This window comes from Mya arenaria, chromosome 5 (assembly GCF_026914265.1).
Source record: "Mya arenaria isolate MELC-2E11 chromosome 5, ASM2691426v1".
Lineage (NCBI taxonomy): Eukaryota > Metazoa > Mollusca > Bivalvia > Myida > Myidae > Mya > Mya arenaria.
Genome location: NC_069126.1, coordinates 42,765,400 through 42,833,753, shown reverse-complemented (window position 1 = coordinate 42,833,753; position 68,354 = coordinate 42,765,400). Strand labels below are relative to the sequence as shown.

The 68,354-nt window shown below is 38.3% G+C and overlaps 1 protein-coding gene across 1 annotated transcript; it reads left to right on the top strand.

The window, feature by feature from the left end:
* Positions 1-7,854: 7,854 nt before the first annotated feature.
* Positions 7,855-64,131, top strand: LOC128236010 (uncharacterized). The gene is made up of 20 exons (XM_052950794.1): positions 7,855-8,001; positions 10,483-10,552; positions 11,680-11,721; positions 13,379-13,475; positions 14,306-14,430; positions 25,668-25,791; positions 26,382-26,451; positions 28,117-28,320; positions 29,557-29,686; positions 31,298-31,405; positions 32,655-32,858; positions 34,253-34,359; positions 35,415-35,517; positions 37,585-37,685; positions 38,583-38,691; positions 56,615-56,785; positions 57,781-57,987; positions 58,506-58,685; positions 60,969-61,092; positions 63,419-64,131. The coding sequence occupies exons 1-20, from the start codon at positions 7,972-7,974 to the stop codon at positions 63,561-63,563; spliced, it is 2,451 nt and encodes an 816-aa protein (XP_052806754.1). The 5' UTR covers positions 7,855-7,971; the 3' UTR covers positions 63,564-64,131.
* The last annotated feature ends 4,223 nt before the right edge of the window (positions 64,132-68,354 follow it).

Below are 68,354 nucleotides of genomic sequence, written 5' to 3'. Positions count from 1 at the left end.
ATAACACCAACAGTCGGTGATTGTATGTAATAACTCCAACAGTCGGTGATTGTATGTGATAACTCCAACAGTCGGTGATTCAGTCCAACAGTCGGTGATTGTATGTAATAACACCAACAGTCGGTGATTGTATGTAATCAGTCCAACAGTCGGTGATTGTATGTAATAACTCCAACAGTCGGTGATTCGTATGTAATAACTCCAACAGTCGGTGATCGTATGTAATAACTCCAACAGTCGGTGATCGTATGTAATAACTCCAACAGTCTGTGATTGTATGTCATAACTCCAACAGTCGGTGATTGTATGTAATAACTCCAACAGTCGGTGATCGTATGTAATAACTCCAACAGTCGGTGATTGTATGTAATAACTCCAACAGTCGGTGATCGTATGTGATAACTCCAACAGTCGGTGATCGTATATAATAACTCCAACAGTCGGTGATCGTATGTAATAACTCCAACAGTCGGTGATTGTATGCTATAACTCCAACAGTCGGTGATTGTATGTTATAACCCCAACAGTCGGTGATTGTATGTGATAACTCCAACAGTCGGTGATTGTATGTAATAACTCCAACAGTCGTGATTGTATGTATAACTCCAACAGTCGTGATTGTATGTAATAACTCCAACAGTCGGTGATTGTATGTAATAACTCCAACAGTCGGTGATGTATGTGATAACTCCAACATTCGGTGATTGTATGTGATAACTCCAACAGTCGGTCATTGTATGTAATAACTCCAACAGTCGGTGATCGTATGTAATAACTCCAACGTTGGTGATTGTAGTCGGTGATTGTATGTGATAACTCCAACAGTCGGTGATTGTATGTGATAACTCCAACAGTCGGTGATTGTATGTAATAACTCCAACAGTCGGTGATTGTATGTGATAACTCCAACAGTCGGTGATTGTATGTGATAACTCCAACAGTCGGTGATTCAGTCCAACAGTCGGTGATTGTATGTATAACACCAACAGTCGTGATTGTATGTGATAACTCCAACAGTCGGTGATTGTATGTAATAACACCAACAGTCGGTGATTGTATGTAATAACTCCAACAGTCGGTGATTGTATGTGATAACTCCAACAGTCGGTGATTCAGTCCAACAGTCGGTGATTGTATGTAATAACACCAACAGTCGGTGATTGTATGTAATAACTCCAACAGTCGGTGATTGTATGTGATAACTCCAACAGTCGGTGATTGTATGTAATAACTCCAACAGTCGGTGAGCGTATGTAATAACTCCAACAGTCGGTGATCGTATGTAATATCTCCAACAGTCGGTGATTGTATGTGATAACTCCAACAGTCGGTGATTGTATGTATAACTCCAACAGTCGGTGATCGTATGTGATAACTCCAACAGTCGGTGATCGTATATAATAACTCCAACAGTCGGTGATCGTATGTAATAACTCCAACAGTCGGTGATTGTATGTATAACTCCAACAGTCGGTGATTGTATGTTATAACTCCAACAGTCGGTGATTGTATGTGATAACTCCAACAGTCGGTGATTGTATGTAATAACTCCAACAGTCGGTGATTGTATGTAATAACTCCAACAGTCGGTGATTGTATGTAATAACTCCAACAGTCGGTGATTGTATGTAATAACTCCAACAGTCGGTGATCGTATGTAATAACTCCAACATTCGGTGATGTATGTGATAACTCCAACAGTCGGTATTGTATGTAATAACTCAACAGTCGGTGATCGTATGTAATAACTCCAACGTTGGTGATTGTAGTCGTGATTGTATGTGATAACTCCAACAGTCGGTGATTGTATGTGATAACTCCAACAGTCGGTGATTGTATGTTATAACTCCAACAGTCGGTGATTGTATGTGATAACTCCAACAGTCGGTGATTGTATGTGTAAACTCCAACAGTCGGTGATTCAGTCCAACAGTCGGTGATTGTATGTATAACACCAACAGTCGGTGATTGTATGTGATAACTCCAACAGTCGGTGATTGTATGTAATAACTCCAACAGTCGGTGATTGTATGTAATAACTCCAACAGTCGGTGATTGTATGTGATAACTCCAACAGTCGGTGATTCAGTCCAACAGTCGGTGATTGTATGTAATAACACCAACAGTCGGTGATTGTATGTAATCATCCAACAGACGGTGATTGTATGTAATAACTCCAACAGTCGGTGATTGTATGTAATAACTCCAACAGTCGGTGAGCGTATGTAATAACTCCAACAGTCGGTGATGTATGTAATCTCCAACAGTCGGTGATTGTATGTGATAACTCCAACGGTCGGTGATTGTATGTAATAACTCCAACAGTCGGTGATCGTATGTAATAACTCCAACAGTCGGTGATTGTATGTAATAACTCCAACAGTCGGTGATCGTATGTGATAACTCCAACAGTCGGTGATCGTATGTTATAACTCCAACAGTCGGTGATTGTATGTATAACTCCAACAGTCGGTGATTGTATGTAATAACTCCAACAGTCGGTGATTGTATGTAATAACTCCAACAGTCGGTGATTGTATGTAATAACTCCAACAGTCGGTGATTGTATGTAATAACCCAAAAGTCGGTGATTGTATGTAATAACTCCAACAGTCGTGATTGTATGTGATAACTCCAACAGTGGTGATGTATGTTATAACTCCAACAGTCGGTGATGTATGTAATAACTCCAACAGTCGGTGATTGTATGTAATAACTCCAACAGTCGGTGAGTATGTAATAACTCCAACAGTCGGTGATTGTATGTAATAACTCCAACAGTCGGTGATTGTATGTAATAACTCCAACAGTCGGTGATTGAATGATAACTCCAACAGTCGGTGATTGTATGTAATAACTCCAACAGTCGGTGGTTGTATGTGATAACTCCAACAGTCGGTGATTGTATGTAATAACTCCAACAGTCGGTGATTGTATGTGATAACTCCAACAGTCGGTGATGTATGTGATAACTCCAACAGTCGGTGATGTATGTGATAACTCCAACAGTCGGTGATCGTATAAATAACTCCAACAGTCGGTGATTCAGTCCAACAGTCGGTGATGTATGTAATAACACCAACAGTCGGTGATTGTATGTAATAACTCCAACAGTCGGTGATTGTATGTAATAACACCAACAGTCGGTGATTGTATGTAATAACTCCAACAGTCGGTGATTGTATGTGATAACTCCAACAGTCGGTGATTCAGCAACAGTCGGTGATTGTATGTAATAACACCAACAGTCGGTGATTGTATGTAATCAGTCCAACAGTCGGTGATTGTATGTAATAACTCCAACAGTCGGTGATTCGTATGTGATAACTCCAACAGTCGGTGATTTATGTAATAACTCCAACAGTCGGTGATTGTATGTAATAACTCCAACAGTCGGTGATTGTATGTGATAACTCCAACAGTCGGTGATTGTATGTAATAACTCCAACAGTCGGTGATGTATGTAATAACTCCAACAGTCGGTGATTGTATGTAATAACTCCAACAGTCGGTGATCGTATGTGATAACTCCAACAGTCGGTGATCGTATATAATAACTCCAACAGTCGGTGATTGTATAAACTCCAACAGTCGGTGATTGTATGTATAACTCCAACAGTCGGTGATGATGTAATAACTCCAACAGTCGGTGATTGTATGTTATAACTCCAACAGTCGGTGATTGTATGTAATAACTCCAACAGTCGGTGATTGTATGTGATAACTCCAACAGTCGGGATGTATGTGATAACTCCAACAGTCGGTGATTGTATGTAATAACTCCAACAGTCGTGATTGTATGTGATAACTCCAACAGTCGGTGATTGTATGTATAACTCCAACAGTCGGTGATTGTATGTGATATAACTCCAACAGTCGGTGATTGTATAACTCCACAGTCGGTGATTGTATGATAACTCCAACAGTCGGTGATTTTGTATGATAACCTCCAACAGTCGGTGATTGTATGTTATAACTCCAACAGTCGGTGATTGTATTATAACTCCCAACAGTCGGTGATTGTATGTATAACTCCAACAGTCGGTGATTGTATGTTAACTAACCCCAACAGTCGGTGATTGTATGTAATAACTCCAACAGTCGTGATTGTATGTAATAACTCCAACAGTCGGTGATTGTATGTTAACTCCAACAGTCGGTGATTGTATGTTAATAACCCCAACAGTCGGTGATCGTATGTGATAACTCCAACAGTCGGTTATTGTATGTAATAACTACCAACAGTCGGTGATCGTATGTAATAACTCCAACAGTCGGTGATTGTATGTAATAACTCCAACAGTCGGTGATCGTATGTATAAACCCAACAGTCGGTGATCGTATGTATAACTCCAACAGTCGGTGATTTATGTAATAACTCCAACAGTCGGTATGTATGTATAACTCCAACAGTCGGTGATGTATATAACTCCAACAGTCGTGATCGTATGTAATAACTCCAACAGTCGGTGATTGTATTGATAACTCCAACAGTCGGTGATTGTATGTATAACCCAACAGTCGGTGATCGTATGTATAACTCCAACCAGTCGGGATGTATGTGTAACTCCAACAGTCGGTGATTGTATGTATACTCCAACAGTCGGTGATTGTATGTAATAACTCCAACAGTCGGTGATCGTATGTAATAACTCCAACAGTCGGTGATTGTATGTGATAACTCCAACAGTCGGTGATTGTATGTGATAACTCCAACAGTCGGTGATCGTATGTAATAACTCAACAGTCGGTGATTGATTGTATGGTATAACTCAACATCCGGTGATTGTATGTAATAACTCCAACAGTCTGGTGATTGTATGTAATAACCCAACAGTCGGTGATTGTATGTAATAACTCCAACAGTCGGTGATTGTATGTGATAACTCCAACAGTCGGTGATTCAGTCCCAACAGTCGGTGATTGTATTATAACTCAACAGTCGGTGATTGTATGTGATAACTCCAACAGTCGGTGATTCAGTCCACAGTCGTGATTGTATGTATAACCACCAAGTCGGTGATTGTATGTAATAACTCCAACAGTTGTGATGTATGTAATAACACCAACAGTCGGTGATTGATGTAATAAATCCAACAGTCGGTGATTGTATGTGATAACTCCAACAGTCGGTGATTCAGTCCAACAGTCGGTGATTGTATGTAATAACACCAACAGTCGGTGATTGTATGTAATCTCCAACAGTCGGTGATCGTATGTATAACTCCAACAGTCGGTGATCGTATGTAATAACTCCAACAGTCGGTGATCTATGTAATAACTCCAACAGTCGGTGATCGTATGTAATAACTCCAACAGTCGGTGATGTATGTATAACTCCAACAGTCGGTGATTGTATGTTATAACTCCAACAGTCGGTGATTGTATGTATAACTCCAACAGTCGGTGATTGTATGTAATAACTCCAACAGTCGGTGATTGTATGTATAACTCCAACAGTCGGTGATTGTATATAATAACTCCAACAGTCGGTGATTGTATGTAATAACTCCAACAGTCGGTGATTGTATGTATAACTCCAACAGTCGGTGATCGTATGTATAACTCCAACAGTCGGTGATTGTATGTAATAACTCCAACAGTCGGTGATCGTATGTAATAACTCCAACAGTCGGTGATTTATGTAATAACTCCAACAGTCGGTGATTGTATGTAATAACTCCAACAGTCGGTGATTGTATGTAATAACTCCAACAGTCGTTGATTGTATGTAATAACTCCAACAGTCGGTGATTGTATGTATAACTCCAACAGTCGGTGATTGTATGTGATAACTCCAACAGTCGGTGATTGTATGTGATAACTCCAACAGTCGGTGAATGTATGTGATAACTCCAACAGTCGGTGATTGTATGTGATAACTCCAACAGTCGATGATTGTATGTGATAACTCCAACAGTCGGTGATTGTATGTAATAACTCCAACAGTCGGTGATTGTATGTGATACTCCAACAGTCGGTGATTGTATGTAATAACTCCAACAGTCGGTGATTGTATGTGATAACTCCAACAGTCGGTGATTGTATGTGATAACTCCAACAGTCGGTGATTGTATGTAATAACTCCAACAGTCGGTGATTGTATGTTATAACTCCAACAGTCGGTGATCGTATGTGATAACTCCAACAGTCGGTGATTGTATGTGATAACTCCAACAGTCGGTGATCGTATGTAATAACTCCAACAGTCGGTGATTGTATGTTATAACTCCAACAGTCGGTGATCGTATGTAATAACTCCAACAGTCGGTGATTGTATGTGATAACTCCAACAGTCGGTGATTGTATGTAATAACTCCAACAGTCGTGATCGTATGTAATAACTCCAACAGTCGGTGATCGTATGTAATTACTCCAACAGTCGGTGATTGTATGTTATAACTCCAACAGTCTGATCGTATGTAATAACTCCAACAGTCGGTGATCGTATATAATAACTCAACAGTCGGTGATCGTATATAATAACTCCAACAGTCGGTGATCGTATGTTATAACTCCAACAGTCGGTGATTGTATGTTATAACTCCAACAGTCGGTGATTGTATGTAATAACTCCAACAGTCGGTGATTGTATGTAATAACTCCAACAGTCGTGATTGTATGTATAACTCCAACAGTCGGTGATTGTGTGTAATAACTCCAACAGTCGGTGATCGTATGTGATAATCCAACAGTCGGTGATTGTATGTAACAACTCCAACAGTCGATGATCGTATGTGATAATTCCAACAGTCGGTGATTGTATGTGATAACTCCAACAGTCGGTGATTGTATGTGATAACTCCAACAGTCGGTGATTGTATGTGATAACTCCAACAGTCGGTGATTGTATGTGATAACTCCAACAGTCGGTGATTGTATGTAACAACTCCAACAGTCGGTGATCGTATGTGATAACTCCAACAGTCGGTGATTGTATGTAACAACTCCAACAGTCGATGATCGTATGTGATAATTCCAACAGTCGGTTATCGTACATGATAAGTTCAACTGTTGGTGATCGTACGTGATATTTTGCAAAGGTTTGTGGTCGTATGTGATATTTTCAACAGACGGTGATCGTACGGGATAATTTCATAATAATTTCAACTGTCGGTGATCATACATGATAATTTCAACTGTCGGTGATCATACATGATCATCTAAATTCTGATAGTTGAAGGTGATATGTTTCAATTCAATATTTAATATTACATTGTGTATAGACCAGCGTCCCATGACAAAAATGATTATACAACACATGTGTAAATTAATAGTGGCAACGTATTTTAATTACCTGCATCGTCAACAGAACGTAAAACGATTCGAAAGCGGAATGTGTATATAAAGAAAGAGATTAGAAAATATACATAAATATGTGTTTAATGTGAATAACGGACGTTTTCCTTAATGTCGCTCATGCAGGTTACTAGCATGTAATATGAACTGAAACTTATGGAAATACCCTCAACGAGGCGCGTAGCTGCCTATACGCGAGTACGCGGCTGAATCCACATGATTCTGACCATTTTTTTTATAAAAAAAATCAGCCAAAGTTGCAGTAATCGAACTTGACAACATGATCCTAATACTGTCCATTTTCCAGTACTTAATTAAGCACCTCAAAATGAACAGATTTCACAATGTTTTTAAAATATTGCAAGGGGGCATGCCCCTGCATTTCACTTGCACAATTATGAATCCACATGAATAGAGGGCTAGCTATGCCACTGCCCTCAACGACCTGCAATTGAAAGCGATCTCCCATTGGGTTTTTTCTCAGCGAATGAAAATGGAGAATGTTGGCCAGTTCTTGGAAATGAACTGGTAAACAAACAGGATAATTGCTTATCTTAAACGAAAGCCATGTGGTGTTTATAAGATTGCATTGAGCGATTAGTGTATTTAGTTTCCCTAGCCTAGCTCGCATTTGATAGCAAGATTTGTAGCTTTTGATAAATCAACAAAATTATGGCAGTCGTGCTTGGAATTTTGATTTTGGTAAATATGTTATTTTTTATTTATATAGATTTATTAACATATACAAAAAATACTAAATAAAGTTTAAAATAAATACAGGTATTATAATCACAATGTTGGATATTGATTTCAAACTGAAATCATAAAATATGATTTAGTTTTGAACTTATAAGAATAAACAGCATTGGGCTGGTTTTTAATATTGGTATTTTTTGGAACTTAGATATATGTAGCTAATCGAACTAATTGTTATCAATAACTGACCAATATAGTGAATGGAGTCAATATGGTTCATGAACTATTCAGAATAAACAGCTTAAGACGCATTTATTTTATGGAAACTGACATCTGTATATCTGTTCAAAAAGCGTGAATTAATCACTTATATTTTTTAACGTTAATGATAAAAATGCATTAAAATAAAAAAAATTGTATCAGCTAATATTGTGTGCCTTAATTGGGCGAAGGATATGACATCAATGTGAATTGGTATGGCTAGATGATGGGTGGGTGTATCAGCCTATATTGTGTGCCTTAATTGGGCGAATGATATGACACCAATGTTAATTGGTATGGCTAGATGATGGGTGGGTGTATCAGCCTATATTGTGTGCCTTAATTGGGCGAATGATATGACATCAATGTTAATTGGTATGGCTAGATGATGGGTGGGTGTATCAGCCTATATTGTGTGCCTTAATTGGGCGAATGATATGACACCAATGTTAATTGGTATGGCTAGATGATGGGTGGGTGTATCAGCCTATATTGTGTGCCTTAATTGGGCGAATGATATGACATCAATGTTAATTGGTATGGCTAGATGATGAGTGGGTGTATCAGCCTATATTGTGTGCCTTAATTGGGCGAATGATATGACACCAATGTTAATTGGTATGCTAGATGATGGGTGGGTGTATCAGCCTATATTGTGTGCCTTAATTGGGCGAATGATATGACATCAATGTTAATTGGTATGGCTAGATGATGGGTGTATCAGCCTATATTGTGTGCCTTAATTGGGCGAATGATATGACATCAATGTTAATTGGTATGGCTAGATGATGGGTGGGTGTATCAGCCTATATTGTGTGCCTTAATTGGGCGAAGGTATGGCTAGATGATGGGTGGGTGTATCAGCCTATATTGTGTGCCTTAATTGGGCGAATGATATGACACCAATGTTAATTGGTATGGCTAGATGATGGGTGGGTGTATCAGCCTATATTGTGTGCCTTAATTGGGCGAATGATATGACACCAATGTTAATTGGTATGGCTAGATGATGGGTGGGTGTATCAGCCTATATTGTGTGCCTTAATTGGGCGAATGATATGACATCAATGTTAATTGGTATGGCTAGATGATGGGTGGGTGTATCAGCCTATATTGTGTGCCTTAATTGGGCGAATGATATGACACCAATGTTAATTGGTATGGCTAGATGATGAGTGGGTGTATCAGCCTATATTGTGTGCCTTAATTGGGCGAATGATATGACACCAATGTTAATTGGTATGGCTAGATGATGGGTAGGTGTATCAGCCTATTTTGTGTGCCTTAATTGGGCGAATGATATGACACCAATGTTAATTGGTATGGCTAGATGATGGGTGGGTGTATCAGCCTATATTGTGTGCCTTAATTGGGCGAATGATATGACACCAATGTAATTGGTATGGCTAGATGATGAGTGGGTGTATCAGCCTATATTGTGTGCCTTAATTGGGCGAATGATATGACACCAATGTTAATTGGTATGGCTAGATGATGGGTGGTGTATCAGCCCCCCCCCCCTTAGAAATCAGTGCGCCGTTAATACGCTCGGTCGATAACGGTGTCAGTCGGCTATCTGTGATGTGGTTAGTGGAATGACAAGTTATATACGCTTGCGGATTCAGACAAGGGCACACCATGCCCCCCCCCCCCCGTTTGCATTAAATCGTCTAAGTTTACCTTTTATGTCAATACCGGAGATTAAAGGTAATACAATAAGCGCGAAACGCACCATTTCGGACTAAAAAATGTTTATTTTTTGGTGGAGTACCCTCCCCCCCCCACCCATTTTAATAATAAAACAATTGCTGGAGTGTTTCAGTAATCATAATAATCATGCTTATATTAGTTTAGCTACTGGGGTTATCCCCATAAGGCCCACAATGTAGACTGATGCAAATTTTATTATCACCCCCCCCCCCAAAAAAAAGCATATGATTTGTTTAACGATAAAATATTAGCCTTTATATATGGCGCTGTTTCCCACTAGCTACGTGGGCACATATTGCACGGTTCAAAAGGCGCCAAAATAAATCTAATATTTTTTATCTGTACACAAATATTTTTTTATCATTTAAATCAAATAAGTTGTACTTCGTAAAGCATTAAAGTAAAAAAAAGAAATGTTTGCAAACTATACTCTACATATACTGTGCATTGTAGTATTTGTAAGCAGTTAGATATATGGTAATGAAAGTAAAACATTTTTTCTCTATTGTTTTGCAGGTTTTGTCACTTGATGGTGCGTTCGCCGCCTTTGATGATGTGTTTAAGAATGTCGAAATCGATTACCAAGGTAAGTAGAGATTTTACGTAATTTACGCACATTCATAAACAAAGAAGGTGCAATTATTTCAATGTTAAAAAAATGAATGAAAATATACCGTCTTAAACTAGATTGCGATTCTGAACATTTTTTTTCGCAACAATGAAATTCAACGTTGTAAAAAAACGCATTTAATATGTGTTGTTGTTTGTTGTTTTCTTTGAAGCATAGTGCGCTAACAGAATGTTACCCTGGTTATATCTACCCTGGTTCTTTAACGTGCACAAGTGTATAGCTCTGTCACACGGGACCTGCATTTAACGTCCCTCCCGGAAGTTCTAAGTGTTGAGGCAGGTAATCGAACCTTGGACCCAGGCGATTGATAGTCGAATGTATTATCACAAGACCACGGGTCACTCTTTAATAAGATTGCTCTTATACGTTTATATCACGCATCCAGTATGAAGAACGCCACGCCACTGGTCCATGACTAGTCACGCGATGACCCCATATGTTTCCATATTTGGTCACTAAGTTTTTATCGTACCAAAACGGCGACTAGTTTCCGATTCCACTAGGAAAATGAAATATTTCCCAGATAGAGTTGGCGACTTGATAAATATAACCAGGTTGTCGACGTAAATTATAGGTTACGGGGCAAGTAATTCAGGGGCGGTTCAAGGAATTGATATTAGAGGGGTCGTTACTTAGGGGCGCAACCTTTTGACATGCGCCCCTCCCTCAGAACCGAAAGTATATTGTCATAAACTGTTTGCGCTGGGATTTTGGGTAACTCCTAAAAGACAATTTTAACAATTGGTAGGTGAAAATGGTGCATTATGAGTGTATTGTATTACTTTTTTCGCCCATATTAGTATGAAAGTAAACTTGGACGATTTAAGAGGGGGGGGGGGGGGCGAGCGCCGGGTGCGTCCCCACCCTCTTTAACCGCTAGTTTAATTGACCTGACGTAATTTATCACGTCATATACACACACTGGGTACAAGGAGCGCAGGAAAGCATGTTTTGGTTTGTGCTCTTACCCGATTTGGTTTCTGTTGCTCCGTATATTACATATGGGGTCAAATACTCACTCCGTAACATTTTTATGGTGTGGATTTGAGGGACATTGTATATCCAAAATATACTTATTTCAGTGAAAGTCGAAGAGGGTTTGACAGGGCGAGTTTCACAACCGCGTAAGTGAATAAGCATGCTTTAAATTATAATAAAACATGTATGGTTAGTTTTTTTTCTTCATTTTATTTTAAACTGAAACTAAATGTTATCACTGTTTTACGTTAAAAAAATGAATGGTAAAATGAAAGATACACATCACTGAATGACGTAGTGCACAAAAAAAGCCCACACGTACACACACCTGGATCATGTACAGTACAAAAAGTAGCCAGCACGTGCTCATCACAGAATGACGCAGTGCACAAAATGTATCCCACACGTACACAAATCAGATGACTTTTTGCACAAAAATAGCCCACACGTTCACATACCTTAATGACATAGTGCACAAAGTGTATCCAACACATACACATACCTGAATGACTTAGTGCACAAAGTGTATCCAACACATACACATACCTGAATGACTTAGCACAAAGTGTATCCAACACATACACATACCTGATGACTTAGTGCACAAAGTGTATCCAACACATACACATACCTGATGACTTAGTGCACAAAGTGTATCCAACACATACACATACCTGATTGACTTAATGCACAAAGTGTATCCAACACATAAACATACCTGATTGACTTAGTGCACAAAGTGTATCCAACACATACACATACCTGAATGACTTAATGCACAAAGTGTATCCAACACATACACATACCTGATTGACTTAGTGCACAAAGTGTATCCAACACATACACATACCTGATTGACTTAGTGCACAAAGTGTATCCAACACATACACATACCTGATTGACTTAATGCACAAAGTGTATCCAACACATACACATACCTGATTGACTTAATGCACAAAGTGTATCCAACACATACACATACCTGATTGACTTAGTGCACAAAGTGTATCCAACACATACACATACCTGAATGACTTAATGCACAAAGTGTATCCAACACATACACATACCTGATTGACTTAATGCACAAAGTGTATCCAACACATACACATACCTGATTGACTTAGTGCACAAAGTGTATCCAACACATACACATACCTGATTGACTTAATGCACAAAGTGTATCCAACACATACACATACCTGAATGACTTAGTGCACAAAGTGTATCCAACACATACACATACCTGAATGACTTAGTGCACAAAGTGTATCCAACACATACACATACCTGAATGACTTAGTGCACAAAGTGTATCCAACACATACACATACCTGATTGACTTAATGCACAAAGTGTATCCAACACATACACATACCTGATTGACTTAGTGCACAAAGTGTATCCACACATACACATACCTGATTGACTTAGTGCACAAAGTGTATCCAACACATACACATACCTGATTGACTTAATGCACAAAGTGTATCCAACACATACACATACCTGATTGACTTAGTGCACAAAGTGTATCCAACACATACACATACCTGATTGACTTAATGCACAAAGTGTATCCAACACATACACATACCTGATTGACTTAGTGCACAAAGTGTATCCAACACATACACATACCTGAATGACTTAGTGCACAAAAAAGCCTGCGCAAAAGCCCATTTGAATGACGTAGTGCACATAAATCTAGCACACATATTCACACACCTGGATGACGTTACGCACAAAAAGTAGTCCACACATAGAAATATTTATAATGTTTTGCAATCTATCTATTTTCAGTTTGGTGTGACTATAGCTTTCCGGGTCGAGGGGAGAACCTCATCAAACTCCAGTATGATATGGTGTTAGACAGGCATCGATATGATTCGATCATAGAGTAAGTTTTACTGTAAAATTCTGAATTATTAGCTTTAACATATTATTAAATATGGGTCGCATGACATAATAAACATCACACTATGGCAATTAAATTTCTATTTTCAGTAACAAGAAACTATGACGTAATAGCGTTTGCTTACACCGTATTACCTATAAGACCCATTTCTGCTCGTCGCTTTTATTTGTAATAGATGAAGTAAATTCTAAATGATTAAGAATGGGTGGAGTGAGCGTAGTTAAAGAACTGTAACTGTTTTGCAAAATAACGCGTGGTTGGTAGTGTACTTAATACTTGTCTATAAATGTATAACAACACTTTAATATGTTGCAAACGAAAATAACCATGCATTGGTTGTGCGTATAAACAAATACTAGTACTATTTGTACTGTATATAACACACAGTTAAAGATTTGACATCCGTAGGGCATATGATTAAAAAGGTACATGTAGTAGTATTGATTCCGAATACGGACATATTAATGTTCTGAGCCTCTTTGGTATAGCTTTCACCAGGATGCACGAAGTATGTTTTAATTACGTCAGGCGGGTAGCTGCCTATACGCGAGTACGCGTCTGAAAAAAAATATATCAGAAAATCACCCAAAGTTGCTTGACTACAAGATCCTCAAGCACTAAATAGTACTATATAAAGAACCTTAGGACACCCAGAAGGCACCAGATTGCACCATTGTTTTCAATTCTTTTCGAGTGGGCATCATCCCCCGCCCCCTTAGTACAATTATGAATCCACTTGAAAAGAGAGCTAGCTACGCGTCTGCACGCATTTGTTTGGAATCAAAAATGAAAAAAAAAAATCTGTATTTTAGGGACCAGTTTTACTTTGTTGACCAGGAATCGTCATGCGAAACCAAACGACTTCATAAAAGGAACGCCGTTAGCGATACATCAAAACTCTGGCAAACAGCTATACCATATGAAATAATCGACTTTGGTAAGTGAAAGTGTTTTTCTTTTTCTTTTCACAGTAAAACCATTTTCTGAAAGAAAAACTTCTCAGAGTATGATAACATGTTGTCACAAATGAAGCTTATAAAGTTTAAAGGCCTCGATGAAATTAGAAGTGACGAATTAATTGGGTGTCTGATCGTTTGTGACATGCTGAAGTGTTCGGAAGTGTTTTATGAATAACTTATACAGATGAACAATGTTAGAATTCGTCACTGCTTCGGTTGGATTCGGTCAGATTACATTACTGCTTCGCTTAGATTCCGTCACTGCTTCTGTAAGATTCCGTCACTGCTTCGGTAAGATTCCGTCATAGTTTCGCCTAGATTGAATCACAGTTTCGACTAGATTATGTCACTGCTTCTGTTAGATTCGTCACTCCTTCGGTTAGACGCCGTCACTGCTTCGTCTAGATTCCATCACAGATTTGTCTAGATTCCGCCAGTGCTTCGGTCAGATTCTGTCACGGTTGGGTCAGATTCTGTCACGGTTGGGTCAGATTCTGTCACGGTTGGGTCAGATTCTGTCACGGTTGGGTTGGGTTAGATTCTGTCACGGTTACGGTTGGGTCAGATTCTGTCACAGTTGCGGTTGGGTTAGATTCTGTCACGGTTGCGGTTGGGTCAGATTCTGTCACGGTTGCGGTTGGGTTAGATTCTGTCACGGTTACGGTTGGGTCAGATTCTGTCACAGTTGCGGTTGGGTTAGATTCTGTCACGGTTGCGGTTGGGTCAGATTCTGTCACGGTTGGGTCAGATTCTGTCACGGTTGGGTTGAGTCAGATGATGTTACGGTTGCGGTTGCATCAGATTCTGTCACGGTTGCGGTTGGGTTAGATTCTGTCACGGTTACGGTTGGGTCAGATTCTGTCACAGTTGCGGTTGGGTTAGATTCTGTCACGGTTGCGGTTGGGTCAGATTCTGTCACGGTTGCGGTTGGGTCAGATTCTGTCACAGTTGCGGTTGGGTTAGATTCTGTCACGGTTGCGGTTGGGTCAGATTCTGTCACGGTTGCGGTTGCATCAGATTCTGTTACGGTTGCGGTTTGGGCAGATTCTGTCACGGTTGCGGTTTGGGCAGATTCTGTCACGGTTGCGGTTGCATCAGATTCTGTCACGGTTGCGGTTAGGTCAGATTCTGTTACGGTTGCGGTTGGGTCAATTTCTGTCACGGTTGCGGTTGGGTCAGATTCTGTCACGGTTGCGACAGATTCTGTCACGGTTGGGTCAGATTCTGTCACGGTTGCGTCAGATTCTGACACGGTTGCGGTTGGGTTGGATTCTGTCACGGTTGGGTCAGATTCTGTCACGGTTGCTTCAGATTCTGACACGGTTGCGGTTGGGTCGGATTCTGTCACGGTTGGGTCAGATTCTGTCACGGTTGCGTCAGATTCTGACACGGTTGCGGTTGGGTCGGATTCTGTCACGGTTGGGTCAGATTCTGTCACGGTTGCGTCAGATTCTGACACGGTTGCGGTTGGGTCGGATTCTGTCACGGTTGGGTCAGATTCTGTCACAGTTGCGGTTGGGTCAGATTCTGTCACGGTTGCGGTTGGGTCGGATTCTGTCACAGTTGCGGTTGGGTCAGATTCTGTCACGGTTGCGGTTGGGTCAGATTCTGTCACGGTTGCGGTTGCGTCAGATTCTGACACGGTTGCGGTTGGGTCGGATTCTGTCACGGTTGGGTCAGATTCTGTCACAGTTGCGGTTGGGTCAGATTCTGTCACAGTTGCGGTTGGGTCAGATTCTGTCACGGTTGCGGTTGGGTCAGATTCTGTCACGGTTGCGGTCAGGTCAGATTCTGTCACGGTTGCGGTTGGGTCAGATTCTGTCACAGTTGCGGTTGGGTCAGATCCTGTCACGGTTGTGGTTGGGTCAGATTCTGTCACAGTTGCGGTTGCGTCAGATTCTGTCACGGTTGCGGTTGCGTCAGATTCTGACACGGTTACGGTTGCAGTTGGGTCAGATTCTGTCACGGTTGCAGTTGGGTCAGATTCTGTCACGGTTGCGGTTGCGTCAGATTCTGTCACGGTTGCAGTTGAGTCAGATTCTGTCACGGTTGCGGTTGGGTCAGATTCTGTCACGGTTGCGGTTGGGTCAGATTCTGTCACGGTTGCGGTTGCGTCAGATTCTGACACGGTTGCGGTTGGGTCAGATTCTGTTACGGTTGCGGTTGGGTCAGATTCTGTCACGGTTGCGGTTGGGTCAGATTCTGTTACGGTTGCAGTTGGGTCAGATTCTGTTACGGTTGCAGTTGGGTCAGATTCTGTCACGGTTGCGGTTGGGTCAGATTCTGTCACGGTTGCGGTTGGGTCAGATTCTGTTACGGTTGCAGTTGGGTTAGATTCTGTTACGGTTGCAGTTGGGTCAGATTCTGTTACGGTTGCAGTTGGGTCAGATTCTGTTACGGTTGCAGTTGGGTCAGATTCTGTTACGGTTGCAGTTGGGTCAGATTCTGTTACGGTTGCAGTTGGGTCAAATTCTGTTACGGTTGCAGTTGGGTCAGATTCTGTTACGGTTGCAGTTGGGTCAGATTCTGTTACGGTTGCGGTTGGGTCAGATTCTGTTACGGTTGCAGTTGGGTCAGATTCTGTTACGGTTGCAGTTGGGTCAGATTCTGTCACGGTTGCGGTTGGGTCAGATTCTGTCACGGTTGCGGTTGGGTCAGATTCTGTTACGGTTACGGTTTGGTTAGATTCTGTCACGGTTGCAGTTGGGTTAGATTCTGTTACGGTTGCGGTTGGGTCAGATTCTGTTACGGTTGCAGTTGGGTCAGATTCTGTTACGGTTGCGGTTGGGTCAGATTCTGTTACGGTTGCGGTTGGGTTAGATTCTGTTACGGTTGCAGTTGGGTTAGATTCTGTTACGGTTGCGGTTGGGTCAGATTCTGTTACGGTTGCAGTTGGGTCAGATTCTGTCACGGTTGCGGTTGGGTTAGATTCTGTTACGGTTGCGGTTGGGTCAGATTCTGTTACGGTTGCGGTTGAGTTAGATTCTGTTACGGTTGCGGTTGGGTTAGATTCTGTTACGGTTGCGGTTGGGTCAGATTCTGTCACGGTTGTGGTTGGGTCAGATTCTGTTACGGTTGCGGTTGGGTTAGATTCTGTCACGGTTGCGGTTGGGTCAGATTCTGTTACGGTTGCAGTTGGGTTAGATTCTGTTACGGTTGCGGTTGGGTCAGATTCTGTTTCGGTTGCAGTTGGGTCAGATTCTGTTACGGTTGCGGTTGGGTCAGATTCTGTTACGGTTGCAGTTGGGTTAGATTCTGTCACGGTTGCAGTTGGGTTAGATTCTGTCACGGTTGCGGTTGGGTCAGATTATGTCACGGTTACGGTTGGGTTAGATTCTGTTACGGTTGCGATTGGGTCAGATTCTGTTACGGTTGCGGTTGGGTTAGATTATGTCACGGTTGCGGTTGAGTTAGATTCTGTTACGGTTGCGATTGGGTCAGATTCTGTCACGGTTGCGATTGGTCAGATTCTGTTACGGTTGCGGTTGGGTTAGATTATGTCACGGTTGCGGTTGAGTTAGATTCTGTTACGGTTGCGGTTGGGTCAGATTCTGTCACGGTTGCGGTTGGGTCAGATTCTGTCACGGTTGCGGTTTGGTCAGATTCTGTCACAGTTGCGATTGGGTCAGATTCTGTCACGGTTGCGGTTGGGTCAGATTCTGTCACGGTTGCAGTTTGGTCAGATTCTGTCACGGTTGCGGTTGGGTCAGATTCTGTCACAGTTGCGATTGGGTCAGATTCTGTCACGGTTGCGGTTGGGTCAGATTCTGTCACGGTTGCAGTTTGGTCAGATTCTGTCACGGTTGCGGTTTGGTCAGATTCTGTCACGGTTGCGGTTTGGTCAGATTCTGTCACGGTTACGGTTGGGTTAGATTCTGTTACGGTTGCGGTTTGGTCAGATTCTGTTACGGTTGCGGTTGGGTCAGATTCTGTTACGGTTGCGGTTGGGTCAGATTCTGTTACGGTTGCAGTTGGGTCAGATTCTGTCACGGTTGCGGTTGGGTTAGATTCTGTTACGGTTGCGGTTGGGTTAGATTCTGTTACGGTTGCAGTTGGGTTAGATTCTGTCACGGTTGCGGTTGGGTCAGATTCTGTCACGGTTGCGGTTGGGTCAGATTCTGTTACGGTTGCGGTTGGGTCAGATTCTGTTACGGTTGCGGTTGGGTCAGATTCTGTCACGGTTGCGGTTGGGTTAGATTCTGTCATGGTTGCAGTTGGGTCAGATTCTGTCACGGTTGCGGTTGGGTCAGATTCTGTTACGGTTGCGGTTGGGTCAGATTCTGTTACGGTTGCAGTTGGGTTAGATTCTGTTACGGTTGCGGTTGGGTCAGATTCTGTTACGGTTGCGGTTGGGTCAGATTCTGTCACGGTTGCGGTTGGGTTAGATTCTGTCATGGTTGCAGTTGGGTCAGATTCTGTCACGGTTGCGGTTGGGTCAGATTCTGTTACGGTTGCGGTTGGGTCAGATTCTGTTACGGTTGCAGTTGGGTTAGATTCTGTTACGGTTGCAGTTGGGTCAGATTCTGTTACGGTTGCGGTTGGGTCAGATTCTGTTACGGTTGCGGTTGGGTTAGATTCTGTTACGGTTGCGGTTGGGTTAGATTCTGTTACGGTTGCGGTTGGGTTAGATTCTGTTACGGTTGCGGTTGGGTTAGATTCTGTTACGGTTGCAGTTGGGTTAGATTCTGTCACGGTTGCGGTTGGGTCAGATTCTGTCACGGTTGCGGTTGGGTCAGATTCTGTTACGGTTGCGGTTGGGTTAGATTCTGTTACGGTTGCGGTTGGGTTAGATTCTGTTACGGTTGCAGTTGGGTTAGATTCTGTCACGTTTGCGGTTGGGTCAGATTCTGTCATGGTTGCGGTTGGGTCAGATTCTGTCACAGTTGCAGTTGGGTCAGATTCTGTTACGGTTGCGGTTGGGTTAGATTCTGTTACGGTTGCGGTTGGGTTAGATTCTGTTACGGTTGCAGTTGGGTCAGATTCTGTTACGGTTGCGGTTGGGTTAGATTCTGTCACGGTTGCGGTTGGGTTAGATTCTGTCACGGTTGCGGTTGGGTCAGATTCTGTCACGGTTGCGGTTGGGTCAGATTCTGTTACGGTTGCGGTTGGGTTAGATTCTGTCACGGTTGCGGTTGGGTTAGATTCTGTTACGGTTGCGGTTTGGGCAGATTCTGTCACGGTTGCGGTTGGGTTAGATTCTGTCACGGTTGCGGTTGGGTCAGATTCTGTCACGGTTGCGGTTGGGTCAGATTCTGTTACGGTTGCGGTTGGGTTAGATTCTGTCACGGTTGCGGTTGGGTCAGATTCTGTCACGGTTGCGGTTGGGTCAGATTCTGTTACGGTTGCGGTTGGGTCAGATTCTGTCACGGTTGCGGTTGGGTCAGATTCTGTTACGGTTGCGGTTGGGTCAGATTCTGTTACGGTTGCAGTTGGGTTAGATTCTGTTACGGTTGCGGTTGGGTTAGATTCTGTTACGGTTGCAGTTGGGTTAGATTCTGTTACGGTTGCGGTTGGGTTAGATTCTGTCACAGTTGCGGTTGGGTCAGATTCTGTCACAGTTGCGGTTGGGTCAGATTCTGTCACGGTTGCGGTTGGGTTAGATTCTGTTACGGTTGCGGTTGGGTCAGATTCTGTCACAGTTGCGGTTGGGTCAGATTCTGTCACAGTTGCGGTTGGGTCAGATTCTGTCACGGTTGCGGTTGGGTCAGATTATGTCACGGTTACGGTTGGGTTAGATTCTGTTACGGTTGCGATTGGGTCAGATTCTGTTACGGTTGCGGTTGGGTTAGATTATGTCACGGTTGCGGTTGAGTTAGATTCTGTTACGGTTGCGATTGGGTCAGATTCTGTCACGGTTGCGATTGGGTCAGATTCTGTTACGGTTGCGGTTGGGTTAGATTATGTCACGGTTGCGGTTGAGTTAGATTCTGTTACGGTTGCGATTGGGTCAGATTCTGTCACGGTTGCGGTTGGGTCAGATTATGTCACGGTTACGGTTGGGTTAGATTCTGTTACGGTTGCGATTGGGTCAGCTTCTGTTACGGTTGCGGTTGGGTTAGATTATGTCACGGTTGCGGTTGAGTTAGATTCTGTTACGGTTGCGATTGGGTCAGATTCTGTCACGGTTGCGGTTGGGTCAGATTATGTCACGGTTACGGTTGGGTTAGATTCTGTTACGGTTGCGATTGGGTCAGATTCTGTCACGGTTGCGGTTGGGTTAGATTATGTTACGGTTACGGTTGGGTTAGATTCTGTTACGGTTGCGGTTGGGTCAGATTCTGTCACGGTTGCGGTTGGGTCAGATTCTGTCACGGTTGCGGTTTGGTCAGATTCTGTCACAGTTTGCGATTGGGTCAGATTCTGTCACGGTTGCGGTTTGGTCAGATTCTGTCACGGTTGCAGTTTGGTCAGATTCTGTCACGGTTGCGGTTGGGTCAGATTCTGTCACAGTTGCGATTGGGTCAGATTCTGTCACGGTTGCGGTTGGGTCAGATTCTGTCACGGTTGCAGTTTGGTCAGATTCTGTCACGGTTGCGGTTTGGTCAGATTCTGTCACGGTTGCGGTTTGGTCAGATTCTGTCACGGTTACGGTTGGGTTAGATTCTGTTACGGTTGCGGTTTGGTCAGATTCTGTTACGGTTGCGGTTGGCTCAGATTCTGTTACGGTTGCGGTTGGGTCAGATTCTGTTACGGTTGCAGTTGGGTCAGATTCTGTCACGGTTGCGGTTGGGTTAGATTCTGTTACGGTTGCGGTTGGGTTAGATTCTGTTACGGTTGCAGTTGGGTTAGATTCTGTCACGGTTGCGGTTGGGTCAGATTCTGTCACGGTTGCGGTTGGGTCAGATTCTGTTACGGTTGCGGTTGGGTCAGATTCTGTCACGGTTGCGGTTGGGTCAGATTCTGTTACGGTTGCGGTTGGGTCAGATTCTGTTACGGTTGCGGTTGGGTCAGATTCTGACACGGTTGCGGTTGGGTCAGATTCTGTCACGGTTGCAGTTGGGTTAGATTCTGTCACGGTTGCAGTTGGGTCAGATTCTGTTACGGTTGCAGTTGGGTTAGATTCTGTTACGGTTGCAGTTGGGTTAGATTCTGTTACGGTTGCGGTTGGGTCAGATTCTGTTACGGTTGCGGTTGGGTCAGATTCTGTCACGGTTGCGGTTGGGTTAGATTCTGTCATGGTTTGCAGTTGGGTCAGATTCTGTCACGGTTGCGGTTGGGTCAGATTCTGTTACGGTTGCGGTTGGGTCAGATTCTGTTACGGTTGCAGTTGGGTTAGATTCTGTTACGGTTGCGGTTGGGTCAGATTCTGTTACGGTTGCGGTTGGGTCAGATTCTGTCACGGTTGCGGTTGGGTTAGATTCTGTCATGGTTGCAGTTGGGTCAGATTCTGTCACGGTTGCGGTTGGGTCAGATTCTGTTACGGTTGCGGTTGGGTCAGATTCTGTTACGGTTGCGGTTGGGTTAGATTCTGTTACGGTTGCAGTTGGGTCAGATTCTGTTACGGTTGCGGTTGGGTCAGATTCTGTTACGGTTGCGGTTGGGTTAGATTCTGTTACGGTTGCGGTTGGGTTAGATTCTGTTACGGTTGCGGTTGGGTTAGATTCTGTTACGGTTGCGGTTGGGTTAGATTCTGTTACGGTTGCAGTTGGGTTAGATTCTGTCACGGTTGCGGTTGGGTCAGATTCTGTCACGGTTGCGGTTGGGTCAGATTCTGTTACGGTTGCGGTTGGGTTAGATTCTGTTACGGTTGCGGTTGGGTTAGATTCTGTTACGGTTGCAGTTGGGTTAGATTCTGTCACGGTTGCGGTTGGGTCAGATTCTGTCATGGTTGCGGTTGGGTCAGATTCTGTCACAGTTGCAGTTGGGTCAGATTCTGTTACGGTTGCGGTTGGGTTAGATTCTGTTACGGTTGCGGTTGGGTTAGATTCTGTTACGGTTGCAGTTGGGTCAGATTCTGTTACGGTTGCGGTTGGGTTAGATTCTGTCACGGTTGCGGTTGGGTTAGATTCTGTCACGGTTGCGGTTGGGTCAGATTCTGTCACGGTTGCGGTTGGGTCAGATTCTGTTACGGTTGCGGTTGAGTTAGATTCTGTCACGGTTGCGGTTGGGTTAGATTCTGTTACGGTTGCGGTTGGGTCAGATTCTGTCACGGTTGCGGTTGGGTTAGATTCTGTCACGGTTGCGGTTGGGTCAGATTCTGTCACGGTTGCGGTTGGGTCAGATTCTGTTACGGTTGCGGTTGGGTTAGATTCTGTCACGGTTGCGGTTGGGTCAGATTCTGTCACGGTTGCGGTTGGGTCAGATTCTGTTACGGTTGCGGTTGGGTCAGATTCTGTCACGGTTGCGGTTGGGTCAGATTCTGTTACGGTTGCGGTTGGGTCAGATTCTGTTACGGTTGCAGTTGGGTTAGATTCTGTTACGGTTGCGGTTGGGTTAGATTCTGTTACGGTTGCAGTTGGGTTAGATTCTGTTACGGTTGCGGTTGGGTTAGATTCTGTCACAGTTGCGGTTGGGTCAGATTCTGTCACAGTTGCGGTTGGGTCAGATTCTGTCACGGTTGCGGTTGGGTTAGATTCTGTTACGGTTGCGGTTGGGTCAGATTCTGTCACAGTTGCGGTTGGGTCAGATTCTGTCACAGTTGCGGTTGGGTCAGATTCTGTCACGGTTGCGGTTGGGTCAGATTCTGTCACAGTTGCGGTTGGGTCAGATTCTGTCACGGTTGCGGTTGGGTCGGATTCTGTCACAGTTGCGGTTGGGTTAGATTCTGTCACGGTTGCGGTTGGGTTAGATTCTGTCATGGTTGCGGTTGGGTTAGATTCTGTCACGGTTGCAGTTGGGTTAGATTCTGTCACGGTTGCGGTTGGGTTAGATTCTGTCACAATTGCGGTTGGGTCAGATTCTGTCACGGTTGCGGTTGGGTTAGATTCTGTCACAGTTGCGGTTGGGTCAGATTCTGTCACAGTTGCGGTTGGGTCAGATTCTGTCACGGTTGCGGTTGGGTCAGATTCTGTCACGGTTGCGGTTGGGTTAGATTCTGTTACGGTTACGGTTGGGTCAGATTCTGTCACGGTTACGGTTGGGTCAGATTCTGTCACGGTTGCGGTTGGGTCAGATTCTGTCACGGTTGCGGTTGGGTTAGATTATGTCACGATTGCGGTTGCGTCAGATTCTGTCACGGTTGCGGTTGGGTCAGATTCTGTTACGGTTGCGGTTGGGTTAGATTATGTCACGATTGCGGTTGCGTCAGATTCTGTCACTGTTGCGGTTGGGTCAGATTCTGTTACGGTTGCAGTTTGGTTAGATTCTGTTACGGTTGCGGTTGGGTCAGATTCGGTTACGGTTGGGTTAGATTCTGTCACGGTTGCGGTTGGGTTAGATTCTGTTACAGTTGCGTTTGGGTTAGATTCTGTCACGGTTGCGGTTGGGTCAGATTCTGTCACGGTTGCGGTTGGGTCAGATTATGTCACGGTTACGGTTGGGTTAGATTCTGTCACGGTTGCGGTAGGGTCAGATTCTGTCACGGTTGGGTCAGATTCTGTCACGGTTGCGGTTTGGTCAGATTCTGTCACAGTTGCGGTTGGGTCAGATTATGTCACGGTTACGGTTGGGTCAGATTCTGTCACAGTTGCGGTTGGGTCAGATTATGTTACGGTTGCGGTTGGGTCAGATTCTGTCACGGTTGCGGTTGGGTTAGATTCTGTTACGGTTGCGGTTGGGTCAGATTCTGTCACGGTTGCGGTTGGGTTAGATTCTGTCACGGTTGCGGTTTGGTCAGATTCTGTCACAGTTGCGGTTGGGTCAGATTATGTCACGGTTACGGTTGGGTCAGATTCTGTCACAGTTGCGGTTGGGTCAGATTCTGTTACGGTTGCGGTTGGGTCAGATTCTGTCACGGTTGCGGTTGGGTCAGATTCTGTCACGGTTGCGGTTGGGTCAGATTCTGTCACGGTTGCGGTTGGGTCAGATTCTGTCACGGTTGCGGATGGGTCAGATTCTGTCACGGTTGCGGTTGCGTCAGATTCTGTCACAGTTGCGGTTGCGTCAGATTCTGTCACGGTTACAGTTGGGTCAGATTCTGTTACGGTTGCAGTTGGGTCAGATTCTGTCACGGTTGCGGTTGGGTCAGATTCTGTCACGGTTGCGGTTGGGTCAGATTCTGTCACTGTTGCAGTTGGGTCAGATTCTGTCACGGTTGTAGTTGGGTCAGATTCTGTCACGGTTGCAGTTGGGTCAGATTCTGTCACGGTTGCGGTTGGGTCAGATTCTGTCACGGTTGCGGTTGGGTCAGATTCTGTCACGGCTGCGGTTGGGTTAGATTATGTCACGATTTCGCCTGTTGCAATAAAAACGTTAAGTTTAATTAAGTTCATCGCTCGAAATGTTCAATAGTTTAGTAATCAAATTATTAAAATTCGGATTCGGACAAAAGGTTCATAGAATTATGCCCAATATTAATTTTTTTTACCAACAACAAAATCTGGTTTTCTAGACCGTAATACTTAATATGACAATGATGTCAGTCAGGATATTCGTGATATATATATTACTCAACTTTGTATCATTAGATTATAAGTATCTTCCATGGCCGAGAATGTAAGATAGGTTCATTCCGACCCGAGCGTAGGGTGTTTTGCGGAAACGTGGTTTACCGTTTTGTCCCACCTCAGTTAAACAAAATTAAGTAAAAATGTGTTTTTTTTTGCTGGAACTCTTTTGTGCTTAGTGAAAATAATTGCGTACGGATATGCGATAATTCGTGGTTGTCATGGATATTCGCGCAGTGATTCAGAGTATGTAAATGGTCTGATCGGTCTTTAAATAGTTCTAAGAAGAGTGAAGCATTATTTCTTGAAAGGTGCGTGAAAACTGTTTTCTGGTGACATTTGAAGCGAGAAATAATTAACTAGCGTTCTAAATATTGCCACAAGACAAGGTTTCCATGATGCGCTACAGACGACAGTCTTCAACAAGGGAGGTAATTACAATGTGGTGACCATTAAAAGAAGTTCCATACGGGCATTTTATCTTCGCCCGTGGGCAAGATAAGAATTTCTAGCATGGTTAAATTAATGGATTCTACTTATCTGAGGTGGGAGAAATGACTTTCTAACTCTTGATCATAGAATAGATGCTTGCTTAGTAAGTATCATGCTACCTGAACGTTTTACGTTTAAAGCTGGCTTAAAGCTTATCTTTTCTTACATTGTGTTTACAGACGCTGAAGACAAAGTAACAATTTTGAAAGCAATGCAGATATGGAGTAGCTTCACCTGTGTCAACTTTATATCGAGCAAGGAAACAGACTATGATAGGATACAGTTCATCAACACGGATTGGGGGTAACAAATGAACAATACACCGGTTTATGTATTTTCAATTTCGAATTTTATCGCAGACACTACTTAACGTATTTTTTGCTATATACATTATTTTGAATTATACAGTTTGTGTATACCACGTTACAAAATGCTTCATAAATGCTACGTCGGAAGGCAACGTTTTGCTCCAAATAAGACTTTAAACAAAGATACTTTTTCTTCACCATTTTAAATGAAACATAGCGTAGTCTACGCCGCCCCCAGAGCCCCGCCTGCTATATTTTACCATAGTTTGATTGAGGGTTTAGTTGCTTAAAACAAACCTTTTCGAAAAACCGCTGTCTCCTGATACAGGACTGTCAAAACATTATTTTAGAAACAGGTTTGTCAAAGAAACTAATTTCCTTACCAAACTCCGGTAATAAAACGAAGGCGGAGCTCTATAAGCGGCAAATACTGCCTTTTGTTTTATTTGAGATGGTGTTCAAGAAGAAAAGTTATTTTTGTTTGAATTCTTTATTTTAAGAAAAATGTTTCCTTCCGACGTAGCATATATGACGTAATGTATCACGTGGTATACACACACTGTTATACAACATGACGTCATTTAGGTGCGAATCATATGTTGGAAGAATGCAGGGACCACAGCCAGTGTATTTAGCTTCACCGGGGTGCACAACGGTAAGACCCACTGATTTCGAACAACCTAATTAATGGTCTTCCTTTTTATTCTAAATTTCAACTGAGTTGGAGGCTATAAGAATACTTTAGTGCCCCTAAACCGGGTTCAACCCACAGTGATGGGAATACTTAGACCGTGCCTTTACCATAATTCAATTTCACTGACCGTGCCTTTGCCATAATTCAATGCAAAGACATAGTTTCACTGACCGCAACATGGCCATAATGATCTGAAGACTTAGTTCTCACTGACCGCGCCATGGCCACACTGAATGGAAGATTTAGTTTTCACTGACCGCACCATGGTCACAATGATGGGAACGCTTAGTTTTCACTGACCGCACCAAGGCCACAATGATGGGATAGTTTAATTTCCACTGACCGCGCCAAGGCCACAATGATGGGAAGGCATAATTTTCACTGACCGCGTCAAGGCCATAATGATGGGAAGGTTTAGTTTTCACTGACCGCGCCAAGGCCACAATGATAGGAAGTTTTAGTTTTCACTGACCGTGCCAAGGCCACAATGATGGGAAGGTTTAGTTTTCACTGACCGCGCCAAGGCCACAATGATGGGAAGGTTTAGTTCTCATTGACCGCGCAATAGCCACAGCAATCGGAATACGTTTTCACTGACCGTGTGACGGCCACAATGATGGGAAAATTTAGTTTCAAATGACCGAACCATGGCCACCATGATGGGAAAACATTGTTTCCACTGACCCCGCCATGACCGCAATGATGGGAAAACTAAGTTTCCACTGACCGTGCCATGGCCAAAATGATGGGAAAACTTAGTTTCCACTGACCGTGCCATGGCCACAATGATGGGAATACTTTGTTTCCACTGACCGTGCCATGGCCATAATGATGGGAATACTTAGTTTCCACTGACCGCGCCATGGCCACAATGATTGAAATACTGGATTTCCACTGACCGTGCCATGGCCACAATGATGGGAATACTTAGTTCCCACTGACCGTGCCGTGGCCTAAATAATGGGAATACTTAGTTCCCACTGACCGCGCCGTGGCCTAAATGATGCGAAAACTTAGTTCTCACTGACCGCGCCGTGGTCACAATGATTGGAAGACTTAGTTTCCACTGACCGCGCTATGACCACAATGATTGGAAGACTTAGTTCTCATGGACCGTGCCATGTCCACAATGGTAAGAAGACTTAGTTCCCACTAACCGTGTAATGGCCACTGTGATGGGAAGACTAATTTCTCACTGATTGCAAGACTTAGTCCTCACTGATGGAAAGGATTAATTTCTTATGACCACCCATTGGCCACACTGATGTGAAAACTGAGTTTCGACTGATTGCGCCATGGCCACACTGTTCAGAAGACTAAGTTTTCATTGACCGGTCCATGGGCACAATGATGGAAAGACTGACCGTGCCTCGGCTGCAACGCCATCATTTCACAATAGCAATAATACGAAAGCTTTGTAATGTGTGTTGTATTGCATGGACGTGTTTCTTGTTTCTTGGTTGGCTTTAGTTCGCGTCCCTTAGATCGTAGTAAGATGTTATAAAACTGGGATGATCCCACTAGTTTCCATGATTTTGTTTAACACCTTTTTGCAACTAATACCGATGGTTCTACCTTTACCGTTCAACTGCCTTCACTTCATGCTTTATTCTATCTATTTTTCAGGTTCCTATTTTTCTTCACGAAATCGGACACGTCCTTGGCCTGTACCACGAACATATGCGGCCCGATCGGGATGATTACGTCACCGTTCATTATGAAAACATCAACATAACGAACCATGTACAGTTTGATCCGCTGAAAAATGGATCAACCAAATCCTATGGAAAAGCGTATGACTACCTTAGTGTCATGCACTACGGTAAAAATGTAAGTCATTTATTGACGTCACAGCAATGACGTCACAAATGTATATCCTCACAATCTTCTCCCTTTTGAATTTTGCCCCCCCCCCCCAGAACCAGACTTTATTTTGTTTACAATATTAGCAGAGGAGGGCGGGGGGGGGGGGTACGGTGACTCCCATGAACATCTTAAAATTTCTAGTGCAAAATGGTTCCTTTTGAGCGTATTTTATTACTTTATTTCTCCGATAGTGATAAAAAGTACACTTGGACGATTTAAGTGGGGGCCGCGCACCGGATGCACCACACTGGTTCCGCTTGCGCTTAAAGTGTATGTTCGTATAGAATAAGATATTGCTAGAGTATATATTTAATATTTGCACTACTATTGCGGATTATCGGATGAAAACAAACGATTTTTTATCATATTCATAGTCCGAAGATCGCAACAGCGTCGGACTACCTCAAAAACTACAAAGACCACGCTTTTAAATAATGCATTAAAATGTACGATGTCATTGTACCCGATGTCATGTGATATAAACTATAAATATACATTTTCTCATTAGTCCAGACAGCCATCGACGACGTAAGATTTATTTATATCAAATTCATTGGGGTTTTCTTATAATCATGATCTAAATATACAATACCATTCGATTAAAAGAGTCGATTTTTTGTCGGTTTTGTTCTTCATATTCCTATTGATTTTCGAATAAAGCGGGAACCAATCAAATTGAACTTTTTTTCAGTTTGGTACTTAGTTTTCCCTTCATATTCTTATTGCTTTGCAAATAAAGCGGGAACCAATGAATTTAACTTTTTCCGGTTTGGTTTTCAGTTTTTCTCTTCATTTTCTTATTGGATTTTCAAGTAAAGCGGGAACCAATCAAAACTTATTTCTGGTTTTGGATCAAAATATACAATGTCATTCTATTAAAAGATTAAATCTTTTTGTCGGTTTGGTTCTTAGTTTTCTTATCATAATCTTATCGATTTGCGAATAAAGCTGGAACCAATCAACTTTAACTTTTTCCGGTTTGGTACTTAGGTTTCACTTCATATTCTTATTGATTTGCAAATAAAGCGGGAACCAATCAAATTTAAATTTTCCAGTTCGGTTCCTAGTTTTTTTATCACCATCTTGTTTGCTATGCCTCGGTCAAAACGACTTCCTCCCAGTGAATATAAAATCTTGTTCAATGGCTTACCAGTCAATAGTCGTATAATCTCTTAAACCTTCATACTTTGATATTTGCAGTTTTATGCCGAACCGTCGGATAGGTTATCGTTAGAGCCAAAGGATCCAGCCTTTCTTGGAAAAATTGGAGAAGTTGAAACATTGAGTTTTCTGGACATCAAAATTGTAAATCAGATGTACAATTGTGCAGGTAAACAGAATTGAAACAAAAACCAAGTTTGCCTCATTGACTTGACGTGTAGCTTAAAGACGCACTCTTACTCCCAAATAAGATTTACCACAATTGATAATATTGTATTAATATTCCAAAAAGGATGAATAAATGTCGATAACAATGGTACTTATGAAGATTACCAAGTTAAATTTGAAAGAAAATAACATAAACCACGGTATTTCTACCTTATGGGATGATAGTAGACCACCGTAAACTTTGAAGCACTCACCAATCATTTAATGTTTTGCGCTTTTTGCTCTTAAATACACGGTTACAATCTTGTTTTCAGTAATGAATAATCTCCATAAATGCATTATTTAGCGAGAAGTTTAAAGGGACTGTACACCAGATTGGCATCAAAAAAAGTTTTTTTTCTGTAACGAATCTCAGGACAATTATTTAATAAAATGTTTTACTCTTTGATATCATAATTGTAAAAAAAAATATGTAAAAAATCGAGTCGGAGACCGGGTTCGAACCGGGCTCGCCAAAATTGCAGTCCAGTGTCGTATCCACTGTGCTTAGAAGGCCTACTGTTATAGGGTGGAATATTACAGCTATATACCTAACTTGGTAATATCACGTGATAGCATCGACTAGCCAATCACGCATAAGGAATGAATTCTACTAGGTAGACATACCTAGTAATCTTTTTTAATGGAAAAATACCAAAGAAACTGCGAAAAATAAATTATTTGTAAACTATGTGGTACTTAAGTTAGTAAGTTTCAATGCATTGTACACATCGATACCAAGTTTATGTCAGTTTTCGACAATTTTCTTTTATTTTCGCTATTTCATCATACGGAGTACAGCCCCTTTAACGTATATCACTCAAAATTGATATTTGTTAAACATGTGTATGTATTGATTTGAATAAGAGTGTTACTTTAAATGTTTATGCCCGATATAATAACGTACGATAAGATAGATCAAGGATGTCAAAACAAAAACTAGTTGTAAAACATTTACATGATAAAGAGGGATAACAGGTTGGATTTCAATAAACTTAAAGCAGTTTAATATATATATATATATATATATATATATATATATATATATATATATATATATATATATATATATATATATATATATATATATATATATATATATATAAACATTGTTTATTATGAAGGACATTTGGTATAGCTTAAATGTTGCACTTCGAACAAAATGGATGCATCTTATCAACGAAGTGTATTACGAGCGTTTTTTATAAATGTTGTATTAAGTGTTTGAGCTTATTTTAACAGAATTGTCAGTAAAAAAGTTGTCTTGCAGATTATTTTTAATTTATTTTGTGACACGCATCTACTGTTTATAGTCTATTAACTCGCTTTATCGAAGTCGTTTGGACCTAAGGAAAAACTTCGATATAATGAACATTCGATATAACCGAAATACAAAAAAGTATATGACTAAAAGCAAACACATTCGAAAAAAAGTTCGACATAACAGAATGTCGAGTTAGCAGAGTTCGACATAGCGAGTTTCGACTGTACTTCATCTTACGATATGCCTCTTACGCACCGTTATAACTAAATGGCGACATAATTACAATATACTATAAAGACTTTTTTCAAGGTGGCTGCAAAGCTAAAATATGCCCAGAAAATGCTTTTATGGGGAAAGATTGCCGGTGCTATTGCGAAGGTCCAGCAAGAGACCCTATACGGAGATGTGATGCAGTAGGTAAGTGTAAAATAATTTGTTTAATTACAATTTCTATGATATAAGTACAATGATAATACTATAGTTTAGTTTAAAGGCACTCGCTTATGTTTTATTTTACCAAACATTATATTTCCCGGTAATGCATTTGAAAACACTTATTTTATCTTATTACCTTACTCTTTGATATCGAAGTTGCATTAAAACACAATTAAAGTATAAACAAATATTTTGGCTTTAGTGAGGTGCAAACCAAAGCCGGTAATCAATAATAAATACGAAAAATACACCTTAACCACTAGGTCAGTAGGACCAACACTTAAGTGGTGGATATTTTTACCTTTAAACAATACACTGATAACATCACGTGCTATTGTCAATATACTGATAACACAGCAACGAAGCTGTTATTATTGCTTATAAAAATTGTGGTTTTCAAAGTCGATATTTGAGCAAATATCAACATTTGCTGAAGTTTTCCAGCTGTTGGTATCTTAGTTTTAACACCTATTTGTCACACTTTAATTCGTCTTACAAAAATAGTGCATTTTACAAAAACGTAACCGAGCCCCTTCAAAACACGCTAAACGAGAAACCCACAAAGTCACTATACACCAAAGACAGACTTCATGTACATGCCCAACATATTTTGTATGAATTTAATGTTGGAATTTCCAGGGGCGAATTCAGGATTCGACGCTAGAGGGGGCGTTACTTAGGGGCGTACCCTTTTTACTTGAGCTATTCCCTCAGAAACAAATGTTGGAGGGGGGGGGGCTGAGGCTGAGGTCATACCCCACCCCAACAAAATTTATGGTGCATTTGTGGCGTATTTTATTACTTTTCTTCTCCTATATTGCAATAAAAAGTAAACTTGGACGGTGTTGTAATAATCAGCGACGTCGGAAGTCGCTGTGTACAGTTCTGCTCGTCTTTGACATTTTTAAAATCCTTTTATTCGTTGGACACGAAATTTCGTGGGTTTTGAATTTTCTTTTTTTAATATTGTTTGAATATGTTTATATGTGTTTCAGGAATTGACATTAAACCCGCTTTAATATACATTTATATTTACAAAGTGTGAGTAAAGACTACTATTCTTTCAGAAATTTAACGGCCGCCATTTTATACGTGAATCTTCCGCTATTCCTGCAGGTTCCTAACAATTTCTAAATATTCATTGCAGTCAGCTTAGAAGCACCAAATTTGAATATGAAACAGGATGTATTCTTATATCAGGGTTTACTCACACTTTATATTTTATTTTCAGTAAGTTGTGACACGCCTGCTATAGACATGAGCGTCTATTCAGTTTATACGGCCAACTCCGAGGAAATTGACAGCTTGGAAGGAAAGCTTTACCCCGACGGGACGGTATTAAGGCTGTTTGATTATATGTGTGTTGATTCCACCGTTGGGAATTTCACATGTGTTGGTGGCGTTTGGAGGATCGATGTGACGGAATGTGAACACGGTTTGTCAGTGTTTTTTTACCGCCTTTCTAACCGTAAATAATTCGTTAATTTGGAATTAAAAAACAAAGCTGAGAAGTTAGTGAAATGTTGAAAGCACAGATATATACGTCATTTCAAACTTAAACTTCTCATAAAAGTATTGTTTGAGTACTGCGTTCAAGCAGGCAAGCAGGCAGGCAGGCAGGCAGAAAGACAGACATACATAAATGTTTATTGTCGAATACATGTTATATAACAGGTCCTTGACAAAATATCATACATACAAGCATACATACGTAAATAGTCAGCATGGTCACAACAATGGAATAAATACAAAGAAAGAGAAAGAAAGTATTAAGTTAAAATAAAGACCATACACGAGGTATCAAAAAAGAAAAGATATATCAAAATCAAACTCATTCGATACGATTCCAAGAAAAAAGGTGCTTATTTACTAATCAACATTTCATAACTCATAAGTGACACTTCATGATTTCATTCTTTCCGAAAAGATGAATTTCCAAAACAAAATATTCATGATTTTATATTCATGGATATCCTACTCGTGGATTTTACTTCTCAAATTCACGATTTCACACTTAATTGATAACGTACTGTACGAATGTACTTCACTAGTTCACGAGGTCACACTTAATTGATAACGTACTGTACGAATGTACTTCACTAGTTCATGAGATCACACTTAATTGATAACGTACTGTGCGAATGTACTTCACTAGTTCACGAGGTCACACTTAATCGATATCTTACTTAACGAGTTCACTTCACAAGTTCACGATTTTACACTTTATCGATATCTTACTTCACAAGTTTACGATTTTACACTTAATTGATATCGTACTTCACAAGTTTACGATTTTACACTTCATCGATATCTTACTTCACGAGTCTATTTCACAAGTTTACGATTTTACACTTCATCGATATCTTAATTCACGAGTCTACTTCACAAGTTTACGATTTTACACTTCATCGATATCTTACTTCACGAGTCTATTTCACAAGTTTACGATTTTACACTTCATCGATATCTTACTTCACGAGTTTACTTCATATATTCACAAATTTACGATTAAAGATTTCTTATTTCACAATTTGAAGATAAAACATTTCACGATTTTTCACGATTAAAACATTCATAATTTTGCACTTTCGAATCGTGATGTAAGGTAAATGTAAGGATGTGAATTGTGAAATCGTGATATTGTGTAAAAATCAGTCCTTCAACTGCTATAAAGGATTGTCAAAAACTTTCTGAACTTAACAACAAAAACTGATCGATTTTCATTTTTACCAACGATCTATTCTACAAATACATTCAGTCGACCATTTTAACCAATTAAAAAGCATTTACTGTTTAATTGATAAACACATGCATAATTGTGTTTTATAGAAGGATGCCTGATGGACACCACTCGCTATGTGTTTAACCCCTCTATAGACGACATAGCCATACTGCAGTCTAAACAAGGAGATGTTTATGCAAGAAGTGGAGTAGATGTATGTATTAACATAACAGGAGAAGTCATTTCAACACGAAATCGTGCCGATACAAAGTCGAAGCATATTTGGAAACTTCGTTCTATATACAGTCAAAACCCGCTATGTCGAAGTCGTTGGGACCTCTAAAATACTTCGAGATAACAAACATTCGATATAACTGAAATTCATCATGTGTATAATAAAACCAAAAAAAAATAATTCGAAAACAAACTGCGACACAACCAGAACAATGAGATTATAGAGTTCGACATAGCGAGTTTCGACTGTATCTATAAATTAAGTATATGTTTCATAATAACATTTCCACAGATAAGGATAATATATCTTGGCCAAAATTTGTATATATAGAATGTTCACTGGATAATGAAATACCATTATATTGTTTTTAACATCTAAATTATAGAAATAAACACATCGTAGTGTTATCCAAATATTATTTTTTTTTTTGCAGTGGCACGATAATTATTTTAGATTTGCTTGTACATAAATGATCCAATCCTTTGCCAAAATTTCAACTTGACTTGTAGAACGTTGCATCGCTGAAACTTTGGCCAAAGTTTGCATCATTATTATTCAAAATATTCCACAAGTTTAGAGGCATGGCATAGTCTTTTATAGGCTAAGAAATATCTTCATAAATTTTCTGCTAAATATTATTTAGAAATTAACGTTACTAACTTGTTTGTTTTCATCGGTTGTGACCCGTGGTGACCAATGTGAAAACCCCTTTGAAGTCACGTGATCTTCATCCTGATTATACAGAGAAATCGAAAACAGATTGACCACAAGCCTTTTTCGCAAAAATTACTCAAGTCAATTTTTAATCTTCATCTCAATTCTTTTTATCTAAAGTATGATGTGATAACAAATATTGCATGTTTTCATATTCTTAACAACGTATTTTCTCACAGAATGAGTTGAAAAATAATTTGTCAATATTTCAAGTTGAGACGGAGATTGAAACTGGACTTAAGTATTTTTCTAGATATTCGGGCTTGGGAGTTTCCCTGTATTACTAATGCTGTTCATATACATTGTTCATTTATGTTAAGGTATCGGTGGCATGCAAATCCAAACCAGAGAACGAAAGGGTTCCCAGACGGATGACATGCAGAAAAAGATCGTGGGATATAGTCCTGCCAAATTGTGAGGAAGGTAGGTAACTTATAAGCTCATTTACTATCTGTTTTTTTATGATTATATGAGCCGCATCGTGCAACTTTGGGCCTACGAACATAAATTGGTTTTCATTATTTTATTGGGCATTAGAATTAAATGACAAGTTCATGATGATATCACTTAAATTGCGTTAGATACGTGTTTATATGTGAAACCATGTAATTCGCATTTTGAATGCTATATTTGACGTCACACATATGACGTTATTACGAAAGAACGTTACTGAAATTACTCAATATTGTAACTACTTTAAAATACATCTTTTTTCATCTATTTTTCCAAACACAGAATCTTTCTGAAACATTAATCCAGGAAAAAAATACTGATTCTTTTTTTGTATTTTTAACCCATTGGGTCATTTTAACTACAAACAATGTATGCAGTCAAATTAAATTGGGACGAAATTCATGGTTGCTATGGAAACATGAGTAAAAAATGGTCATTAATCGACGAGAAAATAAAACGCCAATGACACTCCTTAAAAACGTGTTTGAAAGAAAATAATTAACATACAAAAATCACTATTTTTGGCATTTTTATTTATGATTATTTCATTTGTACTAATTGTGTCCAAGGCCCCAAATCGCGAGCTGCGGCTCATATATCCAAACCAGAGATTGAGAGAGTATACAGGCCGACGACATGAATTGGAACATCAGGATATAGTGTCATGCCAGAGAAGTTAATATGGCATAACATGTTTAAGTACAAAATAATTGAAATAGTCAATGCATAGTAGATTCATTTAAAATCTACTCGCAGCGCTCAATTCAAGTAATCTCCAAATTGACCGACTGTGGCACGACGAACATTATACATACTACTGTACAATATCGTAGAATATTGCCATGCAAAACAGTGAGGAAGGTATTTAGCTTATAAGCTTATTTATCATCTCTTCTTATGATAATATATCGATAAAGAGAGCTTAAAGAGACACGATCTGAAGAAAACCATCGTAGAATATGGTCATTCTAAATTGTGAGGAGGATATTTAATTTATAAGCTCTTTCTATGATAATATATCGATACCAGAGATGGAGAGAGAGCGTACAGGCAAACGGCCTGAATTCGAAAATCGTTCAAAGAGTAGCTATAATCTGAACCAAGATCATGTTTTAAGAATAATGGTCAAAGCCAAACCAAAAGACAGACATTAAACACAAAGCTACTTACAAGTAAAAAACATTGCATACTTTACAATTGTGAAGAAAGATAACCTAAACGAAGCCATCCCCGTTGTCACGATGTTGCCTGAGTGTGATGCTGTGTTGTTGGGAAAACCGAAGTAACCGGAGAAAACCCGCATGTCAGGCGTGGTGATCACTAACCAAACTCAGTAAACATGTATCCAAATATCGTCATTGGTCAATGTCTGGGTGTCTACATTGGCACGAACAGAGACAACTAGTTAGTAACTCACTGGATGTTTGGTCGAGTAAAGATGTATGTTTCTCTCACCTAAGAAAAGTAGATCCAAAATTTGGCCATGGTGGAAATTCTTATCTTGTCCACGGGCAAAGATACAACAATTACCCGTATGGAACTTCTTTTTATAGAAATCAAAAAAATATCCCCCTTGTGGAAGACCGTCGTCTGTAGCATCATGGAAGCCTTGTCTTGTGGCAATATTTAAAATCCAAATTTATAATTTCTCGCTTCAAATGGCACCATAACACAGTTTCACATCTTCCAATTTCGCCATAGAAGATACCTATAGCATTGTTTGCCTGTTTTCATTGAGCCATTGTTTCTTATGTCACTGTAAAATATATTAGAAGCTCTTTAAAGTGTTTCGTAGATTAAAACGTAGTACTTTATTTATTCATTGCAAGCTGACCAAATACACTTCTATCACATGGCAAGAAGCAGGCTATCTGCACGCAAGAAGCTGTTGATCCAAAATCCTACTTCAAAAATTCTAAGTCGGCCATTTTTAGTGTAATTCAATATGGCGGTCCAAAGTCTGCGCCTCTATTTGATCAGTGCACTTGGTTCTTGTCAAGTTTGTTTATCATTTTTGCCATACTTATTTAATTTCAGTCTTCGAATGTGAAATCGGCGACTACAGTAATGATAACATCGAACTGTATTTGGACGGAGAAAAGTTGGAAGTTGGAAAACTTGTTCATGAGGGATCTGAGGTAACACTATTTCTATTCAGTGGACATCGATGTAGCCTAGAATCGGTGTTATGTACCCGATCCACAAATATGTACATGTAATTCATTCGGAACTCCTAGGCCATTTTTAAACATCCCCGGATTATGCATGTACATCAGTTGAAGTAGTTCGTATTTTTGTTAGAATTCGGTATGTTTAAGTCCGCTGCAAGTAGATCGCGTAGTCATTAAATTTAGCAGTTAAACTTAATGACTCAACACTTATGTTTGCAATAATACATTTTACTGGCAATCAATTTAAACTTAGGCCTAAAAAAATATTGTTTGGTAAGGGTTTCATCCTTTTAAAAAATAGGTAGGGTAGGTAGGTTTTTTTTTTAGTTTTTTTTTTTAATTAGGCTTTATATAGGAATGTCATTTTCATCATTGGATAATGTTGTTAAAGTTATCTTCTGTATAAGCACTTTAGGTTTTCAACTACAAAGTGAAAAGCAATTTAATATATATATATATTTAGTTTTTCATTTTTTTTTTAAACTGACTATAAAACGGTAGTGTCGGCGCCTATTCCGTAGGTAGGGTCGGGTAACCCGAACCAAATATACTTTTGTAAGCCTTAGATCAATAAATACAAGCTAAATCACTACATTTAATTAATAATATAATTCAAAACTTTACGAAATACTTCTACTGATGTAACGGCAAGTATGTCGACAACGGATGGTTGGGTCTAATACAGTTATAACGTGCGAGTTCCGTTTATAGATTGTTGCTTTATGCAAGCATGCTGAAAACGGATGGTTGGGTCTTCAACAGTTATATCGTGCGAGTTCTGGCTGCTGGTTGTTGCTAAATGGGAGGATTCTGACGAGGGTGGTTAGGTCTTGTACACTTATAACGTATGAGTTATGTTTGCAGATAAAAGCTAGATGCAAGCATGCTCACGAAGGTCTGGCTGGGTCGTCTTCACTTCTAACGTGCACTGATGGCAAACTGGTGGGGGATTTTCCAGTAGACTGCCCAAACGGTAAAATATATTTGGCTCGATATCGCTGACAATAAATATCACGATAAACATTGAATTTCTAGCAGGCTGTTCAAATGGTAATATCTTAGGCAATACATATCGCGATAGATTTAGATTTTTTAATAAACCATCCAAATGGTAATATCTAAGACTGCACATATCGCGATAGATTTAGATTTTTTAGTCAACCATCCAAATAGAACTAGGTTTTTTAGTAAACTGTCCAAATGGTAATATCTAAAACAACACATACAGCGATAGAACTAGGTTTTTTAGTAAACTGTCCAAATGGTAATATTTAAAACAACACATACAGCGATAGAACTAGGTTTTTCAGTAAACTGTCTAAATGGTAATATCTAAAACAACACATACAGCGATAGAACTAGGTTTTTCAGTAAACTGTCCAAATGGTAATATCTAAAACAACACATACAGCGACAGAAATAGGTTTTTTAGTAAACTGTCCAAATGGTAATATCTAAAACAACACATATCGCGATAGAACTAGGTCTATTAGTAGACTGTCCAAATGGTAATATCTAAAACAACACATACAGCGATAGAACTAGGTTTTTTAGTAAACTGTCCAAATGGTAATATCTAAAACAACACATATCGCGATAGAACTAGGTCTATTAGTAGACTGTCCAAATGGTAATATCTAAAACAACACATACAGCGATAGAACTAGGTCTGTTAGTAGACTGTCCAAATGGTAATATCTAAAACAACACATATCGCGATAGAACTAGGTTTTTTAGTAAACTGTCCAAATGGTAATATCTAAAACAACACATACAGCGATAGAACTAGGTTTTTTAGTAAACTGTCCAAATGGTAATATTTAAAACAACACATATCGTGATAGAACTAGGTCTGTTAGTAGACTGTCCAAATAGTAATATCTAAAACAACACATACAGCGATAGAACTAGGTTTTTTAGTAGACTGTCCAAATGGTAATATCTAAAACAACACATACAGCGATAGAACTAGGTCTGTTAGTAGACTGTCCAAATGGTAATATCTAAAACAACACATACAGCGATAGAACTAGATTTGTTAGTAAACTGTCCAAATGGTAATATCTTAAACAACACATATCGCGATAGAACTAGGCCTGTTATTAGACTGTCCAAATGGTAATATCTAAAACAACACATACAGCGATAGAACTAGGTCTGTTAGTAGACTGTCCAAATGGTAATATCTAAAACAACACATACAGCGATAGAACTAGGTCTGTTAGTAGACTGTCCAAATGGTAATATCTAAAACAACACATATCGCGATAGAACTAGGTCTGTTAGTAGACTGTCCAAATGGTAATATCTAAAACAACACATACAGCGATAGAACTAGGTCTGTTAGTAGACTGTCCAAATGGTAATATCTAAAACAACACATATCGCGATAGAACTAGGTCTGTTAGTAGACTGTCCAAATGGTAATATCTAAAACAACACATACAGCGATAGAACTAGGTTTTTTAGTAAACTGTCCAAATGGTAATATCTAAAACAACACATACAGCGTTAGAACTAGGTTTTTTAGTAGACTGTCCAAATGGTAATATCTAAAACAACACATACAGCGTTAGAACTAGGTTTTTTAGTAAACTGTCCAAATGGTAATATCTAAAACAACACATACAGCGATAGAACTAGGTCTGTTAGTAGACTGTCCAAATGGTAATATCTAAAACAACACATACAGCGATAGAACTAGGTCTGTTAGTAGACTGTCCAAATGGTAATATCTAAAACAACATATACAGCGATAGAACTAGGTCTGTTAGTAGACTGTCCAAATGGTAATATCTAAAACAACACATACAGCGATAGAACTAGGTCTGTTAGTAGACTGTCCAAATGGTAATATCTAAAACAACATATACAGCGATAGAACTAGGTCTGTTAGTAGACTGTCCAAATGGTAATATCTAAAACAACATATACAGCGATAGAACTAGGTCTGTTAGTAGACTGTCCAAATGGTAATATCTAAAACAACACATATCGCGATAGAACTAGGTTTGTTAGTAGACTGTCCAAATGGTAATATCTAAAACAACACATATCGCGATAGAACTAGGTTTGTTAGTAAACTGTCCAAATGGTAATATCTAAAACAACACATACAGCGATAGAACTAGGTCTGTTAGTAGACTGTACAAATGGTAATATCTAAAACAACACATACAGCGATAGAACTAGGTCTGTTAGTAGACTGTCCAAATGGTAATATCTAAAACAACACATACAGCGATAGAACTAGGTCTGTTAGTAGACTGTCCAAATGGTAATATCTAAAACAACACATACAGCGTTAGAACTAGGTTTTTTAGTAGACTGTCCAAATGGTAATATCTAAAACAACACATATCGCGATAGAACTAGGTCTGTTAGTAGACTGTCCAAATGGTAATATCTAAAACAACACATACAGCGTTAGAACTAGGTTTTTTAGTAGACTGTCCAAATGGTAATATCTAAAACAACACATATCGCGATAGAACTAGGTCTGTTAGTAGACTGTCCAAATGGTAATATCTAAAACAACACATATCGCGATAGAACTAGGTTTGTTAGTAAACTGTCCAAATGGTAATATCTAAAACAACACATACAGCGTTAGAACTAGGTTTTTTAGTAGACTGTCCAAATGGTAATATCTTAAACAACACATATCTCGATAGAACTAGGTCTGTTAGTAAACTGTCCAAATGGTAATATCTTAAACAACACATATCGCGATAGAACTAGGCCTGTTATTAGACTGTCCAAATGGTAATATCTAAAACAACACATATCGCGATAGAACTAGGTCTGTTAGTAGACTGTCCAAATGGTAATATCTAAAACAACACATATCGCGATAGAACTAGGTTTGTTAGTAAACTGTCCAAATGGTAATATCTAAAACAACACATATCGCGATAGAACTAGGTTTTTTAGTAAACTGTCCAAATGGTAATATCTAAAACAACACATATCGCGATAGAACTAGGTTTTTTAGTAAACTGTCCAAATGGTAATATCTAAAACAACACATACAGCGTTAGAACTAGGTTTTTTAGTAGACTGTCCAAATGGTAATATCTAAAACAACACATACAGCGTTAGAACTAGGTTTTTTAGTAAACTGTCCAAATGGTAATATCTAAAACAACACATACAGCGATAGAACTAGGTCTGTTAGTAGACTGTCCAAATGGTAATATCTAAAACAACACATACAGCGATAGAACTAGGTCTGTTAGTAGACTGTCCAAATGGTAATATCTAAAACAACACATATCGCGATAGAACTAGGTTTGTTAGTAGACTGTCCAAATGGTAATATCTAAAACAACACATACAGCGATAGAACTAGGTCTGTTAGTAGACTGTCCAAATGGTAATATCTAAAACAACACATACAGCGATAGAACTAGGTCTGTTAGTAGACTGTCCAAATGGTAATATCTAAAACAACACATATCGCGATAGAACTAGGTTTGTTAGTAAACTGTCCAAATGGTAATATCTAAAACAACACATACAGCGATAGAACTAGGTCTGTTAGTAGACTGTCCAAATGGTAATATCTAAAACAACACATACAGCGATAGAACTAGGTATGTTAGTAGACTGTCCAAATGGTAATATCTAAAACAACACATACAGCGATAGAACTAGGTCTGTTAGTAGACTGTCCAAATGGTAATATCTAAAACAACACATATCGCGATAGAACTAGGTTTGTTAGTAGACTGTCCAAATGGTAATATCTAAAACAACACATACAGCGATAGAACTAGGTCTGTTAGTAGACTGTCCAAATGGTAATATCTAAAACAACACATACAGCGATAGAACTAGGTCTGTTAGTAGACTGACCAAATGGTAATATCTAAAACAACACATATCGCGATAGAACTAGGTTTGTTAGTAAACTGTCCAAATGGTAATATCTAAAACAACACATACAGCGATAGAACTAGGTCTGTTAGTAGACTGTCCAAATGGTAATATCTAAAACAACACATATCGCGATAGAACTAGGTATGTTAGTAAACTGTCCAAATGGTAATATCTAAAACAACACATACAGCGTTAGAACTAGGTCTGTTAGTAAACTGTCCAAATGGTAATATCTAAAACAACACATACAGCGATAGAACTAGGTTTGTTAGTAGACTGTCCAAATGGTAATATCTAAAACAACACATATCGCGATAGAACTAGGTCTGTTAGTAGACTGTCCAAATGGTAATATCTAAAACAACACATATCGCGATAGAACTAGGTCTGTTAGTAGACTGTCCAAATGGTAATATCTAAAACAACACATATCGCGATAGAACTAGGTTTGTTAGTAGACTGTCCAAATGGTAATATCTAAAACAACACATATCGCGATAGAACTAGGTCTGTTAGTAGACTGTCCAAATGGTAATATCTAAAACAACACATACAGCGATAGAACTAGGTATGTTAGTAGACTGTCCAAATGGTAATATCTAAAACAACACATACAGCGATAGAACTAGGTATGTTAGTAGACTGTCCAAATGGTAATATCTAAAACAACACATATCGCGATAGAACTAGGTCTGTTAGTAGACTGTCCAAATGGTAATATCTAAAACAACACATACAGCGATAGAACTAGGTTTGTTAGTAGACTGTCCAAATGGTAATATCTAAAACAACACATACAGCGATAGAACTAGGTATGTTAGTAGACTGTCCAAATGGTAATATCTAAAACAACACATACAGCGATAGAACTAGGTTTGTTAGTAAACTGTCCAAATGGTAATATCTAAAACAACACATACAGCGATAGAACTAGGTTTGTTAGTAGACTGTCCAAATGGTAATATCTAAAACAACACATATCGCGATAGAACTAGGTCTGTTAGTAGACTGTCCAAATGGTAATATCTAAAACAACACATATCGCGATAGAACTAGGTTTGTTAGTAAACTGTCCAAATGGTAATATCTAAAACAACACATATCGCGATAGAACTAGGTTTTTTAGTAGACTGTCCAAATGGTAATATCTAAAACAACACATATCGCGATAGAACTAGGTCTGTTAGTAGACTGTCCAAATGGTAATATCTAAAACAACACATATCGCGATAGAACTAGGTCTGTTAGTAGACTGTCCAAATGGTAATATCTAAAACAACACATATCGCGATAGAACTAGGTCTGTTAGTAGACTGTCCAAATGGTAATATCTAAAACAACACATACAGCGATAGAACTAGGTTTTTTTAGTAAACTGTCCAAATGGTAATATCTAAAACAACACATACAGCGATAGAACTAGGTCTGTTAGTAGACTGTCCAAATGGTAATATCTAAAACAACATATACAGCGATAGAACTAGGTATGTTAGTAGACTGTCCAAATGGTAATATCTAAAACAACACATATCGCGATAGAACTAGGTCTGTTAGTAGACTGTCCAAATGGTAATATCTAAAACAACACATACAGCGATAGAACTAGGTCTGTTAGTAGACTGTCCAAATGGTAATATCTAAAACAACACATATCGCGATAGAACTAGGTCTGTTAGTAGACTGTCCAAATGGTAATATCTAAAACAACACATATCGCGATAGAACTAGGTCTGTTAGTAAACTGTCCAAATGGTAATATCTAAAACAACACATATCGCGATAGAACTAGGTCTGTTAGTAGACTGTCCAAATGGTAATATCTAAAACAACACATACAGCGATAGAACTAGGTTTGTTAGTAAACTGTCCAAATGGTAATATCTAAAACAACACATATCGCGATAGAACTAGGTCTGTTAGTAGACTGTCCAAATGGTAATATCTAAAACAACACATACAGCGTTAGAACTAGGTTTTTCAGTAAACTGTCCAAATGGTAATATCTAAAACAACACATATCGCGATAGAACTAGGTCTGTTAGTAGACTGTCCAAATGGTAATATCTAAAACAACACATACAGCGATAGAACTAGGTTTTTTAGTAAACTGTCCAAATGGTAATATCTAAAACAACACATACAGCGTTAGAACTAGGTTTTTTAGTAGACTGTCCAAATGGTAATATCTAAAACAACACATACAGCGTTAGAACTAGGTTTTTTAGTAAACTGTCCAAATGGTAATATCTAAAACAACACATACAGCGATAGAACTAGGTCTGTTAGTAGACTGTCCAAATGGTAATATCTAAAACAACACATACAGCGATAGAACTAGGTCTGTTAGTAGACTGTCCAAATGGTAATATCTAAAACAACACATATCGCGATAGAACTAGGTCTGTTAGTAAACTGTCCAAATGGTAATATCTAAAACAACACATATCGCGATAGAACTAGGTCTGTTAGTAGACTGTCCAAATGGTAATATCTAAAACAACACATACAGCGTTAGAACTAGGTTTATTAGTAAACTGTCCAAATGGTAATATCTAAAACAACACATACAGCGATAGAACTAGGTTTTTTAGTAAACTGTCCAAATGGTAATATCTAAAACAACACATACAGCGTTAGAACTAGGTTTTTTAGTAGACTGTCCAAATGGTAATATCTAAAACAACACATACAGCGTTAGAACTAGGTTTTTTAGTAAACTGTCCAAATGGTAATATCTAAAACAACACATACAGCGATAGAACTAGGTCTGTTAGTAGACTGTCCAAATGGTAATATCTAAAACAACACATACAGCGATAGAACTAGGTCTGTTAGTAGACTGTCCAAATGGTAATATCTAAAACAACACATACAGCGATAGAACTAGGTTTGTTAGTAAACTGTCCAAATGGTAATATCTAAAACAACACATACAGCGATAGAACTAGGTCTATTAGTAGACTGTCCAAATGGTAATATCTAAAACAACACATACAGCGATAGAACTAGGTCTGTTAGTAAACTGTCCAAATGGTAATATCTAAAACAACACATACAGCGATAGAACTAGGTTTTTTAGTAGACTGTCCAAATGGTAATATCTAAAACAACACATACAGCGATAGAACTAGGTTTTTTAGTAGACTGTCCAAATGGTAATATCTAAAACAACACATACAGCGATAGAACTAGGTCTGTTAGTAAACTGTCCAAATGGTAATATCTAAAACAACACATACAGCGATAGAACTAGGTTTTTTAGTAAATTGTCCTAATGGTAATATCTAAAACAACACATATCGCGATAGAACTAGGTCTGTTAGTAGACTGTCCAAATGGTAATATCTTAAACAACACATATCGCGATAGAACTAGGTTTATTAGTAAACTTTCCAAATGGTAATATCTAAAACAACACATATCGCGATAGAACTAGGTTTTTATAGTAAACTGTCCAAATGGTAATATCTAAAACAACACATACAGCGTTAGAACTAGGTTTGTTAGTAAACTGTCCAAATGGTAATATCTAAAACAATACATACAGCGATAGAACTAGGTCTGTTAGTAAACTGTCCAAATGGTAATATCTAAAACAACACATATCGCGATAGAACTAGGTCTGTAAGTAAACTGTCCAAATGGTAATATCTAAAACAACACATATCGCGATAGAACTAGGTTTTTTTAGTAAACTGTCCAAATGGTAATATCTAAATCAACACATACAGCGATAGAACTGTCCAAATGGTAATATCTAAAACAACACATACAGCGATAGAACTAGGTCTGTTAGTAGACTGTCCAAATGGTAATATCTAAATCAACATATACAGCGATAGAACTGTCCAAATGGTAATATCTAAATCAACACATACAGCGATAGAACTGTCCAAATGGTAATATCTAAATCAACACATACAGCGATAGAACTGTCCAAATGGTAATATCTAAAACAACACATATCGCGATAGAACTAGGTCTGTTAGTAGACTGTCCAAATGGTAATATCTAAAACAACATATACAGCGATAGAACTAGGTTTGTTAGTAAACTGTCCAAATGGTAATATCTAAAACAACACATATCGCGATAGAACTAGGTCTGTAAGTAAACTGTCCAAATGGTAATATCTAAAACAACACATACAGCGATAGAACTAGGTCTGTTAGTAGACTGTCCAAATGGTAATATCTAAAACAACACATACAGCGATAGAACTAGGTTTTTTAGTAAACTGTCCAAATGGTAATATCTAAAACAACATATACAGCGATAGAACTAGGTTTTTTTAGTAAACTGTCCAAATGGTAATATCTAAATCAACACATACAGCGATAGAACTGTCCAAATGGTAATATCTAAAACAGCACATATCGCGATAGAACTAGGTTTGTTAGTAAACTGTCCAAATGGTAATATCTAAAACAACACATATCGCGATAGAACTAGGCCTGTTATTAGACTGTCCAAATGGTAATATCTAAAACAACATATACAGCGATAGAACTAGGTTTGTTAGTAGACTGTCCAAATGGTAATATCTAAAACAACACATACAGCGATAGAACTAGGTTTGTTAGTAAACTGTCCAAATGGTAATATCTAAAACAACACATATCGCGATAGAACTAGGTCTGTAAGTAAACTGTCCAAATGGTAATATCTAAAACAACACATATCGCGATAGAACTAGGTCTGTTAGTAGACTGTCCAAATGGTAATATCTAAAACAACACATACAGCGATAGAACTAGGTTTGTTAGTAAACTGTCCAAATGGTAATATCTAAAACAACACATATCGCGATAGAACTAGGTCTGTAAGTAAACTGTCCAAATGGTAATATCTAAAACAACACATACAGTGTTAGAACTAGGTTTGTTAGTAGACTGTCCAAATGGTAATATCTAAAACAACACATACAGCGATAGAACTAGGTCTATTAGTAAACTGTCCAAATGGTAATATCTAAAACAACACATATCGCGATAGAACTAGGTTTGTTAGTAAACTGTCCAAATGGTAATATCTAAAACAACACATACAGCGTTAGAACTAGGTTTGTTAGTAGACTGTCCAAATGGTAATATCTAAAACAACACATACAGCGATAGAACTAGGTCTATTAGTAAACTGTCCAAATGGTAATATCTAAAACAACACATACAGCGATAGAACTAGGTCTGTTAGTAAACTGTCCAAATGGTAATATCTAAAACAACATATACAGCGATAGAACTAGGTTTGTTAGTAGACTGTCCAAATGGTAATATCTAAAACAACACATATCGCGATAGAACTAGGTCTGTAAGTAAACTGTCCAAATGGTAATATCTAAAACAACACATACAGCGATAGAACTAGGTCTGTTAGTAGACTGTCCAAATGGTAATATCTAAAACAACACATACAGCGATAGAACTAGGTTTGTTAGTAAACTGTCCAAATGGTAATATCTAAAACAACACATATCGCGATAGAACTAGGTCTGTTAGTAGCCTGTCCAAATGGTAATATCTAAAACAACACATATCGCGATAGAACTAGGTCTGTTAGTAGACTGTCCAAATGGTAATATCTAAAACAACACATATCGCGATAGAACTAGGTCTGTTAGTAGACTGTCCAAATGGTAATATCTAAAACAACACATATCGCGATAGAACTAGGTTTGTTAGTAGACTGTCCAAATGGTAATATCTAAAACAACACATATCGCGATAGAACTAGGTCTGTTAGTAGACTGTCCAAATGGTAATATCTAAAACAACACATACAGCGATAGAACTAGGTTTGTTAGTAAACTGTCCAAATGGTAATATCTAAAACAACATATACAGCGATAGAACTAGGTTTTTTTAGTCAACTGTCCAAATGGTAATATCTAAATCAACACATACAGCGTTAGAACTAGGTTTATTAGTAAACTGTCCAAATGGTAATATCTAAAACAACACATACAGCGTTAGAACTAGGTCTGTTAGTAGACTGTCCAAATGGTAATATCTAAAACAACACATATCGCGATAGAACTAGGTCTGTTAGTAAACTGTCCAAATGGTAATATCTAAAACAACACATACAGCGATAGAACTAGGTTTGTTAGTAAACTGTCCAAATGGTAATATCTAAAACAACACATATAGCGATAGAACTAGGTATGTTAGTAGACTGTCCAAATGGTAATATCTAAAACAACACATACAGCGATAGAACTAGGTCTGTTAGTAGACTGTCCAAATGGTAATATCTAAAACAACACATACAGCGATAGAACTAGGTTTGTTAGTAAACTGTCCAAATGGTAATATCTAAAACAACACATATCGCGATAGAACTAGGTCTGTTAGTAGACTGTCCAAATGGTAACATCTTAAACAACACATATCGCGATAGAACTAGGTCTGTTAGTAGACTGTCCAAATGGTAATATCTAAAACAACACATATCGCGATAGAACTAGGTTTGTTAGTAAACTGTCCTAATGGTAATATCTAAAACAACACATATCGCGATAGAACTAGGTTTGTTAGTAAACTGTCCAAATGGTAATATCTAAAACAACACATACAGCGATAGAACTAGGTCTGTTAGTAAACTGTCCAAATGGTAATATCTAAAACAACACATATCGCGATAGAACTAGGTTTGTTAGTAAACTGTCCTAATGGTAATATCTAAAACAACACATATCGCGATAGAACTAGGTTTGTTAGTAAACTGTCCAAATGGTAATATCTAAAACAACACATACAGCGTTAGAACTAGGTCTGTTAGTAAACTGTCCAAATGGTAATATCTAAAACAACACATATCGCGATAGAACTAGGTTTGTTAGTAAACTGTCCTAATGGTAATATCTAAGACACATATACAGCGATAGAACTAGGTCTGTTAGTAGACTGTCCAAATGGTAATATCTAAAACAACACATATCGCGATAGAACTAGGTTTGTTAGTAAACTGTCCAAATGGTAATATCTAAAACAACATATACAGCGATAGAACTAGGTCTGTTAGTAGACTGTCCAAATGGTAATATCTAAAACAACACATATCGCGATAGAACTAGGTCTGTTAGTAAACTGTCCAAATGGTAATATCTAAAACAACACATACAGCGATAGAACTGTCCAAATGGTAATATCTAAAACAACACATACAGCGTTAGAACTAGGTCTGTTAGTAAACTGTCCAAATGGTAATATCTAAAACAACACATATCGCGATAGAACTAGGTTTGTTAGTAAACTGTCCAAATGGTAATATCTAAAACAACATATACAGCGATAGAACTAGGTCTGTTAGTAGACTGTCCAAATGGTAATATCTAAAACAACACATATCGCGATAGAACTAGGTCTGTTAGTAAACTGTCCAAATGGTAATATCTAAAACAACACATACAGCGATAGAACTGTCCAAATGGTAATATCTAAAACAACACATACAGCGTTAGAACTAGGTCTGTTAGTAAACTGTCCAAATGGTAATATCTAAAACAACACATATCGCGATAGAACTAGGTTTGTTAGTAGACTGTCCAAATGGTAATATCTAAAACAACACATACAGCGATAGAACTAGGTCTGTTAGTAGACTGTCCAAATGGTAATATCTAAAACAACACATACAGCGTTAGAACTAGGTTTGTTAGTAAACTGTCCAAATGGTAATATCTAAAACAACACATACAGCGATAGAACTAGGTCTGTTAGTAGACTGTCCAAATGGTAATATCTAAAACAACACATACAGCGATAGAACTAGGTTTGTTAGTAAACTGTCCAAATGGTAATATCTAAAACAACACATACAGCGATAGAACTAGGTTTGTTAGTAAACTGTCCAAATGGTAATATCTAAAACAACACATACAGCGATAGAACTGTCCAAATGGTAATATCTAAAACAACACATATCGCGATAGAACTAGGCCTGTTATTAGACTGTCCAAATGGTAATATCTAAAACAACACATATCGCGATAGAACTAGGTCTGTTAGTAAACTGTCCAAATGGTAATATCTAAAACAACACATACAGCGATAGAACTAGGTCTGTTAGTAGACTGTCCAAATGGTAATATCTAAAACAACACATACAGCGATAGAACTAGGTTTGTTAGTAAACTGTCCAAATGGTAATATCTAAAACAACACATATCGCGATAGAACTAGGTCTGTTAGTAAACTGTCCAAATGGTAATATCTAAAACAACACATACAGCGATAGAACTAGGTCTGTTAGTAGACTGTCCAAATGGTAATATCTAAAACAACACATATCGCGATATAACTAGGTCTGTTAGTAAACTGTCCAAATGGTAATATCTAAAACAACACATATCGCGATAGAACTAGGCCTGTTATTAGACTGTCCAAATGGTAATATCTAAAACAACACATACAGCGATAGAACTAGGTTTGTTAGTAAACTGTCCAAATGGTAATATCTAAAACAACACATATCGCGATAGAACTAGGTCTGTAAGTAAACTGTCCAAATGGTAATATCTAAAACAACACATATCGCGATAGAACTAGGCCTGTTATTAGACTGTCCAAATGGTAATATCTAAAACAACATATACAGCGATAGAACTAGGTTTGTTAGTAAACTGTCCAAATGGTAATATCTAAAACAACATATACAGCGATAGAACTAGGTTTTTTTAGTAAACTGTCCAAATGGTAATATCTAAATCAACACATACAGCGATAGAACTGTCCAAATGGTAATATCTAAAACAACACATACAGCGATAGAACTAGGTTTGTTAGTAAACTGTCCAAATGGTAATATCTAAAACAACATATACAGCGATAGAACTAGGTTTTTTTAGTAAACTGTCCAAATGGTAATATCTAAAACAACACATACAGCGATAGAACTGTCCAAATGGTAATATCTAAAACAACACATACAGCGTTAGAACTAGGTTTATTAGTAAACTGTCCAAATGGTAATATCTAAAACAACACATACAGCGATAGAACTAGGTCTATTAGTAGACTGTCCAAATGGTAATATCTAAAACAACATATACAGCGATAGAACTAGGTTTATTAGTAAACTGTCCAAATGGTAATATCTAAAACAACACATACAGCGATAGAACTAGGTCTATTAGTAGACTGTCCAAATGGTAATATCTAAAACAACATATACAGCGTTAGAACTAGGTTTATTAGTAAACTGTCCAAATGGTAATATCTAAAACAACACATACAGCGATAGAACTAGGTCTATTAGTAGACTGTCCAAATGGTAATATCTAAAACAACACATACAGCGATAGAACTAGGTCTGTTAGTAAACTGTCCAAATGGTAATATCTAAAACAACACATATCGCGATAGAACTAGGTTTTTCAGTAAACTGTCCAAATGGTAATATCTTAAACAACACATACAGCGATAGAACTAGGTTTATTAGTAAACTGTCCAAATGGTAATATCTTAAACAACACATATCGCGATAGAACTAGGTTTTTCAGTAAACTGTCCAAATGGTAATATCTTAAACAACACATACAGCGATAGAACTAGGTTTTTCAGTAAACTGTCCAAATGGTAATATCTAAAACAACACATATCGCGATAGAACTAGGTTTATTAGTAAACTGTCCAAATGGTAATATCTAAAACAACACATACAGCGATAGAACTAGGCCTGTTATTAGACTGTCCAAATGGTAATATCTTAAACAACACATACAGCGATAGAACTAGGCCTGTTATTAGACTGTCCAAATGGTAACATCTAAAACAACACATACAGCGATAGAACTAGGTTTTTTAGTAAACTGTCCAAATGGTAATATCTAAAACAACACATACAGCGATAGAACTAGGTTTATTAGTAAACTGTCCAAATGGTAATATCTAAAACAACACATACAGCGTTAGAACTAGTTTTTTTAGGAAACTGTCCAAATGGTAATATCTAAAACAACACATACAGCGATAGAACTAGGTCTGTTAGTAGACTGTCCAAATGGTAATATCTAAAACAACACATACAGCGTTAGAACTAGTTTTTTTAGGAAACTGTCCAAATGGTAATATCTAAAACAACACATACAGCGATAGAACTAGGTCTGTTAGTAGACTGTCCAAATGGTAATATCTAAAACAACATATACAGCGATAGAACTAGGTTTATTAGTAAACTGTCCAAATGGTAATATCTAAAACAACACATATCGCGATAGAACTAGGTTTTTTAGTAGACTGTCCAAATGGTAATATCTAAAACAACACATACAGCGATAGAACTAGGTCTGTTAGTAAACTGTCCAAATGGTAATATCTAAAACAACACATATCGCGATAGAACTAGGTTTTTTAGTAGACTGTCCAAATGGTAATATCTAAAACAACACATATCGCGATAGAACTAGGTCTGTTAGTAGACTGTCCAAATGGTAATATCTAAAACAACATATACAGCGATAGAACTAGGTCTGTTAGTAGACTGTCCAAATGGTAATATCTAAAACAACACATACAGCGATAGAACTAGGTCTGTTAGTAGACTGTCCAAATGGTAATATCTAAAACAACACATACAGCGATAGAACTAGGTTTGTTAGTAAACTGTCCAAATGGTAATATCTAAAACAACATATATCGCGATAGAACTAGGTCTGTTAGTAGACTGTCCAAATGGTAATATCTAAAACAACACATACAGCGATAGAACTAGGTTTGTTAGTAAACTTTCCAAATGGTAATATCTAAAACAACACATATCGCGATAGAACTAGGTCTGTTAGTAGACTGTCCAAATGGTAATATCTAAAACAACACATATCGCGATAGAACTAGGTCTGTTAGTAGACTGTCCAAATGGTAATATCTAAAACAACACATACAGCGATAGAACTAGGTCTGTTAGTAGACTGTCCAAATGGTAATATCTAAAACAACACATATCGCGATAGAACTAGGTTTGTTAGTAGACTGTCCAAATGGTAATATCTAAAACAACACATACAGCGATAGAACTAGGTCTGTTAGTAAACTGTCCAAATGGTAATATCTAAAACAACACATATCGCGATAGAACTAGGTCTGTTAGTAGACTGTCCAAATGGTAATATCTAAAACAACACATACAGCGATAGAACTAGGTCTGTTAGTAGACTGTCCAAATGGTAATATCTAAAACAACACATATCGCGATAGAACTAGGTCTGTTAGTAGACTGTCCAAATGGTAATATCTAAAACAACACATATCGCGATAGAACTAGGTCTGTTAGTAGACTGTCCAAATGGTAACATCTTAAACAACACATATCGTGATAGAACTAGGTATGTTAGTAGACTGTCCAAATGGTAATATCTAAAACAACACATACAGCGATAGAACTAGGTCTGTTAGTAGACTGTCCAAATGGTAACATCTTAAACAACACATATCGTGATAGAACTAGGTATGTTAGTAGACTGTCCAAATGGTAATATCTAAAACAACACATATCGCGATAGAACTAGGTCTGTTAGTAGACTGTCCAAATGGTAATATCTAAAACAACACATATCGCGATAGAACTAGGTCTGTTAGTAGACTGTCCAAATGGTAATATCTAAAACAACACATATCGCGATAGAACTAGGTCTGTTAGTAGACTGTCCAAATGGTAATATCTAAAACAACACATACAGCGATAGAACTAGGTCTGTTAGTAGACTGTCCAAATGGTAATATCTAAAACAACACATATCGCGATAGAACTAGGTATGTTAGTAGACTGTCCAAATGGTAATATCTAAAACAACACATATCGCGATAGAACTAGGTCTGTTAGTAGACTGTCCAAATGGTAATATCTAAAACAACACATACAGCGATAGAACTAGGTCTGTTAGTAGACTGTCCAAATGGTAATATCTAAAACAACACATATCGCGATAGAACTAGGTCTGTTAGTAGACTGTCCAAATGGTAATATCTAAAACAACACATATCGCGATAGAACTAGGTCTGTTAGTAGACTGTCCAAATGGTAATATCTAAAACAACACATACAACGATAGAACTAGATTTTTTAGTAAACTGTCCAAATGGTAATATCTAAAACAACACATACAGCGATAGAACTAGGTCTGTTAGTAGACTGTCCAAATGGTAATATCTAAAACAACACATATCGCGATAGAACTAGGTCTGTTAGTAGACTGTCCAAATGGTAATATATAAAACAACACATACAGCGATAGAACTAGGTTTTTTAGTAGACTGTCCAAATGGTAATATTTAAGACCACACGTATTGGAATAAAACTATATTTTCTAATATACTTTAAACGGTAATATCTAAGGTAACACATATTGCGATAGAACTAGATTTTTTTAGTAAACTGTCCAAATGGTAATATCTAAGACAGCACATATCGCGATAGAACTAGATTTTTTAGTAAACTGTTCAAATGGTAATATTTAAGACCAGACGTATTGGAATAAAACTATATTTTCTAATAGACTTTAAATGGTAATATCTAAGGCTACACATATCGCGATAGAAGTAGATTTTTAAGGAGACTGCCCATATACAAATATCTAAGACAACACATGTCGCGATAGAAGTAGATTTTTAAGGAGACTGCCCAAATACAAATATCTAAGACAACATATGTCGCGATAGAAGTAGATTTTTAAGGAGACTGCCCAAATACAAATATCTAAGACAACACATGTCGCGATAGAAGTAGATTTTTAAGGAGACTGCCCAAATACAAATATCTAAGACAACACATGTCGCGATAGAAGTAGATTTTTAAGGAGACTGCCCAAATACAAATATCTAAGACAACATATGTCGCGATAGAAGTAGATTTTTAAGGAGACTGCCCAAATACAAATATCTAAGACAACACATGTCGCGATAGAAGTAGATTTTTAAGGAGACTGCCCAAATACAAATATCTAAGACAACACATGTCGCGATAGAAGTAGATTTTTAAGGAGACTGCCCAAATAATAATATCTAAGACAACACATGTCGCAATAGAAGTAGATTTTTAAGGAGACTGCCCAAATACAAATATCTAAGACAACACATGTCGCGATAGAAGTAGATTTTTAAGGAGACTGCCCAAATACAAATATCTAAGACAACACATGTCGCGATAGAAGTAGATTTTTAAGGAGACTGCCCAAATACAAATATCTAAGACAACACATGTCGCGATAGAAGTAGAGACAAATTCAATTGCTTTTGTTCTTGCTGTTTAAATATCACCACCAAAGTATAAACAAATACTATATAGGAATAGCAGTCCTTTTTTGATCATTTAATCCTCCTTTTTATAAAACTATACACTGTGAAAATAAAGCATTCAATCGATGAATGATTAAAAACTAATGTTTTTTTCATTTAAAAACGTATTGCCTGCTCATTAAACTTTAGAATATAAGCATATCTTAAATTCAGAGAATTCGAAATAGCCATTTAAAAAATATATTTTTGAAATATTTTCCTAAAACAATGTTTATTCAATTTATAGAAAATAGACAAAATGTGTGGTTCTATATGATTAATTTCATTTTTATCAAGAGGTTTGAAAATGAGTTATGTTGGCAGAACAAAAGGATGAAATTGTAAAATTGAAAGGGCAATAACACTGAAAAAAATGATAACTGGGTGGATTTAAGTGATGAAACCTTTTAAATTATGTATGACTTGACTTTGCCACATGCTATTTTTTAACACTGTTATAGCTACCTAATGCAGGGGCGAATCCATAATTTGACGTTCGATTTGAGGGGGCATAACTTACGGGGTGTATCATTTTGACTTGGGCCCCTCCCACATAACCGAAATATATTTTGTTAAAAATGTTTGGGATGTAAAGTAGTCACCTAAGAAAGTTTCAACAGTTTCTAGTCCGAAATTGCCTAGGTAATTGCTGTTTTCTGCTTAATTAGTAAATTGAAATAAAAAGTAAGCTTGGACGATATTTTTTGGGGGGATCTGCCACTATAAAGTACCATATCTTTTCAGAAATATACCGGTGTCCCATGATCCCCTACAGTGCCATAAGCGGACCATTCAGCGAAGGATACTTGATCAAATGTCTCGAAAAATACGAAAAGGATCCAACTGATAACAGAAATTTCTTTAAGTGTGGATGGAAAGGCGACTGGCAGCCGTACGAGCCAAAATGTATTCCTGGTAAGAGTGAAATAGCATTGATTAAGTTCCCGTTATCAGATGTTGAGAAAGTTCGCAGAATAAAATAGCATAAATTAAGTTCTAATAATAGAATAGCATTATTTAAAGGGACTAGACAGCAGATGGTTCCAATATTGGCAAATACAGTACTCCCTGAAAACAAGTCTGGAATTATCAATAAGAGCTAGTATGAGGCCGACAAAACATCACTTTTCATGATTAAAGGAATGACGTCACCATTACGTCATATGTACTTCCGCTGTGTGGAATATTGTGTAGCTGTTTCAGCTGAGTTGACCCGTTTACCCAATTATGCATAATGGTTACTCAGTTGATAGTGTGTCTATTTAGCGTGTGAATGTCACGTGATTAGTACAGATACAAATATACCAACAGTTGATTTAGAAATCTCCTAATAAAATACCATGAAATTTTCCAAAAGAAATTATCATAAATTTAGTTTCAATAATGAGATGGCACTTATAAACCACCAATAAGAAATAGTAATCATTAAGTTCCAATACACAAACATTAAGTAAGTCTACATCATACAAGTATGTCTAATCCATCACGTGTATTAGGCGTAAAGTATGGTTTTCTTTTCATATCAAAACGTGTTTTTTTAATACTGAAAACGCAAATATTTCGATTAAGGCAATTCAAAGTTATTGAATAGTTATATTCGTTTAAATAGAACCAATAACAAATGGATATTTGTATCTATAAATATGCACAGGGGCGAGTTGCGTTGTTTTGACACACCACGCCCCCGCCCATAAGTAACAGTTACCACATCATATTCTTACTAAAAATTGATAGAAAAAAAACGGGCGGGGGCGTGGTGTGTCAAAACAACGCAACCTGCCCCTGTGTAAATAAGTATAACATGGGTTACAATAGGTCATTAATTGATAAAATTATTCGAAGAAGTTTTATATTCATAAGAAAGTTAGCGCCAAGAAATAAAATACGTTACACCTCCATATTTTGATCAGAGAAGTGTGCCGTGATCTACAATCCAGCAACCGGAAATGTGACCGACACCGATGATGACGTCATACCGAACGGCACCCGCATTAACAGTGACGTCAGTGTGACATTGAGCTGCCTCAAAGGTCATATCCCGGACAGTCAACAGTTGACGTGTAGTTTTGGAAAGTTTAAGGAAACAGTTAATGGACAGTTGCCTGTATGTACTTATGGTAAGAAAACTATTAATACTTATTGAATATTGAAATGTCCGACTTTGTTTTGCTTTCAAGGTTATTGATTTTTATGATTATAAATAATTTCTCAAGGCCAGTTTTCAGTTATGATTTTATTCTTATCCTTAGACATGCCTCAGTGATTCCATTCAGCCTGTTGGTCAGCGAAATATACAGGCCAATCAAAACACGTAGTTTCTAATCTTAAATTTATGTTCAATCTATGTTGCTTATTAAATACGGCCCCTGGTTACGTGTTTTTTTTGGAGTTTCTTATTTCGAATACGGTCAGATATTAAACATATCTAAAACAGTCTATCGTTTCAATTTCAAAAGCTTACAAACAAATCTACGTTTTGCAAATTTGGATCAGCACGGTTGTTAAACATTCAAAATTACAAAACGCTCAGCCTTTTAAATTACCGGTCCTATAAAAAAAAAAAACCTTTAATCTTCAACTGCAGAAAATCTATGTTAAACAATTTTAGCACACCTAACTCTGTTTTTAAATATAGTTGAATGTGACCACCCGACGTTGCCATCAACTCTGACGTACAGACCTGTGCTGGACAAGTACGTCTACAAAGATGAGGTCACAATGCGACGTTGCCAAGACAACCTATGGTTTCGAGGCGATCCGATCATCACGTGTGGGGCGAATGGGCAATGGAGCGGAAAAGGAAATTGTGTACCATGTCAGTTTTATGCGATGTCTATATGTATTCGAGATCATGCTTTACACTCAGGAGAAAGATAATGATTTTTGTTCATGCGATAATGCTTAACATTCAGGAGCGAGATAATGATGCATGTTCATAAGATAATTCTTAACACTTAGGAGCAAGATATTGATGCATGTCCACGAGATTATTCTTTACACTAAGGAGCGAGATAAGAATTTCTAGCATGGTTAAATTATTGGATCTACTTATCTGAGTTGGGATTATTTTGGTGTATGTATACGATATCATGGTGTAACATGCACGAGATCATGGTGTAACATACACGAGATAATGGTGTAACATACATGAGATCATGGTTTAACATACACGAGATCATGGTGTGTGTAACATACACGAGATCATGGTGTAACATACACGAGATAATGGTGTATGTACACGAGATAATGGTGTAACATACATGAGATCATGGTGTAACATACACGAGATAATGGTGTAACATACACGAGATCATGGTGTAACAAACACGAGATCATGGTGTAACAAACACAAGATAATGGTGTATGTACACGAGATCATGGTGTAACATACACGAGATCATGGTGTAACATACACGGGATCATGGTGTAACAAACACGAGATCATGGTGTAACATACAAGAGATCATGGTGTAACATACACGAGATCATGGTGTAACATACACGAGATCATGGTGTAACAAACACGAGATCATGGTGTAACAAACACGAGATAATGGTGTATGTACACGAGATCATGGTGAAACATACAAGAGAGCATGGTGTAACATACACGAGATCATGGTGTAACATACACGAGATCATGGTGTAACATACACGAGATCATGGTGTAACATACACGAGATCATGGTGTAACAAACACGAGATCATGATGTAACAAACACGAGATCATGGTGTAACAAACACGAGATAATGGTATATGTACACGAGATCATGGTGAAACATACAAGAGATCATGGTGTAACATACACGAGATCATGGTGTAACATACACGAGATCATGGTGTAACATACACGAGATCATGGTGAAACATACAAGAGATCATGGTGTAACATACACGAGATCATGGTGTAACATACACGCGATCATGGTGTAACATACACGAGATCATGGTGTAACAATCACGAGAGCATGGTGTAACAAACACGAGATAATGGTGTATGTACACGAGATCATGGTGAAACATACAAGAGATCATGGTGTAACATACACGAGATCATGGTGTAACATACACGAGATCATGGTGTAACATACATGAGATCATGGTGTAACATACACGAGATCATGGTGTAACATACACGAGATCATGGTGTCACATACAAGAGATCATGGTGTAACATACACGAGATAATGGTGTAACATACCCGATATCATGGTGTAACATACACGAGATCATGGTGTAGCATACACGAGATCATGGTGTAACATACACGGGATCATGGTGTACTTGTGTAACATACACGAGATCATGGTGTAACATACACGAGATCATGGTGTAACATACACGAGATCATGGTTTATGTACACGAGATCATGGTGTTACATACACGAGATCATGGTGTAACATACACGAGATCATGGTGTAACATACACGAGATCATGGTGTAACATACACGAGATCATGGTGTAACATACATGAGATCATGGTGTAACATACACGAGATCATGGTGTAACATACACGAGATCATGGTGTAACATACAAGAGATCTTGGTGTAACATACACGAGATCATGGTGTAACATACACGAGATCATGGTGTAATATACACGATATAATGGTGTATGTACGCGTGATAATGATATATGTAGGTTTTAAGCAGCCACTTGTTAATAGAAACAGCTCATACATTAGGGGCAGTTCCAGGAATTGACGTTAGAGGAGGGCATAACTAAGGGGTGTAACCATTAAGCATGCACCCCTATCTCTGAACCTAAAGAATATGGTATAAACTTTTTGCATGGGGATTTCGGGTTTCTCCCTCAAGCAATTGTTCACAATTTGAAGTCGGAAATGGTGCATCATGAGCATATTTAATTACTTTTCAACTCATATATTGATATATAGAGTAAGCAATTTTAGAAGTGGTGTGCGCGGGTCACAACCCCCTCTAGATCCGCTTGTGTACACTAGATTAAGAAAGACACTACATAGAAATTAAATCCTGATCAAAAACTTCACATGATTTGTTTAATTGAACAATAACGTGTATATGTTTTCTGCAATGTTGCTTGACATTCATTTATGCCAATACTTCAACAGTTTGTCAACCTGAGGTCGGTGAGGAGAGACTTGTTGAATACAAAAACAAGGACATCATACAGAAGAGGACGTATGGCATTGGTAGTTACCACGGATGCAGGAACAAATGTAACAGGTTTAAAAGGTAAAGAATGAAATAGACTGCTTTAAATGGTAACGAAAGAAATAGACTGGATTAAAAGGTAACGAAAGAAATAGACTACGGGTCAATTGACGGACAGCGCCAAACATGAGACAGAGAGGGAGAAATTATTTAGAGGAGAGGTAAGATAACAAGAAAAGTTGGAGGACAGATGAGGGATAAACACAAGTTAGAGGTGAGGTAAGAGAGATAGAATAATAGGATAAGGGATACAAGACATAAATTAGTTGGAGGCGAAGTAATAATGATAGATGAGTGGGAGGAAAAGTAAGAGAGATAGATTAATAGGAGGGGAGGTAAATCAATGGAAGGAACGGTATGAGAAATAGATTAACGATTGGAGAGGTAAAAGAGATAGATAAACGATAGGAAAGCTATGAGCTAAGGATGAATGGGAAGAGAGATAAATTAGCTCGAGGCGAAGTAATAATGATAGATGAGTGGGAGGAGAGATAAGAGAGCTAGATTAATCGAAGGATAGGTAAGAGAAGTAATTGAGTGGAAGGAGAGGTAATTCTGATAGATTAGTGGGCGGAGAGATAAGAGAGCTAGATTAATCGAAGGATAGGTAAGAGAAGTAATTGAGTGGTAGGAGAGGTAATTCTGATAGATTAGTGGGAGGAGAGATACTAGTGGAAAAGTAAGAGTGAAAGAATAGTCGCATGAGAGATAATTGAGATGGATAAGTCTTAGGAGAAGTAATGGTGGAGAGGTTTTAATGATTGATTAGTCGGGGGTAAGATCATAAAGAAAGATTAGTGCGAGGAGAGATGAGAGGAATAAAATAGTGGAATGAGAGGTAAGCGAGCTATAAATATAGGACGAGATATTAATTTTTTGAAGGAGAGATAAGGGAGATAAGTAGGAAGAGAGGTAAGACTTATAAGCAAGTGGGAAGAGAGCTGAGAGGGAAATATTAGTGGGAAAAGTGATGACACTGGAGTGGTTATCCTGATAGATTAGTGGGAGGAGAGATAAAGGTGGAAAGGTAACAATGATAGATTAGTGGGAGGAGAGATAACGGTGGAGAGGTAACAATGATAGATTAGTGGGAACGGAGATAACGGTGGAGAAGTAAAACTGATATATAAATGGAGCGGAGATAACGATGGAGAGGTAATACTGATAGATTAGTGGAAGGAGAGATAACGGTGGAGAGGTAACAATGATAGATTAGTGGGAGGAGAGATAACGGTGGAGAGGTAACAATGATTGATTAGTGGGAACGGAGATAACGGTGGAGAGATAATACTGATAGATTAGTGGGAGGAGAGATAACGATGGAAAGCTAAGAGTGACAGATTGATGAAAGGAGAGGTAATAGAGAAAGATAAATCTGAGGAGAGATAAGAGGGATAATTTAGTGGGATGAGAAGTAAGAGAGATGAATTAGTCAAAGGAGATGTAATGGTGAAGAGAAAAGAGATATAGATTAGTGGAAAGTGAGTTAAGAGAGAGAGAGAGAGAGAGAGAGAGAGAGAGAGAGAGAGAGAGAGAGAGAGAGAGAGAGAGAGAGAGAGAGAGAGAGAGAGAGAGAGAGAGAGAGATTAGTGGAAGGAGAGATAAGACAGATAGATTTGTTGGATGAGATTTGATGGTAAAAAGATGAGAGAGATATATTTGTGGGCGGGGAGATAAGAGGGATATATTAGTAGGAGAAGTAAGAGAGATAGATTAGTGGTAGGAAAGGTAATGTTGGAGAGAAGAGGGAGAGTTAAGAAAGCTAGGAAGGCAAAGGGAATACACAGGATATTAAATATTACTGGAAGTGGTAGTGGCGATAGGAGAAGTAGAAGTTGAAAAAACAGTGGAGGTGGTTCTAGCAGTTGTAGCAGTGGAAGTGGTGATGGTAGAAGTATGAGCATAAGCAAAAGTGGCACTCGCTGCCAGTAAAACAGCAATAGCGGCAATATGAATCTGTAGTAGCAGTAGTGGTAGCAGTAGTAGAAGCAGCAGCAATAGTAGCAGTATCAGCAACAACAGTAGTAGCAGCAGCAGCAGTAGTAGTAGTAGTAGAATCCAAGTAGTTGAGCAGAAGTGGATGTGCTTTTAGCAGTTGCAGCAGAGGTGATAGTAATGATAGGAGTAGAAGCAGCAGCAACAGAGGCACTCGCCGCCATTGCTTCAACATTAGCAGTTAAAGGTGTAGGTATTAGTAGCAGTAGTAGTAGTTTTTGCTGTATGAGTAATAAGGCTTTTTGAAGCACTTAGCCAATATGAGGTGATGCTTACCTCGACGAATTAAACAGGAGAAAAGCACATGAATGCTGTACCTCCAGTAAGTTATTCGTGCAATGTTTTATTTCAGATTACTCTGTCGTGCATTTGCATTCGGATACATCGGCAGGAACCCAAAATGTAAAATCGCCTTTAGAAATCCAATTGTCTCTCCCGAAATCCTTCAAGTTAAACCGTTCTGGACAGTGTGGGCAAGGGAATGTGATCTACACTAAAGAGCGGAATGTGAAGTACACTAAAAAGCTAAATGTGTACTCAACTGATGTGCGGAATGTGGACTGTATGTAACATAAGTACATAATGTGTACTCATCTAAAGTGCGGAATGTATACTGCACTTAAATGCACAATGTGTGTTTCACCTAAGTGCAGCCTGTGTACTCACTTGTATTGCAGAATGTATACTTTATAGATGAAATTAAGCACAGAGTTTGTTTCGCACCTTTGTTTAGAAAGAAAATGTACTTTCCTGACGTGGATTGAATTATACACTTATGTGCGAACTTTGAACGAAAAACCGGAACAAAAAGATTGTTTCAGAAGATTTATAAATCCCATTATATGCATATATAGTAGCTGTTTGATGGTGACTGATGATAAAGATAATCGAATTTGATATGTTTGTACTAGTTAAATATGAAAATTGTCAATATTAAATAATTATCGAAAACAAAAATGGCAGTTTTCTATGAGTTCGGAGTTTTTAATACATGCAATTTAAGTACGAAATGCAGCTATTTGCTACAATAAAATCCATAATATTAATAACATATTTTAAAAGATTTCCGAATCGTTTCGTTTTTGATTATATACCCAGCATCCAAACACACTCTATATCGCAAAATACGGTACTCCGTATTACCCTCCAGTGCAACACGACCGTATTCAACTCTGCAGACGACAAGTCATAAGCGCATCTTTGCGTGATATTAAAATGACGTTATAAACAAAAAAGTGCGTCATTAATATCATATTTGTTAATAAAAAATGTGATTTTAAAGTGATTTAGCCAGTATTGTATATAATATAACAGTTTTTAATACTGCGTTTTTATCCGAGACGTCGCATTTGACTCTTGTGAAGTTTGACGAGAGTCGAATACAACCTTCTGGATCAAAACGCAGGGCTTAAAAATATATATTTGGTTCGGGCGACCGGACCTTACCTGCGAACAGGCGCCGACCAAACCTTTATACAATCATTTCTTAAAGAAAAAGATATTGTTTATTTAGTGTATATTTTGATAAGATATTTCAAAACTTTTAAATCTTTATACAGAATATTACTCCAACACATTTTTCCAATGATGACAATATCGTTCTTATATAAAGCCTAATAAAAAATAACTTAAAAAGCCTACCTTCTCTACTTGCTTTTGAAAAGGCTGTAACCTTAACCGAATCATTAATTGTTTACCCTCTCATATTCACTGAAAACCATATCTGTTCGTAACCTATTTTCCCCCTTGACTAGCTAGCTATATCAAAGGCTCTAATATCTCATTGTTATCTCACAATGATGTTTAAGGCTATTTTTCGTAGATGGCTGTTTAACCAATGATTAAGTTCATGCCCTTTTTTATTGCGTAAGGCGTGAACCACGATTACAATCGTAACAATTTCTCCTATTTAACATGAACATGTTATACATAACACTTCGGCCATTTTCCGTCGAAAACAACCTCGGATGTATGCCGGTTTATCAGTAGAAGTAGTTCTTAAACATAAACATTAGTATTAAAGAATTCTATTGTTTTGACGTGTAATTTGTATTACTAAGTTCAAACTGATCCTCATTTAAGTGTATAATATCATAAACGATAACGATTCCCACGAGTAATGTCATTACGTTTAACTGTTAAATATAAATTACTTCACGATCTACTTGCAGCGTACTTAAATGTAAAGATTTCTGACATTATAAAGCTTCCATATACATCCGAGGTTGTTTTCGATGAAAAACGGCCGAAATGTTCAAATCAATAAAATTTATTGGGCGGCGGAAAAAGAGTGGGCGGGCAGGGATGAAAATAAAATCTAGGATCCGATTTTTCGAACGACCCGAGTTTCAATTCTCCAGTCTGTTATGAAATATCTTTTAGTTTATTTTAAGTTTGAAGTCGTCAAACCGACTGTTTACTACGACACCGATTATGTGTTACGTTGTGGAAATTGCTCATATGTTCAAAGGCTGACGTACATGAAATGAAAAAGAAAAAAAACACAATGATAAATGAATAAATAGTTATGTTTATTTTAACAAAAAGCAACATTTAAATATGACAGTACATATTATGGCATTAGTCAGATTTAAGTTTCGCAAAATCATGGATTAATGATTGGAGCATCTTGTCTGTCTAGCGAAACTGTTCAAACGCATAATTTGTTTTGTTTATTTTGAGTTTATCATGGTCTGCCCGCGTCAAATTGCTGCATTATGGCTTGACCCCGCCGTGACGTCATCATGACTTAAATTGTGCTTAAATGTCATAAGTGACATGAGTAAGAAATGACAGCAAATCGCAGTCAAATCCAGACACTTGAAGACTTAAAGAAACAGAATGAGATACAAGGGATCCGGGTGCGATACCCTAGCTCTTTGCGAAGAGACCTCTTGGTTCTTTATCGTGTTCGGTGTACAACTTTTCTAGATTAATCAGTACTGAGTACACCACTTTTCCAAGCACTACCCTATAAATGCTTAGCGCCAGGCAAGGAGGCTACTTGTACCAACGTTTAACGTCTTTCGGTTCAACGCGGCCCGGGATTAAACCCACGACCCCCGCTCCGTATGCGGACGCCTTAACCACTAGCCCAGGAATACGGTACAAACTCATAATTATCTTCTCAAATGCTCAACTATAATCGGTCATGCGTAAACAGTGATAAGCGGATTTTCACACCTTATCAAATTTCCCTTTAACTGTCATTGCAATATTTACAACTTTTGTTTTTGTTTTTTGGAACACATGATCGGGATAAAGTGAAAGATAATGTGAAATTATGACCTTGGAGGAGCCATAAGGATTTGTGCATGATTTGTGTAATTGAGACCGGCTATAGTGCTCGACTCCTCGTTTTTTTAGGTTTCGATGCAGCGTCATTATATTTCATATGAAAATAGAAGGAAAAATGTACGGGACCAAGCTCCGACCTCGAGGGACAACCGGTTCTCGAACGATCGCCTGTTCGAACGACCGCAGGTTTACTGTACTTGTTTTGAACAACAATCTTATTTCACGGACCTAGGACAATTTCTATATAAATATGCTGATCATAATTAAAGTGAAACAATGAATTAGTTTTGATAAATAAATGGTTATCTCTTTCTATTTGTACATGAGTTCAATAAACTAGGTTTTCTACGTGTGGTCCTATGTTATGAAAGTCTTTAAAATTTTGAAAAAAATGTTAAATTATTCTTGCAAAATATCATCTCATATGAAATTATTTTTTATAAAATTCAACATCGTTAACCCCGTGCATCAAGAAAGTAATTGTCTATATCTGTTACATATAAAAAAACATGTTTTGTGAGTTTCATCGTTCAACAAAATTCGGTCAAGTTAAAGTTTTGGCCTAGGATTGCATCATTAAAATAAAAGCAAATCTAAAATACATACGACGTGTAGCAATAGAAAATAGCATATTTTTTATAGGCTAAGAAACATTTTCATTTCTTTTTCTATCAAAAAGGTTATTTATAAATTAACGACCTACTTTGCCGTGTAATATATTGAAAAACTAAAGCAAAATGACAATTGCAGTCGACCTACTTTGCCGTGAAGTAAATTGAAAAGCAAAAGAAAAATGACGCTGGCAGTCGACCTACTTTGCCGTGTAGTATATTGAAAAGCTTAAGAAAAATGACGCTGGCGGTCGACCTACTTTGCCGTGTAGTATATTGAAAAACTTAAGAAAAATGACGCTGGCATTCGACCTACTTTGTCGTGTAGTATATTGAAAAGCTTAAGAAAAATGACGCTTGCAGTCGACCTATTTGCCGTGAAGTAAATTGAAAAGCAAAAGAAAAATGACGCTGGCAGTCGACCTACTTTGCCGTGTAGTATATTGAAAAGCTTAAGAAAAATGACGCTGGCAGTCGACCTACTTTGTCGTGTAGTATATTGAAAAGCTTAAGAAAAATGACGCTGGCAGTCGACCTACTTTGCCGTGTAGTATATTGAAAAGCTTAAGAAAAATGACGCTGGCAGTCGACCTACTTTGTCGTGTAGTATATTGAAAAACTCAAGAAAAATGACGCTGGCAGTCGACCTACTTTGCCGTGTAGTATATTGAAAAGCTTAAGAAAAATGACGCTGGCAGTCGACCTAATTTGCCGTGTAGTATATTGAAAAACTTAAGAAAAATGACGCTGGCAGTCGACCTACTTTGCCGTGTAGTATATTGAAAAGCTCAAGAAAAATGACGCTGGCAGTCGACCTACTTTGCCGTGTAGTATATTGAAAAACTTAAGAAAAATGACGCTGGCAGTCGACCTACTTTGCCGTGTAGTATATTGAAAAACTTAAGAAAAATGACGCTTGCAGTCGACCTACTTTGCCGTGTAGTATATTGAAAAACTCAAGAAAAATGACGCTGGCAGTCGACCTACTTTGCCGTGTAGTATATTGAAAAACTCAAGAAAAATGACGCTTGCAGTCGACCTACTTTGCCGTGTAGTATATTGAAAAACTTAAGATGAATGACGCTTGCAGTCGACCTACTTTGCCGTGTAGTATATTGAAAAGCTTAAGAAAAATGACGCTGGCAGTCGACCTAATTTGTCGTGTAGTATATTGAAAAGCTTAAGAAAAATGACGCTGGCAGTCGACCTACTTTGCCGTGTAGTATATTAAAAAGCTTAAGAAAAATGACGCTGGCAGTCGACCTACTTTGTCGTGTAGTATATTGAAAAACTCAAGAAAAATGACGCTGGCAGTCGACCTACTTTGCCGTGTAGTATATTGAAAAGCTTAAGAAAAATGACGCTGGCAGTCGACCTACT

Coding starts and splice junctions, on each gene's coding strand:
- LOC128236010 (XM_052950794.1), top strand. CDS start 7,972: ATGGCAGTCGTGCTTGGAATTTTGATTTTG. Junction 25,792..26,381: donor TTCATCAACACGGATTGGGG/GTAACAAATGAA, acceptor GACGTCATTTAG/GTGCGAATCATATGTTGGAA. Junction 57,988..58,505: donor GTTGCCTGTATGTACTTATG/GTAAGAAAACTA, acceptor TTTTAAATATAG/TTGAATGTGACCACCCGACG.